Raw genomic sequence first — 58,545 nt, forward strand, 5'->3', positions numbered from 1 at the left:
TGAACCAGATACCATCCAATCGTTGTAAAGAATATGGTTTGCTCTCATAGAGCTTACAACCCAATTGTATCAATGAATAAACTAAAACATCAAGGGAACAATAATGACTAGGCCATTTCAGCAATCACGCCATCAGGCTCAACCTGGACTTGCCCACTACTCATATGGCACCATAAAAGGCCCCACAATGGGTAACATGGGTACCTCCCTTTTGAAGTTGGCGAGTTGGTCCTCCTCGAACCACTCCCTCAGGGCAGTCCAAAGAGCCATGCCGCTAGTCTCAGCCATATACTCTTCCTCCAGAATTTTGCAGAGATGGCGCCACAGGAACTGCAGCACCTCATCATTTTCCTCAGGCGTGGTGGTAGTGACCTCGTGGGTCGAGTGACCGACCGCCCCTAGGAGTCCCTTTGACTCGAGGAAAAGCTCCACATCACACTTCCACTGGAGGTAATTTGCACCTCTCTCATGAAGCGCGTCAAATTCCTGATGGATTATTCCGTCCATCTGCATTTTTCAAGTAACCATGAAATTACAACAACAATCCCTTGCACAAATGTGATGGTGATACAATGTATTCACTAAGACAACGTTCCAATATTTAAAAAACGTGAGTTCATGTCTTACTTAATGATTAAAAGCAATAAGTCATAATTACAATTAATCAACAACGGTAAAACATGGTAATACAAGCATGTGTATAGAGATGGCAAGTTAAACGTTTCCTAAACGTGAAAATTAGCCCCAAAAACACATTCCCGAAGTCATTTTGAGCATAAATGTGCAGTTTCATCAAAAACTGACACTTCCAAGGACTTACGCGCAAAATGCAGCACATCAAACATTTGTGCGTAATTACGGTAAAATTCAGGGGCTAAAACGCAAAATTCCTGGCCCAAAATGCATTTCGGGTTGCCAGCCCATTTCCCCCTCTCTTTTTTTCAGCCTAGAAGCCCGCCCACCGGCCCATCCCTCGCGGCCCAGCTGGGCCAACCGTGCCAGCCCCTAGGGTTTCCCCTCTGGGCGGTGGCGGCGGCGGCGCTCCGCGCAGGCGGCTGCGGCTGCCGGTGGTGGCGGCACCCGCGCGCCCAGCGGTGGACGGCAGCTGCCCACATGCGCCCGAGGCTGCGGCAGCCGGCGGCGGACGGCGGTTGCAGCAGCCGGCGGCGCCGTGCGCACGCGGCGGCGGCGGCGCGCGCTCGTGCCCGGCGTGGCGGCAGCTAGCGCACAAGACAGCGGCGTCCGCGCACGCGGCGGCGGCCTGCCCTAAGGCGGCTGCGCGCGCTCGTGCGTCCGGCGGCTCGCGTGCACGGCAGTGACGACAGCGGCAGCCCGTGCCCGCGCGCTCCTGAGGTGGCGGCGGCTCGACAGTGTCTTAGGACGGCTTGCGGCTTGAAGCCTGTGGTGAAGCACGGTGGTGCGACACTGTCTCCTCATGGTGATGGTCAACAAGTCCCTCGTGCGGCGAGGATGATCGGCATTGGCCGGCGACTTGGTCGGCAACATCTCGTGAGGAAAATCCATATCGTGGGTAGAAAAATCCAAAAAATAATCTAATCGCAAAAACGAAATCGTAACACAAAGAGGAATCCATTTTTGCAATAAAATTTCGGATCCAATACCTCCGTGATTTATGTCGAGAGCCTGTTTGGAGGAGGCTCGATGAAGGCTCGGGGTAGAGGCTCGTGCTGATAACGTGTTGTGCGACCTCTGCCGGCTGGCCGGTCCCGGGGTTACACACCAAGATCGTAGTCGAAGGAGTCGATCAAATACACAATCACGAACTACAGTAAAGTAGATGAACACCAGGAAATAGAGAGGAACATGAGCTCTTTATTAATTTTTGATCTCAACAGTACGTACAAAGTATGCCTCCTCTCCTTTATATAGGCCCAATAGGTAGGGGATAAGAGCACACAACTAACGTTAAGTGGAGGAACGAGTCTATGGGAGATGGAGGGAGGCGCACGTATCGGTGGCCCTCCCCCCCATCGACCGGTTCCTCAACACCAAGAACATCATAGATGTGGTAAAACATATGAACCGGATTTATCTATAAGAGGAGTTTTTATGAATCTAAAAGCCGTTGGATCTTACATGAGTGGAACTAGGGATGCTCAAAGCAATTGGATCTTACCGAGTGGGGCTGGGAATTTGTGTTAAATAATCACATGTGCCTTTCTGAATCTAAATATTTTTGTTCCATGACTAACATGAAAAGTGGTGCTAGAACCGGCTAAAATATTACTCCTTCCGTCATAATAAGTGTCTCAGATTTAGTACAAAATTAGTTAAGTCTAAGATACATATTACAGATCGGAGAAAGTACTATAAGATGGAAGGGAGTTAACGCATAACTGTGATGCTATGCCAAAAAGACAAGAACCAATATATATTTTGATGGTGGTTTAAATCTAATCTGATAATAAGAGAGAAATTACAAGTATTACAAGTGAAATAAAACTACCATTATATAGTTCAAACACCGTTTGATGTCCAATGAAATATTCGCCGTACCGTATTTGGTAGTTGTCCATCCTGTATTCATGATCCAATTCCAAGATACTTGTTTCTTGTTAGTATCCTCCGGAATCTAATTTTGTCAAAATAAAAATCAAACAAATAGGGTGTGGCCATACCTTTGATTTTTAAATAAGAAGTTTAAATCTCAATTGACGCACTAGACACAGTGGTGGATCTAGGTTTTTGAGACAGGGTGGTCCAATGTATAAACTTTTATCTCAATATAAATTATAATGACAAATTTTCACCTCAAACATATTAGTAGTATTGAATTTGGGAAGAGAAAAAAACAGCATTGGAACAATTTTGCGATAATTTCAATTCGATCAATGAGCAAACCTTAATTCAATTCAACGAAAGGCCGAGAAAAATGTCGCCGGCTCCATGTAAGCTGCTGTCCCACTTGCATGCTCGCGGTGACGCGGTGTATGTCTACTGTCCGCTGGAAGTCAGCGACGATCGAATGGCGAGAAATACGATGAGATGTTAGTTTCTCATGCTCGTCTGCTCGGCGAGAAATACGATACGATGCTAACTGCTCGTGATCGATCGATAGGCTGCTAGATGCGTATACTACACAACAGAAAGAAACAAGAACTGGTCAGGAGATGGGCTATTTGCTCGGGCTGAATTTTCTTTTTTAGTAGGTTTAAAATACACTAGTGTATATGTATACGGGCTGTATTTCAGGATGGTCCGTGGACCACCCTGGCCACCCTATGGATCCGCCGGTGACTAGACATATCTTCTGCCATTACACCCTTTGCACTGACAATTATCATGCAAAGACCAATGAAAAGAGGTCGTACGCGTCAATTAAATTACCAGGTATTGTCGTTTCTCAATGCATATAATTTGACTAATAAGAATATGGTGCTGTCTTCATGTGTTGATTTGGTTGTACATGGGAAGGAAGAAATTGGAGAATGGTCAAGAGATGTTCAGGCGCCGAAGGAAGACGGACAAGCACCTAATACTCAAAGCATGAACAGCAACCTGTTATGAAATATTAATGTGGATGTCCATAACCCCTATACCATCAAAGTTATAACCTTCAAGTTTAATGGTGTAACTCTCCTAGCATCAATGCTTGTAACTCCATCTCACATGTATGGCTATATATATGAGAGCTTATGTATTTGAAAGGCAATAAGAATTTCCAAGTTCATCTCTCACTCTCTCCATTCTATATATTCCCTTACATTACAACTAGTTATTTTATAACACGTTATCAGCACGACTGTCTCTAAAAGCTATCAAGAACTAGGTAAGAAACTTTTCATTGATCGTAATGTTATTTTTGTGGTAAGACATTATTTGTTTCTATATTTTGTTCTTGCACGATTGTTTGAATTTTGCAATCTATATATTTTGTAGTTTGCTATGTTGAATCTTGCCAAGCTTGATTTCACGACTCTGGATATTTCGGACAAGAATTACTTGTCATGTGCTAGATGCTGAAACTCACCTGAATGCCAATGGGCTTGGTGATGCGATAAAAAAATGCATCTAGCCAAGATAAAGCTAAGGCTTTGATTTTGTTCTTTGGAACAAACTAAAAGAAAGATTTGATCATCAGAAAACAGTAATCCTCCCTAAAGCTCGTTATGAGTGGCTGCACCTAAGGTTGCAAGACTATAAAAGTGTTTCTGAATACAATTCAGCCACATCACTGGTACTGTTGTGTGGAGAAAAAAATAACAAATGAAGAGATGCTAGAGAAAACATTCTCTACATTCCATGCATCAAATGTGCTGGCTCAGCAGCAATACCGTGAGAAAGGATTCAATAAATATTCTGAACTTATTTCTTGTTTGTTTGTGGCTGAACAAACAATGAGCTTTTGATGAAAACCATGAGTCAGGCCCAAGTGGTTCTAGTCCATTCCCTGAAGCGAATGCGACAAGATATGATTACCAAAATAGAGGACGTGGACGTGGCCGAGGTCGTGGCTGTGGCTATGAATATGGACGAGGTCGTGGTAGTGGAAATTATAGTGTTCGCTTCAAGAATACAACTAGACCTCATGAAATACAAGAAAAGAGAGATAAAGAAAATCGTGAAATGGATAAAACTGAATATCGATGCCATCATTGTGGAGGAAAAGCCCATTGGGCACGAAACTGCCAAACACCAAAGTATTGGATGTTTCTGATTTCTTCATTCAAGAATAATTTATATCGTAACTTTCTAGTCCACATAAGAATAAATATGTCTTAATTACAATAAGCGTTAAGTATGTTGTAACTTCCTTTGCTACAGAATAAATTCATATCTGTGTTTAAAAAAATACTCATGCATGTAACTGCTTAGTATTTAATAAATTTATTCTAATAAACTAATATTTATTGGTATATGTTTCTTTTGAAGTATATATGGAAAAATCTTTGGCTCAAGATCTTCCGAAAGAAGAAGATATATGTCTTATAGACAGTGCAACAACGCATACCATACTAAAGAGTAAAGCATATTTTTCGTACCTTGTGGTACATGACGCAATTGTTAATACAATATCTGGAAGTGCTAAATTGATAAAGGGCTCAGGAAGAGTCACAATAATGTTATCTTGTGGGACAAAGGTAGACATAAAAAGCATTTTATTCCCCAAAGTCTCAAAGAAATTTGTTGAGCTTTAAAGATATACGCCGAAATGGCTATCATATAGAGACAATGTGTGAGGGTAATGTGGAGTACCTCAACATTACAAAGATGTCATCGGGGAAAAAATATGTGTTGGAGAAATTACCAGAATTATCTTCTGATTTATACTATACAAGTCCCAAAAGGAATGAGTCATATATTCTGGTGGAACCGAAGTTCACCAATCATAGCAATTTTATTATATGGCATGACCGGTTAGGCCATCCCGGATCAGTAATGATGTGAAAAATTATTGATAGTTCATGCGGGCATGAACTAAAGAATGAAAAGGTTCTCCAATCGAATGACTTCCCATGCATCGCATGCTCTCAAGGGAAACTGATTGTGCACCCAGTACCGGCTAAAATTGGACATCAGTCTCTCGCTTTTCTGGAGCGCATACAAGGAGATATATGTGGACCAATTCATCCACCAAGTGGACCATTTAGATATTTTATGGTTTTAATTGATGCATCAACTAGATGATCTCACGTCTCCTTACTATCTACCCGCAATCTAGCATTTGCGCGGCTGTTGGCTCAAATAATCAAGTTAAGAGTTCAGTTTCCAGATAATCCGATCAAAACTATGCGTCTGGATAATGCCGACTGAATTGTCTGGATTTACATCAAAAAGCTTCAATGAGTACTACATGTCGATTGGAATAAGTGTTGAACATCCGGTTGCACATGTTCATACACAGAATGGCCTTACTGAGTCATTTATTAAACGTCTCCAATTAATAATGAGACCGTTACTTATGAAGTCAAAACTTCCAATGTCTGCATGGGGACATGCTATCTTGCATGCACCGACATTTATTCGCATCAGGCCAACAAGTTAACATAGCTCTTTCCCTCTACAGTTGGTTTTTGGCAAGAGCCTGTAACTCTCCTATCATCAACGCTTATAACTCCATCTCACATATATGGCTATATATATATGAGAGCTTATGTATTGGAAAGGCAATAGAAATTTCCAAGTTCATCTCTCACTCTCTCCATTCTATATATTCCCTTACATTACAACTGGTTATTTTATAATACAACACTCGTTGTCCAGGATTGTATCAAGACATTTTTTTTTAGAATCGGAATCTATCAAGACATCGATCAGAGTACTAGTACAAGATGTGCTGAGCTATGCAAGCCATGCGATGGATGCGTGCATGGATGGGCTTGGTGTCGGCCCATCAAGTTTCATGTTCTCACCACGGATCGATTTAGTGGCAAAGAAAACTCTGTCGGTGTAGATGACGGGGTTGGTGTAAGATTAATGTAGATGGGCTTGGTGTAAGATTAATGTAGACGCCGGGTTGCTAGGTCTGGTATGTGAGGAGCTTGTGCTGTTGTTTGCCGAGATGATCATGAGAAATTCTTGGACGCTTCGGCGTAACCAGCTGCACTTGAAGCAATGGCATGCAATGAAGCCTTATCTTTGGCCGAAGATCTTAATCTCTGAAACTTCTTGGTCGCATCGGATTGCTTGTACGTGATCAAGAACTTGGGGCTGCTAATTTTTGCTATTATAGTACCATTCTCAAGGACATCACGATCGCAAGAAGAGGTTTCATGAAGTGAAATTCAAGCATGAGAAGCGAATTTTCAACTTTGATGCTCATACTTTAGCTAAGGCGGCTTCACCGCTCTCTTCCGGACGCCGTGTGTGGCTCCTTGATACTCCTGACATTGCTTGTATTCCCCTTTTGGTAAGAGTTGAATAAAGTCGTGTCTTCCTCTAAAAAAAGGCAAACTGCCGACGGCGCACGTCTCCCTGCCAGCGCAGTCTAGAGGGTTAGAATTTGGATTTTGTTGAATTGTTTAGCTTTGCTACAATATACATCTGTTATGTTCAGATCATCATTGGAACCCCAACTTATTCATCTTGTTGTTGTTCTCGACAACAACAAGAGTAAGGGGTGCTAATGCTCGATGGTTCAAGTGCGTATGGAAGCTGTGCGTGTACGCCGGTCTTATAGCGAAGGTCGACATACACTTGGACAAGTTGACACATCGATATTTTTTGAATAGGTTCGCTCGACCCTGCGGGTACGACTTAATCCTATGTTAGGAGAGGCTTCGAGGGAGTTGTTAACCAAGTGCTTGAGCTGAACGGATCTTCTCAAGTCACCTTAAGCGAGAGATTCCTTAGGACCGTCTCGTACTTGAACCGAACGCGTCTTTCCAAGTATCGAGGTTATGATACCCTCGGAACTCTAACCCAACCCCTTCTCCTTCGACCCCGTGCTAACCTTAGTTAGCGTGGAGGCTCAAAAATGGAGTCCCTAAAGGGTTTCCTCGAGGCCGGTCTACTTTTAGTCGAAAGCGGAACTCGAGAGCAAACCCTAGAGGGAGCACTCTAGTCCTCTCCCCTTTAGTTTATTCAAGTTGAGAATGAATGTTACATGCCCCCATGGGGATATTTATAGCTTAGGGTCAATGACAAAAGACCATGGCTACCCTTGAGAGAGAAAAAAAAATGGGGCCAAAGTGGTAAAATTAGGGATTGGTTCATGATCCACCATAGACAAAAAGCCTCATCCTTACACCTTTCTACTCAACTCTTTTCACCAATTGACCATGACATGAAAGATTTGACTTGTTGACTTCCTTTACCAGCGCCTTGTTGTCATGACCATGCCTTGTTGGCGTCTTGACAAATCTTTGGAAATCTTCTATATCTAAGTAGGGGAACCCCATTACTAGATTTCTCTCAACATGCAAGCATGCCACATCATCACATCTTGAATTTGTTCACACATATTTAGTGGAAAACTCATATTTTTTTACACATGCATGCATGCTACTTTCCATTAAGTTATCTCCACTAAGTGAAGAATATATCTCATTTTTATGTTTTCAACTTTGGATACTCTTTTGTTGCTATTTAGTTTCACTCACGTATATTAAGTATAAATTTTCGCAACAACGTGCGGGCATCATCTAGTGTTGACTAAGTAGTCGCCACGTAGGTTTTACGGCCCGGCCCATATAAGAGTTTTATTTTACTGTAACACATCTATTTCTGATGCCTAGATTATTATTCGCAATTTCAGATTGCAATTTATCATAATTCTTGCTGGTTCTTCGATTGTCTGCAGGAACTCAAACCTCGTTGTTCAAGTTGATCGTGCTACAGCAAGATCAATAACCATCAGAAATTGGTTTAGTGATTGCTTGAGTGTATCGTCTGATATAATATAATGGATCGTCAAGGTCGAAATCCAACAAATCGATAGTTACCCCAACTCTCATCGAAAGATCAGGCCACCTGCACACACTAGAGCTATTCGATTAAGATCTACTCCCTCCGTTTCATAAAGATTGACATGACTCCGCGCCAATATTTATGGAACGAGGGAGTATGTGCCATCCTCATTATCCTTTTTCCTCCCACATTTGTTGTTGAACTAAGATCCATGGTTAAACACGTTTACTGATTACCATTCCGAGCGATCTGATCCGATTCGTATCGATCCCAATTTCCTGTCCAGACCATTTTCCCCAAATCTCCAAACCACAAACTTCACATTTCAGTCTACGTACACTTTTACGACACCCGAGTCCTGAGGCGTCACAACTAAATTTTTACACCGCCCGGGAGTGGTGGCGCTCGCGGTGGCGGTCGCGCCCGCCGTGCACCTCGTGATGCCCGCGGTGCTCCTTGTGCTCCGCATCGCCGCCGTCCTTCTCCCTCTGGACCGCCTTGCCGTGCCGGTGGTGGTGGTGCTTGTGCCCGTCCCTGTGCTGCACGCCGAGCGCCGCCGCTCTTCGCCGGTGGTGGCGCTCGTCGCCCTCGCCCGCCGGGTCGCCGTGCCTGTGGAGGGCGTGGTGGTGATGGTGGCCGCCGAGCCCCTCGCCGCTCCTGCCCTTCTTCTTGTGCTCGTGCTGGTGCCTGTCGTGGTGGTGGTGGTGGTGGGAGTGTGCCGCGTGGTGTCCTCCCTGGCCTCTCTTGGTGTGCTTCGCGTGCGGGCCGCCGCGGGTTTCCGGCCCGAACACGTCCTCCCAGCAGTCGTACAGCGGGTCGAAGAGACCATTCTGGTGGAGAAGCCACAGGAGCACCGCAACTGCAAAGCCAAATGAAGGAATTTTCATACTAGCAAAAACAAAAGGCATCGGCGACGGAGATAACGGCATGCCGTTTCAAATCGTTACTCGGTTCAGTAACCTCCTGATGAAACGAAATGCGTGCGAACCTGCGGGTAGTATGGCGAGCAGCAGGCCAAACATGACGAGCCAGCCGATGCATATGTACTGGATGTGGCAGCTCAAGTCGAAAAAGCTCGAGCATCTTGTGCTGTTCCAATGCGGTAGGGGAGTCATAACAATACAGGCACGGCGCGTGAATAGCAGAGCGTAGTGGGAAGGAAATTGCGTACCTGCATGACCGGCCAGTGAAGAAATCGATCACAGTGTCCCAAGTGTTGCGGAACAAGGCTTTGATGGCTTCAAAGAAACCCCTGATGCCACCCTTCGCATGCTGATTGGTTGGACCGATCTGCATAGTTTTGTTGGCAAGAATCGCCTTTTCATTAAGGGGAAATAGATATATGTACAAACAAATGGGCATGTTGGATTGTGATGGAACTGTGAACAGATCGGATTTGTTCAGGGCCCTAAGAGATAAATAAACATGTTCCAACCTACGTCGACAACAACTCACGAAGCTGCTTACTCGTTGATGGTATAAACAATTAGATAACGCAAAACCTTATCAAGGCCAAAAAAACACTTTGACAGTTGACATCATAGATCCGGATGAAAGATCCTAAACTACCTTGCCACGCTTGCTTTAACTAAAACAGAATGAAATTTGATCGAATCAATACAAGAGCTCAAACATTTCAGAACCTGTGTTCCGTTGTCAAGAACTGTAGCTGCAGTTGAGAATTGGCATTCTGCTCTGTCAAGTTCACTGAAATCTGATGCTTTCAGAATAGCTGCACTTGACCACAAAGAGATCACATGTTAATTTCTAACACAGGAATTTTGATGAAAAAAGAATGATAAGCTGCAATTCAATTTCTAACTCACCTGCACATCGATATTTTGAGGCTTGATCTGTTGAAGAGTGCAAATAAAATGACCGAATAAGCACTTCATCAGGTTTCAGGATAAAGTACTGCTCCTGCAAATAAAAATATATAGGAGCTTCAGGAAAAGAGCAGGGAACTGTGCTGATAAATATTAAGTTGTATTAAATCCGTGTCAATTAATATGGAACGGAGGGAGTACCAAGGAACCCAATCTTTCAGGCACTTGTCACACAAAACAACAATTTTTGATAATTTTGCACATAACCACGGTTTTTGAGGCAAGATGTATCGCACAATCCAAATTCTCCTTTTCATCGAACTAATCGCAAAAATTACAAAGCGTAACCCACATGGAAACTCCCACGTAGCAAGGAGCAGGACATCCAATGCAATGCCCACCGCAAATTTTCTCTCAAAATGAAATAATCAAGCAAAATAGTACCATTTAAATCACAAATTCCGTCCAAAGAAACCCATTTTTCATCCTCTTGCAGGTCCCCATTTTTCATTCTCTTGCAGGTCCCCAATTTGTATAACCATAAACCCAATTACATTAATCTTTCTATCTTCTTGCCACGTGGGAGCTATGTGGGCCATACCTATTACCTACCTGTTTCCATGATTAGTTTGACGAAGGATAGAATTTGGATTGTCTGATATTCCTCCGATCCTAAATTCTTGTCGTTGTTTTAGTACAAATTTAGGATGGGAGGGAGTACATCTTACCCCACAAACTGTGGTTATGTGATAAATTTCCAAAGATTGAGGTTTGGTGTGACTAGTGCCCAAAAATTGGGTTCCTTAATGTTTACTCATAACAACTGGGTTGAAAAGCAAGTCAAATTTAGAATGTAATGAAGTGTTGCAGTTTGTCAATCAAGAAAGAGTGCAAAAGAAGAAAAATCTTTAGACTACAATAAATTACCTCCACATAAGTGATGCCACTTAAGCAGTCAAACTGTAAAAGAAACAGACCATTCATCAAAATTCAATAAAACTAAATAGGCCAAGTATATCATTTACTACTTGGAACTTTTTAACACTGTCGTTCTGTAAGAAGAGTACAAGATAAAAATGTGTTGGTCAAATATGTCACAATTAACAATGTGGTGTGTCATCCCGTGTGGGTATGCAGGGAATAGAAAGGAAGTTCATGCTATAGCAAGGCACAAGGAGATGCTTAAAAATCAGTTCACGGACCTATCATTTTAGTATTAAAGGAAAATACTAAAACTAAAAACCTACCAAAGGGCAGCCTTAGTCTGCTCTAAAAAAAGACCCTGTCAAAAGTTATTCATTAACTTTGTAATGAAAAAAAAAAGCTCCTTGACGATGCATTACCGTCAAGCTATATGAAGCTTCCAGTTTGCCAATGTTCCTAACTGTGACCTGGGCAGTACCAACTTGACTTAAGGCTTCAAATGTAGGGACATTAATGCTAATTATCTTCCCTGGACTCCTGAAATTAAGAAACAAGTGCAAGGTAACATACAACTATCTATTATATCACTAAAACAAGGTTAAAAGGAACTTCCGCATACGCTGGTAAAAGGCTGGAAATTCCCATATTAATCGGAGAAAAAAAGAGAAAGCTCTACTATGCTTCCATGGGTCCAGAATATAACAGTATAGATCAATTAGACGTTAGACATACACAAAGCAGTTACATTCATAAAAAAATGCAATTATATTTCGTATTATATTATAAGATTATAGTTGACAGAAAATCCAACCCCATTTTGGCTCTATTCTGGAAAATCTAGCCTCAAAATTGAGTGGGGGAATTGAACTAGTTTTAATAGGGCAAGAAATAAGCACCGACAGCATGAATTAAGGTATGACACTGGAATAGCACATTTTATCTCACTGAAATTTGTCCAACTTGCCACATTTAAAATGCTATGTCCGGAATCATATCTGCGTTCAGAAGTAGTGTTGTGCTAATACTATAAAACAGATTGTAAATGCAAATTCAAAATATATAAGCATTATCAGTACCTTTGATAGACATAATCTATATCATCAGCACTCAGCTCTATCAGCAAATTGGTATTAACACTTTCTGTGATCCCAACAGAAAAGGTGTGAACTCCTGCATGCTGTAGCTGGCATGCGTCAAAAGCTTTGTCCAACGCCAGCACAATAATAAGATTCTAAAAAGAACTGGTGTGGATATAACCGGATGTTGGTTGATCCTTTCAAACCTTCCTTGCACAACATACTGGGGTTGCTGCTTTCTGTTTATCCGGTTGTTGTCAGACTGAAGCAAATGGTTAAAAATAACTCAAGACTAAACATTTACAACTTCAGCATATCATGCTTCAGCAACACAAACTTAACACTTGATAATGCAGTTACTATGATACAAAGCACGCAAGCTTACCTCCCAAAAGTTCCAAAGCTGATTGTACAAGCAGCTCCAAAATGGATTTGAACAAAAGCTAGGCTGGTTTCTGTAAGCCTCATACCCAACACCAATCTTGTTGCACTCAAGACCATCTAATGTAAACCGGACTCTCTCCAATAGCATCCACCTGGAGAACTCGTCACCAAGAACTTGCGGTTGACCGCCACCATCACCCTTCAACATTTGAGATATAGAAGAAATTAAGAAGTCACATGACACACAATATGCTGACCATAATTTGCTGAGTACCTTCCGTGGAGTCACAAGATAGAAGTTTTCAAATGTTGGGACACTTTTATAACCAACAAAGTCACCGATGAGATTCACTCTCAAAAAGTTGTCTTTGGAAACAACTGTTTTATTCTCTGGACCAACAATAATTTCCTGTGGTATAATGTTAAACTGGTGAAGTCATAATAATGTTTCTGGAGTTCTTGCCATACACAAAGTCTAAAACAACACACCGAATATAAGAAATAGCAATATAGTCCCTCCAATAAATAACATGATCTGATAAAAAAGATAATATTCAAAATCTTAGCTCTAATTACAAAAGGCATGTTAAATGGATAACAAAATGATTAGGAAAATTGACTTTGCCTGTGCAAATTATACATAACCATGCTAATTTCTTCAAGAGTTTGTATTCTAGATTTAGAATTTAAGTTCCTACCGTTACAGAAGAGCCTTTCTTTACTTGTACTCTGATGCTGAACCCAAGTGAGTAACTTGTCTCAATTCCAAAAACATGAAACCTGTTTATAAGCAAAGGAAATACGCATTTTACTCGAACTGTGACCTCACCAAATGATCAACAAAATCCTGGGATGTTTGTTAACAGCATATATGTTTGTAATGAGAAAATAAGTGTTCACTACTTGAGAAGAAGTAAATAAACTAGATCACCATTGCTTCTCAATATGTTAAGTGCCTACTAGATGACGGTAGCAGCAGAATGAAAATGGATACAATCATGTGAAGAATGAAACAAGACTATACAAGATTATGATGTCGTGTATCAAAATAGCTCGACTCTAGTCTAATTTAAAGAAAAAAAGATAGGATTTGCCAAGTGAAACTGAAAGTCATACGTCATAGATAACACAGTAGCTTCTTTTAGTGAACTCAGCAAGTGGAGTTAGTAAGATAATATTTGCAATGTTACAACGTACATCACAATTAATGCCCATACCAATCACCTGGAAAACGTACACAGTGAGCCGTATTAGCTTTGCCTTTAACCATTTTATCAACTGCAAGAAGATGTGTGTGAAAGGCGTGACACAGTGTTATACTGAAAAGGCAGGAATGCACAAGGATACTTTTTTTACTTACAAAATGTTCCACAAGAAGAAGGAACACGGTGTTGGGACCCACATGGACAGCAGACCGGCTAGTAGGATGCCAAAGTGAATTGGAGGAGACGTTAGGCATCATAAGATAGAGCTACTAAAACATATCTAGATGTAAAACAATAACACAAATTATATGAGTATACAATCCACAGATGCATCCACTGCACAAGCATGTTAGCATGAACTTCCTATATGTCTTTGCTTTCCTTACTATGGCCCAACCATTAAGAATAGTAGGGTCTTTTGGTCGAAAAGTTAGGCTTATCATTCTACTACTTAAGACATTGAGATAAGAAGAATGATAAAGGCAAACATATCTCACCTCGGTATGCTCAATTACGTGACCATTCTGATCCCGTAACCTAGAAATATCCATGGTAAAAACATGAAAAGGAATCACTACTTCATTCGTATATGCGACATTTGAAAATCTCACATACAATTTGGAGCCTGAAATCAACAGAAGGTCCATAGATATGACCATGAAAGTAAAGAAGATTGTGAAACAGCCAAGCAGGTACAATTTTTTTACCAAACGTCCAAGTATAGTTATGAATTATTGTCGTAACAAACTCATTCCATGACTGTACAAAGCAAGGGTTATACTATCGTAACAAACTCATTCCATGAGTGCTACAGCACAGATTGACAGTTCATATAGCTGAGCACTTTTATAGTACCCCGGAATTAATATGAGCCCTCCATTTCACTCAATCTAGCGGATGTGCTCAATTGGCACTCCAACGTAAGCACGAGGGAGTACCACATAAAAAAACCTGGGAGTACCTTGAGTTTAGGGGTAAAAACGTAATCTAGATTTTAATTCTCGCCGGAGAAGCAAAAACGGCGGAAGGGCCACACCATGCACCTGCGACGAGGCGCCGTGGAGATGAACCGGATTAATTCGTACCGGGCCCTATGCCTTTGATGCTAGCGGATGCTCACCCCAGTAGTTGCTGCCACACGCATATGAGTTATGACCTTGCGTGCTTGATTGTGTATTGGATTCATGGCAGAGCTTGGAAAGAATGCTTTATTTCTGTACATGCGTTTCAATTAATCTGAATAGTTGCTTGGATTTCTACCCTCATAGTCGTAGCGGTGTCAATGGAGATACAACACGTCGTTGTTAGTTGGGATCGAAACGGCTTGCCGGCGGCTAAACGCGATCTGGAGGCCGCGGCTGCGGTATGAGCAAGACCAATTAGGAAATAATTGGTCTGTTAGAGGAGAGAAAATACCTAAAGTACCCTTCAAAATCAACGGCTGGATTTGCTTGGTACTCCAGCTTACATTATGGAGTACCAAGGTACTGTAAAAAATCTGGAACAATGGGTGTGTAATTATGACATTTTTATTCCAACTTAAATCCCACCAGGAAAATGTGATGATAATGATCTGTCAACAGGAAAATTACCTTTCACACTCTCTAACAACTTCAGCACCGGCATCTGACTCGCATTTACGGGTCCTGACAAACTGTTCCTCTGGTCTGTAAGCAACATCCTGAAGAGACGAGCAGGGAAAATAAATCAGGTCTTGATTCACATTATTTGTTAGTGAATATTAACAGTTGATAGTGGTGATTTGAAAAACTTTTTTGCAACAATCTGCATATCAAAATAAAAATCAGACAACAAAATGCTGATAACAATATCACATGCACATGAGACTGCCATAAAAAACAACGCCAAGTCGAACACATCAATTTTCTGAAAACTGAGACCATCAAATGATATCAGTGCATATTGATGGAATTCCAATACTTTTGAAGCTTTAAATTGTTGGAAACCCACATACTCAGCTTCGTATTTATTGCCACAAAAATATTTCTATGGTGTTCCCATTCCAAACAATACAACACGAGACAATAGGGCATTAGGGCTGCAAGTGATGGAAGCGGAAGAGAAATTTCTATTGAAATCAGAAATAACTTGATTCTGGAACAATGAATTTATATTTTACGATAGCAAATGAATCAGGGCGCTACCAAGAGCATGAAAATGCTTCCTTCTGATCGAGTACCACACCTAAATTTCTCATTAAGGAATGCACATAAACAACTAAGACAATCAGCTAATCCAAAACCTACCTACAGCACAATTATCATCTGCATACAATCCAGGACAATATTGCAGGGTGGCTAGAGGCCAGAGGTGAAAATAGAAAAAGAAAAACTAATCCAACTGTCTGATAAAAGCACAAGTGTATACTGAGTACATGTTACAGTAGCAACTTGTTACTGTAGAAACCAGAGTCCGCCCATGTTAGGGGAGCGTAAGCAAAGGGCAGGGCTTACCCTGATGTAGTTGAGGGCGTAGACGGCGTAGGTGGCGGACTTGTTGATGGTGATGACGGGGGGATCCCGTATCGTCTGCATCGCCTGCGTGTCGTTCTCCTCCACCTCCACCACCTGCGCTACCATCGATGCCTCGCCGCCAGTCTGATCAAGTCCCCAAACAGACCGTCGGTGTTTCGTAAGATTCCGCAGCGGGGAAATGCAAGGGGTGAGGAAGAGGAGGAGAAGGGGCTTACGGAGCCGGTGGGGACGGCCACGTTGAGGATGATCTTGCGGTCGCAAGCGAGGTGGCCGCCAGCACCAGAGTCCCGGGCGCAGCGCTCGACGCGGGACTTGGAGAGGATCTCCACGCCCCCCGCGGGCGCGAAGAGGGCGGCGAGGAGGAGGAGGAGGAGAGAGGCGGGGTGAGCGAGCCGAGCAGCAAAAGGAGGAGCCATCGGCGGTTGTCCCCGGTGGCGAAGGGGCCGAGACGGTGCGCGGGGGAGCGGAGTGGAGGCGAGTTGTAACTGACAAGTTTGAACCGCAGGCCCGCGATTTATCACCTTCGCTTCGAAATGGATGGAGCGGCAAAGGGAGAGGAAACGCAACCGTTTCTCCCCTGGGCTCTGGCTCCACTGTTGATCCATTGGATCATACGGCGGACATGTCCGATGGTTGATACTAATTTTTTTCTTTTTTTTTTAATATGTTTTCTATTGTCTTATATCTTTCTCTTATTTGATGGACACATATGTCATATTTTTTATTTTTTTGGTATCCGTGAAGTGTACAAGTAACCACTACTTCCTTCTGATACTCATCTCTCTCCACACTGTCTAATATTTTTTTGGTACCAGTGTAGTACTCATTGTTGAAGATGCCCTTAGCATTCACTGATTTGCAATTTAGGTGACTCAAATTTGTTTAAAAATGGACGTATTTATATATTAAAATACGTCTAGATACATATAATATTTGAGTAAATTTCACAAAACCACACTTTTTGGGGCTAGGGTTTCAACGGGACACAGTTATGACTAATAGTCTCACAAAACCACACTTTTTCGGGCAGATCTTCTCACATAACCCAAATCAGGTATTTAAGAGCGTTTGATGGTGTTTCTGACAAGCGAGACCCACATGTCGGATGCCAGGATCGAATCGGGATTTCCCTGATAGACAGAGGAGCTTATCAGGGTGTCGGGCAAAAGCTAACGTGGACAAAAAAAGGTTCGACCCGTCCGACTTGTCAGAAACACCATCAAACGCTTTTAATTACCTAATTTGGGTTCTGTGAGAAGATCTGCCCGAAAAAGTGTGGTTTTGTGAGACTATTAGTCATAACTGTGACCGGTTGAAACCCTAACCCCAAGAAATGCGATTTTGTGAAATTTACTCATAATATTTCGGCACTTGATATGGGACGGAGGAAGTAAAAGAAAAATGGAAAACGAAGACGAATTTCACTTCTTCTTTTTTGAGAGAGAGGAACTAAACATTCCATTAACTTGGAGGAACGGTAAAATCACTGGACGCTAGACGAATTACATCAGTACATCACTCGTGTAAGCGTCAAGCCATAAAGAAGGTCTAGCCTGATCACTCCTCGAGCCAAACGCCGCCAGCAAATGTGGTGGTTTAGTACAATCACGCTTGCAATAGACAGTACGGAACTCAATAAACCAACAGTTAGCAGATACTCCCTCCGTTCCATAATGTCGAAATTATGGAACGGAGTGGTACTTGGCTTCTCTAAACATGGCACCAAGAGGTGCAGCATCATACTCTGACGAAGAGACAACTCGATGTAGGATTTGGCAGTCCGTCTCAACAATAATCTTCTTCATTCCCATCTGCTTGGCACACAAAATACCTCGGATGAGGAGGGCCTCAAGCCTAAACAAAAAGATGGCCACACCTCGTGATGAAAGCTTCAGTCCACTCAGTACATAAGCTTCAGTCCACTCAGTACATTAGAGTCTCACCGAGAACTGAAATTAATCAACAGCAGAGAATAGCTTGGAGAGCTGCGTGATCAGATGCCCCAATTCCATTGCCGAAGAGGCACGCAAGGAGTGCCTGACGATCATTCTCCATACGAAGGGCCTGCCATCTCTTCTTTGCTACCCCCAATCAATATTGGTGGGATTGGTGGGCGATGAGATGGATGATGAATCGGCTTTCTATGCTGGTTTGCTCAAAAACGTCACAAGAACACAAACGCCGTCCGTGGGGATCGAACCCACGGCCACGTGGTTAAAAGCCACGCGCTCTACCACTGAGCTAGGACGGCTCTGCTTAGTAACTTAACGCGATTCATTCTGCTATTTGTAACCGAACACAACAAGCGCAGCTCAACTAACAACTCACTAACACAGGACGAACCAATTTCGCATCTTAAACAACCAGAACGGAAAATAACATACAAAAATCGAGTTATAAACTTGCAGTGCCTGAGAAACAAATTTACAGATACTAACAAACCATGGGAATCGCAAATCTGCTAAAGAACAAACATAATGGACGAACACGTTCGTATCTACAAAAATACAAGCCTGAAAAGAGTCCTCCAAACACTGTGTATTTGGTCGAAAACTGGAGAACAACTGCCTAGGTATTGCACTTCCACTTCGATGTCGGCACGCAGTTCAGGTAGTGGCACCAGTGGCAGCCGTCATTCCCGTTCTTGCCCTTGAAGAGCATCACCAATGAAGTCACAAATCTGCACCACGAGATCTCGGTATCAGGTTCACTACATTTATCACATCAAAACAACTTGACTCATAAGTATATATGGATGGTGCTCAGTGTCTATTGAGACATGCTTTACACTATGCATGTAAGAGAATTGCAATGACGTGATCACGGACTCATGGCAGCATCTGATATACCAAACTGTGTTGTGATTTGTCGACTTACCCGACAAGCAGCAATAGGAGTGCCACAACCCATAGAACATATTGGTATGCTTTGTACTTGGGAGGTTGATTGGTATGGGGCAACTCATTGCGTTCCATCCAACCGAATTGGGGCCTCGCCAGCAAAACAAATCCCAAAAGGAAGCCCGTCACAAATCCACCAATATGAGCAAAGTTATCAGCATGAGGTAGGATCCCAATTGCCATGTTGATCGCTATTATAAACAGAAGAGTTATTATGGCTGCTACCTGCAATAGCACATCAACTTGATAAGCAAAAGAAGGTTTGGCAATAGGATAGAAGAAAATGTATGTGTGCTTTTATCACTTTCTGACCTTGTTGGAATAAATGGTCCAGTTCATGATAAGCTCAGAAAGCATAGATCCAAGAAGTCCAAATAAAGCTCCAGATGCACCAACTGAGATGTAGTTACTCCGTAGGAAAAGTGCAGACAACACGCTGCCGCCAAAACCAGATAATAGGTATATGGCACCAATACGGACTGCAAGCAAGAAAATTAGTGTTTAGTTATGTGTACTAAATAAACATGCTCAACATCAAATATGCACACACTTGAATATTAATATAATTAATGCATATTCTTAAACAGACCGCCAACGGATAGAAACTTTAGAGTGAACTATACTTCGATTTCCAACTTACATAGCATAAACCAGCTCTGGCGTAATTAATTGTCAGATAGGAGTACTTTAGATAATGTGGCCAAAAAGCTAAGGCAACAAAATCTCAGCCGTTCAAACGAGTTATGTTCGGTTCAAATGTAGAAATATGTCATATTACAGATGGTGCTAGGCATACTGATTCTGCGTTGTAAGAAGCTTACCAAACCCAAATTGCTGCTCAAGACGAATTCCAATAAACAGCAAACTTAGCATGTTCACAACCAAATGGATTAGACCAGCATGGAGCCAGATACAGCTGATGAGACGCCACCCTTGGTGCTCATGAACGACCTTGTTCCAGTCAAGAGCTCCCATTTTGCCCAAACTGCAAGACGAAGTGGAGCTGTTAACTTTATCATCGTGTACAAAGCATCTTACTTAGAAATATAATCTAGATTAAATCCATAAATCAAACAAACATCGAACTTCTGTGGCCACTGGTCAGTGAGCTTCAATCCTAAGAGATACATAGCACTACATAGCAAGTTGCAATTAGAATAAGCAAGAATGCCAGTTCTGTCGAAGAGAAAACTACAAGTGTACTAATATCTTAGGTTGTTCTACTAGAAGGTACTACAAAAGTCAAAACGGTTAACCTAATTCCATCTAGTAGGTTATAATAAAACAGAATCCTACACTTGCAACACAACCTGGTCATCCAGCTATCAGCTATAATCCAACAGAAGTACCAAATATTATAGCAGACTGTCTCGGTAAGCAATTTTGACACCAAGCCAAAGAAAGCCTGAACTATTTGTGTCGTGTGGAGGTAGTCTCGCTAACATCAGTAGTAATGTACAAACTGCGGGGTAACTGAAAATAGTGGACCGGTTTGGACAGTGGAATCAAATTGTACAAGTTCAGTCAGAGCAAGTCATTCAAGTGAGAGAGATCTGAATTGTCATCACCACAAGACAGAATCCCCTGTATCCCTAACTTCCAAATAGTGAAACAAGGTGGAAAAGGCATCCGAATCTAGAAGCAAAAGTTTATAGTTAGATTCTCCCGGAGCAAAGCCTTCAGATACAAACGAAGAACATCTGAGGAATTTGCTCCGACTAGTTACACTTCAGTTCAGACTTCAGACCAATAAAAATCGCCGACTCTTTAGTAGTGTTGAAGGATACGAGCTCCAACTACCAGAATCCACCCCAAAAGAATCCTCAGGAAGAATAAGAAATCCACATGAAATTCCTTACTCAAAGAATTAGCTAAAACGCATCTAAGAAGTCTCAATTTCGTATTCCTAATACTAGTAGCACCTCAATGAAACTGCAAGAGTCGCAAGATAAATACTCAAATCTATCCACCCAATTCCACCACAAGCACGACGACTAGTAGCACCTCAATGAATGAAACTGCAAGAGTCGGTAGATAAATACTCAAACCTATCAGCCAAATTCCACCACAAGCAAAATTCCACCACAAGCACGACGGAAAACCTAAGTCCGAGGCACTACTCGACACCACATCACAATTAACAACAACCAAAACAACAGAAGGGAGCTAGCGAAAGCATGTAGGGACGGGACGGCATACGTACGTGGCGGACGACGGGCCGAGGAGCGGGTTCTCGCGGAGCGGCTGGAAGGAGAAACGGCGTAGGAAGCCGACGACGCAGCCGCCGCCGAGGGCGCTGCCGTGCCTGGGGCAGTCGTTGACCCACATCTCCACGACGAAGACTGCGATGCACGCGACGATCACGGTGGGCACGAGCCACGGCCACCACTTCCTGTCCCCGCCGGCCCCGTCGTACCCGCCGTAGCCGTACCCTCCTCCCCCGCCCCCCGCCGCCGTCGCCGCCGGCCCCGGCGCCCGGCCCTTCCCCTCGCCGTTCCCCTCCATGCCGCTCCCCTCTTTCTCCCTCGCGTGGTCGCTTCGGTGGTGTGCAAGCCAAGCCAAGGAACGCGGAGAAGGAAAGCTCGAGACTCGAGTCGAGTGGCGCGGAGGTTTAGCTTGGAAGCGAGGAGAGCGGAACTTCAGAAGGGAAGGAAGGGGAAAGGGGACAGAGAGAGAGAGACAGACAGAAAACGAAATGTGGCCGCGGTGGGTAGGGCCTTATCTCAGGCTGGCGTGCGGGGCCCGACGATCCGGGGACCACCGTCCGGTGAGGCGTTGCTGTCTCGTGTCCGCGACCGCGCGCGCCCGTGGTTCGATTCGTGGTAGCCTGGCGTGAAGTAAACTAGTCCAGTAATAACTGCTCCGCCGCGCAGGAAGAAAGAAGAAAGATCGCGCGCGAGAACGAGGGAGACGTGAGAGGATTAGGCGGCGACGGCGGCGGCGTGGAGGAGGAGCAGGAGTGGGAAGGCCGTGACGACGAGGCGCGACGCGAAGCGCGTGGATGGATCGGGTATGGATCCGTCATCCGTGGAGGAGTAGCGCCGTGGCACGGTAGCGTGCGGGGGCCAACGTGGTGCGTTGCCATTGGGCCAGGTGCCGCGCCATGATGTCATGACCCGGACCTTGCTTTCCCTCCAGATCCCCCCTCCCGTCCGTGTCGTGACAGATACCGAGTGTGCTGTCCGTGCAGCTCTCGAAGAGTCCAAGGTGCTGGCCGCTCGTACGTTCCGTTCGTGCCAGCCCGGAGTTTGGATTCGTAGTTTAGGAAAGATTGGCAGAAATTGCGTCGTGTTTACTGCCTTACTACTGGGTTAAATCAGATCAGGGGCTCATGTCCTGTGCATGCGTGCGTGCACACTCGACCACTAGTACTACGACCCGGTCCTCACGCCTCAACGCGACCGGCAGCGTCGTAAATGGACCTCCCGTCCGTTTCATTCATGACTACTCTATGTACGTGCCAGCTTGGTGCAGCCTTGCCAAAAAATTGGCACTACCAAAACAAGGGCACATCCAAAATTTTGGTCACGTATAATCGTTTGGTTTGTAGCCGTCGTGAGTACCGAAATAATTGGCAAAATCGTTGGGTCCTCATTTGGTTTGTAGCCATGTATTTTGGAAACTTTTCCACCATCCCGTGATTGGTTTTATCTTAATTGCTCTGAACCTTTACGATGACTGCTATGTTAACCGCTGCCATGAAAATTACCGATGATGAAGCAAACCAGCGTGATTACCTCTTACAAGAGCATCTCCACACACACCGAAACAAGGTGACTCATTCGATTAATTTGGAGTTACGTCGATCACAGTATCAATTTCTTCATCTCCAGCAAGAATTAGACCAATTCATTAGAATTGCATACTTATAGACACATGATCTACCTTTGGCCTCAATCAATTTCGAGTTCAGAAACCTGTAGGGCCATTTCCATGTACCTTTCCCGCCGGACACCTTCCGCCACCGCAGCTGCAGGCTGTCTGATGTGCCGCCGGATGCCACCATCATGTTTCTGCTAGTCTCGTGATTCCATTTGTTTGTTTCTCGCCGCCAACAACCTCACCAAACGCCGGCTTCCCGCGTCCTCCAGCGATGTCTCCATGTTTGAAGAAGAAGAAGAAGAAGAAGAGAGAGAAACAGCCCGGATTTGGCTGCCAATACTTGGGCGGAAGTTTTTTTCGCCGTCAGATCGCCAGCGTATTGAAAAAAAAAATACGGGCGAAGGTTGGCAGGGTTGGGCTGACCAAATTCTTGATGTTGATCCAAACGGACGCCAAACACCACAGACGTATCAAATAATTGATAGGATGAGCATTGGCTGACAACCAAACAGGCCTTTAAAACTCACGGTCGACTGCGCCGCCGCGCTGAACGGACCCGCGTCTTTACCCTGTGGTCTGTAGATCGACCTAACCTAAATCTTAACCCAGCCATCAATGCCTCAATCTCAACGGCCGGCCGCTCGATCACAATTTCTCTTTCTCACTTCTCAGCCCGGGGTCGGGTCGGGATGTCGTCGCCATGCAGATTGCAGAGCGAGCGGTTCCAGCCAGATCATACGGAGTACTAGTACATGTAACATGTTGCATCGCCAGCTTGGATGTCGCGTAGCTCATCTGCCTATTCGGTCCCGACAGATCCGGTTGTACCAACAGTGACCTGTCAGGTAATAAACGGAAAAAAAAATACAGTGACTTGGGTTGGGACTCTCTTTCACCTCTTTCCGTCTGGCGTCCGGTAGTACGATGAGTCCTGTAGATCGATTGACCATGTCTTCCGAGTCCACACAACGACAAGTCGACAATAGCAGAAAAACGTAAGTACTCCTCTAGTAATGTCGTGTCAGGTACTTTTGAAAAATCACGTTTCTCGCACATGGCGCACTCCCGGAGTCCCGGTACCGAGTGGGGTTACTTGTTTCCAAATGGCGATGTATCATGTACTCCAACATCTTGGTTATGGGTAGGGTAGGCCTCCCGTCCGCTCCGCACATTATATGTTTGGTCAATGTCTTTGCTTATGCGTGCGAATCCTGGTAAACAGGCATGCTGGGCTAGGCCGCTGTCCAACTCCATTCACCTGCTCAATTATAAACCGAGAAAAAGGGGTTCGTGTCTATGAGACATTTGAAAAAGGAGCAAATTTATTTATATACCCTTGTTCCGAAAAAATACTGCATTTAATACAAAAAAGATGAAAGATGTTGGTTCAAAGATTATCACGATTGACAAATGATTATTTATAAGTTGATGAGATATAGTTACTCACAGGTAAATAACAATTGGTCTCGAACATGAATGGCTATTTGTAAGTTCATGAGATATAGTTACTCCCAGATAAGTAACACCTGATCGCAGATATGTATATTTCTTGGCTGCCACACATCATGGGGCCACGATCAGCCTGTACTTTCTACTTATTTTTACCGTACCGATGCGAGTATATACTTGTTAAAGCCAGATAGTTGTTTAAAAAAGCATGCATTCAATTTTTTTTCGTGTGTGGAGACTGGAGAACAACAACCGATGCACGCGCTGTTGTTTTTTTAGAGAGGAAAACAGGTGTACAAATAGGGAGGAAAAGAATCCCGAGGAGGCCCAAGAAACCAAACCAGACTCAACTGTCCTATACAATCTAAATAAACCCAAATAAAGAACCAAACAAGTCCAAATCAGCCCATAGTTTTGTTCCAAATCAGCCCATATGAAAGTGCCGACCCTACCCAGCCAAAACCTCGCAAAGCCCCGATGCTCCGTCGCATCGCCGCGCTCCGTTCGCCGCCGCCCCCGCGGACGGCAGCGCCCGTGGGTGAGGCCGGCGCCAGTTACTCCTCCAAGTCCACCTCCCTTCCCCTGAAGCAAAAGAGGGTCCGCGACCACGCCTTCGATGGCATCATGGAGGTCCAGAAGCGCGTCCGCCGCTTCCTCGCGCTCCATGCTCTGCTCCTCTACGCCGCCTCCCCCACCGCGCCCTCGGGCGCCTTCTCCTCAGGGGCAAGCGGCGCGGTGTCCGTGCCCTTCTCCCGCCTCGGAGCCCTCTCGCGCCGCCAGCTCCGCCTCGCGCCCCTCGACGCCGGCCACTTCATGCTGCGCCACCCGCACGCCTTCCATCTCTTCCTCCACCCCGTCCACCGCATCCTCCACGCCCGTCTCACCCCTCGCGCTGACGCGGCACTGCGCCTCGAGGCCGATGCCATCACCTCCTTGCGCCCTGCAGCCATCCTCCGCCTTCGCAAGCTGCTGCTCCTTGCGCCCCCGCACCACCGCCTCCGCCTCGAGCACATCCGCCTCCTCCGCCGCGACTTTGGCCTCCCCGACGACTTCGCTGACTCCATCATCCTATCCAACCCCACCCTTTTCTGCCTCACCCCTGACCAGTTCGTCGAGTTTGTGCCCTCCCCCACCGACCCACCCGACCTCACTGTCGCCGCCGTCGAGCGATCCCGGGAGCGACACTATCGCGAGCACCGCGCTCCTGGCGCTGGCGAGGAGGACGCGCGCTTTGCGTTCCCCACCCGATTTCCCCCGGGCTTTAAGATCGGCAAGTATTTCCGTATTGCTGTTTGGAAATGGCAGCGCCTCCCCTACGCGTCCCCGTACGCGGATGTCTCAGGCCACGACCTGCGCCCGCTTGAGGCAAAACGCCGCATGGAGAAGCGCGCTGTGGCTGCTGTCCATGAACTGCTCTCTCTAACTGTTGAGAAGCGCACCACTCTGGAGCGTCTCGCACTCTTCCGCGACGCCCTTGGTGTGCCCAAGAAGATTAAGGAGTTCTTGCTTAAGTACCAGGGCATATTTTACATATCCACAAGGGGAAACCAGGGGAAGCTGCACACCGTGTTTCTCCGGGAGGCATACTACAAAGGGGAGCTCGTTGAGACCAATGAGATATCTGCTGCAAGGCGGAAGCTGGAGGAGTTGCTCTTGATGAGCCGAGAGAAGGCGAATTTGGATAGGATGTTCACCAGCATGGGTCGTGGATGGGATGAGCTTGGTGGCGGTCGTCGTGGAGGAGCAGAATTAAGGGAAAAGTTTCTTGGGGATGCAAGTGGCCGAAAACGGAAAATTGGTGCTGAAGATGACGATGATGGTGCCAATAGTGGGGAGGACTCAGGAGTCGAGTCGCTCTACATCAAATGAGGAATGAGGAACACGATCATATGATGGTGCTGGATGTCATCTTGGGAAGGTTGGCTTCTGAAACTGGCATGGGCACCGTTTGGGTAGATTGACTTCTCATGCCAGAGTCAACATCATGGCATAGTGATCTTGATTGATGAGAGAATGCTACATTGTGATGTCAAAATTGGAGTGAGGAATCTCGCGGTGAAACTGTTGAAACTGTGAAATATGAATTGCAAAGTGATGACCTTTGCTACCATTCATCTGCACCAAACTGGCTGATGGCATCTTTTGCACTCCACTATGTGAAGCTACGATGGAACAAAGACATAGGCATAACAACTTCTTTCTGCTCCCAAGCTAATTTGATCAGTGTGTTTTGACTTGTAACTTGTAAGTACTCTAACACAAGGAGTGGATTTCTTTTATTCATTTGGCCCATGGAAAACCATTTGTGTTTACGAATTCTATCACCATATCAACATTCTGTTAGTTAGTTTTATTATCTTTTGACCTATTGCAACCAAACAATTGAAACGTAATAGGTTATAAGACCTGCAAATAAACTTGTTGTTTGCATCCTTTTTTTTAGTGTGGACAAGTAAAACAACTTATTTGAGATAAATAATGAAGAATATGCGCATGGATTGTAACAAGGATGAAGGTGTTTCAATGTTTCATTGCAGAGTGAAAGGCACCATTAGTTATTTATCTTTTGTTGACAGTTCAACTTAGTCCTCGATATATGGTCCTCGAACTCTAGAAGTACCCATCTGGCAGAATGTGGGTCCCACCCGGCAGATATGTGCCACATCAACACAATATGTAGGGTACTGAATATAGGGCCGTATAGGAGCTGTATTTGCAAGTTTAGTGATCCAGAAGGGAATTTTCCGAGTTCGAGGACTACATTGAACTGTCAACACAAGTTAGATGACTAATGGAGCATTTCACTCTTTGTTGCTAAATTGAACCTTGGTAAATGATACTCCATATTGAACTAATTGTTTTAACATGGAATTTAATCCCAATAATATTTTGGCGCCTTGTTATTACTGAGGTTTCAGGACTACATTGAACTGTCAACACAAGTTAGATGACTAATGGAGCATTTCACTCTTTGTTGCTAAATTGAACCTTGGTAAATGATACTCCATATTGAACTAATTGTTTTAACATGGAATTTAATCCCAATAATATTTTGGCGCCTTGTTATTACTGAGGTTTCAGGTGACATTGATCTAAGGGCAAAGTAAGATTGGCTACAAATAATCTTGTAAATTTAAACAATCCATTTCAAGGATAGCTATTGTGTACATGTTTTCCCCAATAACCATATTATCCTATTAAGGTGACTCTTTACTTTACTCCTTGGATACTTTCATGTGCGTACTTAGGACCTGTCTCTGCATGAGCGACAGGGCTGGAATTTAGTTTAAGCCATAATGGTTACCCAAGATACTTAGTCACTGAACATTAGTGCATTCTGATAGGTTTATTTGGCTCACAATGTTTATGAACTGTCTAGAAATCTTGCTGTTTGTTCAAGTCCGTGGGGATAGCTGACTCTAGAATAGGACCTACGCCCCCGAGCTGGTTGAGGTAAGGAAGAACTCTTCTCTTGGTGATTAATATAGCTCACTAGCTACTTATTTGAGATGGATTTTCTCTTTCTGTCTAATGAGCAATCATACAGGATTCCGTTAGTTGCATATGCAACGATATTTTGCCTGTAGTTTGTAGCTTCAGACTTGTCAAAAAGCAGCATTTGGCTGCCATAGGAGTGTTTCTGTTGAGCCTAATCAACTTGACTGTTCTCTCAGACATTGCTCAACTTCTGAATATCTACAATCCATTGACCAACAAAAATGATTGTTTTAGTTTCCTATTTAGCAGAGAGCAAAACAACAAATGTTTACATATGTATGGGACGTCGTATGTTTTCGATGTTGTTGCAACAAACCAAGATGGTAACAGATTGAAAGAACACTCAACAGATATCGCGAAAGGCACTGTTGAAAATAGTGAACAAGCAGTACATGATGAGTTCTTCATTCAGTCTAGAACATACTGATGAATGTTCCTGTAGCGCTGTGGCTGGCCTTATATTCGGCCCTGGGCTGCCATGTCTTGTGTTATCACTGTCGTGCCTCCGCACTATACACTGAAGTACTGAACATATGAATGTGGTGAACTGAACTGGCCCTGTCTAGGATTTGTTCGTCTCAAAAACATTTGAAGACTATGAAGTACAGCTTACACATTATTGCAGAGTCACTAGTTGATGCATGATGTAACGTACAGTTATAGTGTCTGACATTGTCTGCAAAGTTCTGTCATCTTTTGTTTTCTCTTCGCTGCCAAGCTGACGTTTTAATTGCATAAATGACAACCTTTTATTTTGAATAAAAAAATTGTATTGGGTATACTTCCAAAGTTTTTCTACTGTTTTTTAAGTATGAAGCATGTCCCAATTTTATTACAGTTTTTAATGCAAACTCTAAACTGGCCAGCTACCAGCTTGTGACTTCGATTTTCTGTTCTTCCTTCCAAATAGTAAAATTTTGATCCTCTATCAATACTAATATTGTCTTGCATATATCAGCAGACAGTGCTTGTCATTTTTCATTCGGCCTTCTCGTGTGATGAAACTCATTAATTCTTTTCTGCCCTTTATGAAAATATTTTTGTTTGCTAGTGTTGTCAGATGCTTATAGTTAATGATCTATTTCTTTATCATGTACCGATGACAGCATGGGGTTCAAGGATACCTCATTGTACATCAATGTTAATCAAGCTCAAACCACATTTATATGATGTGAAAGTGCAGCAGAAGATTGAAATGTTCAAGGTGGGTCGCCTTGCGTGCTATCCAACTGACAAGGGCCACTCTCATCAGTCCAATCCCTTGACAATTAGGATTCCAATCGACTTCTCTAACTTTGCTTCCAGTTATGGACATCTCTTTTGCCCTGTATTTCTCATCACTGTTCTCTTATTTCTTCTGTTTGGAAAAAAAAACACTTAATTTGGCTTAGCGATTATGTGCCAAAGCCATATCCCCTGGTATTTAATTGTCTTTCTTAAACATTATGCAGTGTATGTCTGGAATTGAGCTAACTACTCCACAGCAACGAGAGGTTTTTGGTTGTTAGGTGTGGGGATATCTTCCTATATGTTGCCTATGTTAGCTTGATTCTTTTGGCCTGCAGGTATGGTGACATCACACAATCTTCCAATTCCTGATTAAGTTGCGCTAGCTTGAAATTAATTGTGGGTTTAGGTAGGTTTGCCTTGTACGGTCGAAATTAATTGTCATCTGTTGAGCTTTAATTAGGTGGGTTGGGCTGATCTAATGCCGTGTTTGGCTTGAGGTAATCTATCATTGGAGGTTATTAATTGATATTAGGTGTATCACTTGGTCTCCTGACTGTTACAGTTCATCTCACTTGGGGTCGCATTTTCTTGTGAAATGAATGCAGGTGCTTGTGGCGTGGACTGTGGAAGCCCTGATCCGGTTGGACTTGGAAGAGACCGACTTTTGTAATGACTTGGAAGCCCTGATCCGGTTGGACTTGGAAGCCCTGTTCCAATGTGAAGGCCAGTGATGTGAAACGACTCACACGGACGAATAATATCGTTAACAAAACTCAAGAATGGCGGCGCCGGCTCTGAGCCACTGAATACAAACATGGAAGATCCAAACAGATGACGGTGCTCTAAAACTTGTAGCTGGTAACCCAGCAAAGACCTGTTTGCTTTCTATAAAAAGCAGGGCGAAAGCTTTTTTCTCTAGAAAAAACAGATGATGGTCTAATCAAAAAAAGGTTCATCTGTTCTGAATTTCAGCAGTGTTAATATGCAGAATATGCTGAAGTTCCGGCATCAGCCAAGTGAGACAAACCCGTATGAAATCGTCGCCTTATTTTTTCTGAAGACAAACGAGCTATAACGGGCCGTAATTCCTCCTCTAACTGGCTGGTCCCAGGTAAGCAATCATCCTATATTCCATAGCCGTCAATATCAAGCCTTGATGGTGCTTTGTTGTGTTTGGAGCATGTCCCAAATCTTTTGGCGATATCACTGAACCGAACCGTCTCCGCTCGTCAGCTCGTCCTTGTTGTGCCGATGCTGCTGCATCGATGCCCAGTTCTCTCGCCGAATTGGTCGTTGCGTATTTACTGCAGCAGTGTGCTGCTATTGCCTGGATAAAATTTACGCTGTCTTGCTGTTTGCTAAACCCGCTGCAAGAAAGGAAGAGACTTTTTTTAGAAGAAGGGTGGGAGCAAGTCCACGTTAAGAACGCAACATGGCAAGGCCCCCAATTAGAACGCCCGTTCTTACATACGGAAAACGAGCTGGGCTGGTCCAGCCAGGGCTCGCTGCAATCCAAACAGGCGTTACGATACGACTGACAAAACACAGCATCTGGCACCTGTTTTGATGTTTTCACTTCTTCTCATCAAGCCTGTATTTGCGCATGGCCACTGCGAAGTAGTACAGCCGAATGGTCCAGCAGCCTGTATGCATGTCCCCACTTCTTCGGCCATCTCGTGATGGCGACTGCAGGTCCCTGTAAACTGTCAGCAGCTCCTCTTTTTTTTTTCTGTTAACCTCTTGGTTCTTTGCGAGGTGCAAATCCGGCATGTGAAAAACCACTGCAAAGTCCCAATGGCGCGTGCTTATTTTTCTGGCGTCCATACTGAAAGCATCGGTGTGTGTCCGTGTGCGTATGGGGGCAGTCGTTAAACAGAGTGTTTTGAATCTGAACTGTGTAGACATTTAGATTAGTCCAGAAAAAAGCTTTTTAAAGAATTTCTTCGCCGCTTGTGAGAAAAATATAAACTTGTGAGTTTGAATACAAAATACTGACTCCGATCCATAATAAGTGTTGCTGATTTGGTAAGTATATTTTTTGGCACACGCGATACGCCACCAAAACCCAGAGCAGCACAGCACGAGATCGTTTCGCGGAGACGTACCAAAGGCCAGTGCAGCTGCGATGATAGTTGGCGAGGAGGGCAGGAGGGCGACTTCGTTTTACAAGGCGAAGTCAGGATGGAGCCTTTCAGCAGCTAGCTGAAGGCAACAGCATGCATCAATGTGCTGTGTTGTGTTGCTGGTCTCAAGTCTCAACTCTCAACCCATCGTTTGGATCGAGGTCAACAGCATCTGCCGAAGTCAACAGTGGCAAACGTACGTACAGTACATTGTTAGGGGAGGAATCGCGGCCCGTTATAGCCAGCAGTGATGCTATATGAGCAGCTGAGCACCCAACAGGCAAAGCAGCTAGTAGCTGGCCTGGTTGATGTAAAAAAAAAAAGCTAGCTGGCCTGGTTTACTTGGATTGGACCGCCGACGCAACTATATGATTGGGCAACTAACATCAAAATACCTGTCTCAAAACAGAAGGAGGCCAACGCAAAGGTAAATGCGGTCTCAGCGGCGAAATCAGACACAATAAGAAATCTTCCGTCTTGAGGAAAGTAAGTGTCTGGTTTCCGGTCAGGAGAATAAAGTTATGCTGGCCATGGAGCGAGTGGTTTAGTTTCGGGGATCGATCTAAGGCTCATGATCCGACGATGTCGTGTTAGTTTTGGTTTACAGTTCTCTCATTTCTTATGTCATGATCTTGGCATGTGATCGGGGTTCGGCAACGTAAATTTTGCATCTCTGACCATAAGGTTCGACAATCGCTTTAAAATGTATGGGATTTGCTAAGGTTGTGCAGGTTTGGAGTTTGGACTGCTGCTTATTTATTATGAGCGGCTCTAGGAAAATCAAGATTAGTTAAGATGCATGTTGCCTGTCGTGTGAAGCGAGTAGACATTTTAGAGGATCTTGGTCCAACCTTACGGTTTTATCACGAGTTTGTTGTCCATGTTTGGTTCAATTTTTTATGCGTTGTATCCACTTTACTTAAAGGACTAAATACCTAAAAAAGTAAAGAATGATCGTTGGTTTCTAAAAGTAGAACATCTACATCACAGTTGGCTTGTTTTACTTTATATTTCAATCAATCTTAATGATCATTCGATTTTGCTTTCTGATTCACAGGATTCGAAATCAAGAATCCTGAAATACATTACAAACATATTGCATAACTTAACAAATAAAAACAATATATCCTGGGGATGATCGATCATCATCTTTTCCCTATATATATCCCCATTCTGGAGTAACTAGAAGAAAGGAAAACTTGCAAAAACCGATAAATAAATTAAAACAAACCACTAGGTTCTCCGATCACCAGAGTTCAAGTCAATACCCGAACCACCACATCAGCAAGCTTAAGCATGCATGGAACATGCTTGCAAGCCTAGCGCGCGGTTCGTTCTTGACTTAATCCCATTGCATCTCATCCCCCATGTAATTTCCTCTATCAACATATTCGATCTCCACACTATATAGTTTATTTTAATTTCTCACCGAACGCCACTACTATGATCTGAGTCCTTGCTTGAATCTTCTTCTTCCACTTTAACTTACGATCTCACACGAGACAAACGATAAAGCTGCTAGGTAGATAGACATTTGACGTGGCATCCGGTGTGTAATATTGGTGCGGCCGGAATCCATGTCAAATGCCCGCTAGCTAGCTAGCTAGCTAGCCTAGGGCGAGATGTTGTTACTGGCCTGCAGGGCGGACTTGATCTTCTGGATGGTGCAGGAGAGCAGGTTGCTGACGGTGTCGACCGACTCGACGGTGAGCTTCGCCGTCGGGAGGTTGTTCACCAGTATCTGGAACGCCACCGTGACCAGCGAGCCGGTGTTGTTGTTGCCGTGGGCAGCGCTCTCGGACGAGCCCTGCTGCGACTGCTGGGACGATCCTGCGGGGTCAACGACGGCGCCAGGCGGCGTGTTGTGGCCGTCGGGGAGGATGGCGAAGCCGGACGGCAGGAGGGAGACGTAGGCCGAGTCGCCGCCGTTCATGACGATGTGCATGGACTGCACGTCGACGGGGGCGTACACCACCAGGGAGCCCGACGAGTCGGTGCACGTCTCCTGCAGGATCAGCATGTTGTTTTGGTTCCCGCTCGTCGCCTGCAGTGACCAAACAAGGATTATTGGTGGCATCAGCAGGGTTTTGCATGCAGTAATTTGGACAATGCATGTTAACTGCTGGTAAATATATGTTGAAATTTTGAAGCAAATTGAGGCACTGTAAAAACATTGAGCGAGCTGAAAGTAACATTTCGCTTTCCAACAAGACAATAAATAGCATTTATGCAACTCACATGCACACCGTTTGTACATTCAATTCCTTGGATGCATGGTGTATGTTAAAATTGTTTGCAGTACTGCCCAATAAAAAATCTACTGTTGGCAAGTCTCCTGGGAGGTCTACGATAAATAAGATTGGCAAAAAGTGACCAATTTTGGAGCAACTGTCTCGTTAGAATCCTGCTGTGTACCAGTACCTTTCTCGTTTTCAGTCTCAATCAATCAGGAGTCAGTATATATGAATGCAACAAACAAAGTAAATAAAGAAGAGTGCAGTAATAAATAGCGGATGGAAAAGATGTCATGGATCTAAAGAGCAAAGAGACGATAAAGCCAAAGGCTGACAGGCTTTCGTGAGCAAAGGACAAGGGCAGTAGGCTGCATCCGTGCAGGAGTGGCTCCAAACACAGGGAAAAGTTAACAGCTAGCTTTTCTGTCACAAATGTCAACCCTACTACTAGCTGCTACCCAGTTCTCAAGCATGGGCCAATTTTTCCTTGAATTTTTCTGTTTCGTCCTCTGCTCCCTGTCTCTCTGTCCCTATAAACCCATGCATTACAAATGAGGCCATGAAGCCTGTAACGTCGGTACAGTACTAAGGTACTAGTGCTTCTTGATATTACTACACAGCAGTAAACTTGTAAAGCCTGTGCTGGTGATAAGTGAGCTCATCAATTAACTCCCTGTCATTGTTTAATTTGGTTGCAGGGGTTGTGCAAGTTAATTACCAACTAGTTAATGTTGGAAGCAGGGTACGTTCATCTTGTCAAAGAGAAGAAGAAAAAAAAGTTGGAAGCAGCTATAGCTCAGATGCGTAGCTAGAGAAGCAAATAAAAATGTATGCATGGAAGCGCTATAGCACTTACATTTGGGCGGAGGAGGGAGACGGCGTTGCCGTGGAGCTGGCCCTTGGCGATGTGGTCCATCTCCTGCATGGCCTCTCCGTTGGCGAGGATGTCCCACTCGCCCCGCCGCTGCTCGTCGCGGAGGTAGTCGAAGACGCGCTGCGGGGGCGTGCCGGGGAGCCGCACCGAGGTGGTGGCGCTCAGCACGACGCCGGGGGGCTCCCCGGGCGCGCCCACGCTGTGCCGCGCCATCATCCGCACCTCCTTGTCGCCGTCGCCGCCGCCGGCCTGATGCTGCTGCTGGTCACCGCCGCCGGGCATGGCCCCCTCGACGCGCCACTCGTCCAGGCGGCGCCACTTCTGCGCCGCCGTCGCGCACACCCCCGCGCAGAAGTTGTCCGCCATCCGCTGCGCCAGCTTCAGCATGCTCCTCCTCCCCACCGGCGATATCGCTGCACACGCGCAAACACACATGTATATACCATTAGTGTTTCAGATCGAGAAATTAATATCCATTCATGATCCATGGGCCGTTGGTAGTACGTAGGAGTACCTTGGTTGTCTTGGGAGGGGAGGGAGTTGTTGCGGAGGATGGCGAGATACTGGCACTGGCGCTGGAGGGAGGCGAGCCAGCGGCGGGCGCCGAGGGCCTGGCCGGACCGGAGCAGCGGCCGGTACAGATGGTGCACCGCCGTCTCGTCGTACTCCGCGTGAACTACCCACGTCACCTGCATATGTTATACCATTGCCGGCAACGTACACCAAAACAAGCATCCATCAGCACTCAGCAGAGCCATGCATCGAGCATTCGAGCCGGAGCTTAATTTCCACGCTGGCCGGCTTCTCGGCGACAAAGCAGCAATGGCGGAGGCAGGTGGGGGAAATTAACGAAAAGTCAGGCAACCCAGCGGTAAAATATTACCCCGGCCAGTCGGTCACGTAGTACAAGCTAGGACATGCGACACACGAAAACAAGCGTATGCCTGCAGTGCTTACCGCCGACGACCATGCTGATAGCAATAGAAGCACCAGTAGTATTATCTATAGTGAAATGCGGGCAGATGATTCAGATATTCGGAAGAAACGCCCACATGTGCAGTTGACCACTGCAAAACCCTAGCTAAACGCGCGACAACTAACAGTCACACCAGAAGAAAGAAAGAGAAAAAAAAGACGTGTCAAAAAGAGAGAAATGGAACACGAGAGACGAGACGCGACAGTGTCACAGTACAAACCAAGCTAGGTGCCGCCGGGCCGTGGGATCGATCGATCAGCTCGTTCGTAGTCTGCATGTAGATATGCTTCGGTTTGGATTCCAGCGACGACCGCGCGTCAGGGCCTCACGTGGGCGTCAACAGATACTCCCAAGTCCCAACTATATCATGGACATTTGTACATGGTGGCGCGTGATTGAGACTGTAGTATGGAGTACTGTAGTACTACTACTGCACCCAAGTAAAACAACGAGGAACCCTAAAATACTGGATCTCGCCGCGCGCACGTACGGGCGCACGGCGGAAGAAGCACCTAAACCTTTCAAAATTGGTCGGGAAACGAAAACAATGCACACAACGCTAGTAGCTGCCCTGCATACCAAGCCAGCGACAAGTCAATGCGCACAGGCGGCCGTCACGGGCACGGGAACCAACCGTGATCTCACGCACGCACACGTCCTGGCCGGGCATTTGACTTTCCGCGCGTTGCATGCGTTTGGGGTCATGCGCAAGCACAGCCTTGGATTCATCATCTTCGTCCGTCCACGCAACAACGCGGTTGTAAAAAAATGACCGTAAAATAGTGTTACCGGCTGCCCGTGTGCGTGTCCGTGCGTGATCCTATTAATGGCGGGTGGTGGCTCCGTCGACCTGCCACGTCCTGTAGCCGCCCCATGCCGACGCGCCGTTTCGTGGGCCGGATAGCGGTGCCGTTCCATCGGGCTAACTAATTAAGCCAGCACAAGTTCACGTACGGTACGGATACCGCGTCAGTAATTCTTTGATCATGGATGGGTTATACCTTGGCGTAGCCGTTGCGCATGTCCTCCACGACGCAGCCGGACGGGAGGAGGCGGCAGCCCATGTACCCGGCTGCGGCGCCGTTGCCGGCGCCGCCGTCGGGGCGGAGGACGCCGTCCGCCGAGACGTCCACGACGGCCCACAGCCCCTCCGCGTGCTGCTTGCAGAACCGAAGGAACGTGACTTCCCGGATCGGTACCAGCGGCGACAGTACCTGCAGCTCCGCGTGCATCTGCGGACGCACACGTACCGAAAACGTACATAAAAGACGAGTCAGGAGAGGAGTCGCGTCACGTACGTAACGTACGGGCGGGCAGCTCATGACATTGCGTGACGGAAGCGTGGCGTGGGACGAGAATGAATCGCTGTGTGCGTGCTTAGTTACCAGTTGGATCGAGCCGCTGCGCGTGCCGGGCATGCCGCCCGAGATGATGTCCGTCGTGCTCGCCCTTGCCACCACGCAGGGGAACATCTCCGCCCACCTCGCCTGCAATTCGCCACACGTCGTTGATCAACTCGATCGTGATATACAAAGCTCCGCGTTTTAACGTTGTAGCTAGCTCCAAGTCTGTATATATGTGTGTGTGCGTCCAAAATGCGGTTAGCGTGTGCGTACCGCGTCCATGAGGCTGTCGACGAGTTCGGCGCTGCTGACGATGGCGAGGCCGACCTCGCGGGTGGCCTCGGAGACGAACCCGGCAGGGCTGTGGGCGAGCACCCTGGGGAACGCGCGGCGGTACTCGTCGTTGTTGAGCGTCTCGAAGCCGCTGTCGAGGCTGGGGAGCCACAGCGGGTCGTCCACCTGCGTCACCTTCACCAGCTCGTCCATGGCGGCGAGCCCCAGCTCCAGCAGCACGCCGCGGTCCACGGCGATGGCGCTCTCGGCGTCGTCGAGGCCGCTAATGCCGGCGGGCAGGCGCATGGCCGCCGCCGAGGAGCCGCCCATCAGGTCCGGGATGGACTGCAGCACCGACGACGAGGAGCCGCCCAGTGGGCCGAGCGCGCCGAAGCCGTTGGTGGCGCCGATGCCGAACTCGAGCCCGGAGGTGATGGTGGAGATGGGCCGGCCCAGGAACTTGCCGGCGAGCGAGCAGACGCGGTCCAGCTCGTCTTTCAGGCGCGAGTTCTCGATGCGCAGGTGCTGCTCCTCCAGGGACACCTCGCCGAGCACGGCGGCGCCGCCGCAGTTGCCGCAGATGGGGCTCCGCATCGCCTCCCGGATCGTCATGTTCTCCGCCCGCAGCTTGTCGTTCTCCTGCCGCAGCAACGCGTTCTCGTGCCGCTCGATCTGCGTCTGCTCCATCACCACGACATATAAACAGAAAACAGTAATTAATCATCATTCTCCTAGCTCGTCACCCTTCATATATCGACCAACACGTACGCACGCACAAATGGACACAAGTGGAATATCGATCTAGCCGAACGAACCTTCATCTGGGTGCGCCGATTCTGAAACCAGAACTTGACCTGGCGACTCTCCAGGTTGAGCCGCCTGCTCAGCTCCATCCTTTGCTTCTCGTCGGGGTGCGGGCACTCCTTGAACACGCTGCGAGTTAAGCTGTTTAGGGCTAAAAATTCAACCAAATAAAGCTTCCATTTTTCTGTTGCGTTTGTATCGTACTACGAGTGATTAACTTGCAGTTGGTTAGCTATCGAGATGCCAAGGAATACTGATTGGCTTACGCTTCGAGTTCCTGGATTTGCTGCGGCGTGTGGCGGTGGTAGCGCTTCTTCTTCTTGCGCGGGTTGCTGTTGTCCGGGTCGAGCTCGTCGCCGGACGCGCCGTCCAGGTTGTCGCTCCCGGAGCGGCTGTCGTTCTCGTCCTCCCGCCCGCGGCCCAGCGAGTCGCCGTCTCCGCCGCTGCCACTGCTCCCCATCAGGCCCACCATCCGGTTCGCGTCGCCCGCCAGCGGCCCACCACTCTCCATGCTCATGTTCGTTTGCTAAACCAAGGAAACAAACAATCAAACTCAACACAAAAAAACTACACATTAACCAAGCCTGATTAAGAAGACGTATACGTATATGGAGTCTACCTGCAGGCCGAGGGAGAGCCCGGTGGAGGAGCCGAATCCGCCGCCGCCAGGTCTCGGGAGGGGCGGCGAGGGGAGGAGGCGGGGGTTATTGTGCATGCCCGCGCCCCCGCCGGCGTCGTAGGAGAAGACGCCGGACCCGGCGCCATCGAACATGCCACCGAAGCTCATCAAGAGCGCGCTGGAAATGACGAGACAAGAGACGGAAGCCTGGCTAAAATCTCTCTCTCCGCGAATTGCTCCTCCTACCAACCCCTTCGGATCCGCTCAGATCCCGATGATTTATTGCTAGTATTTTTTATGAAGAGAGAGAGAGAGAGGGGGGGGGGGGGGGGTAGAAGGCATGCATTAAAACGGCAGCAAGGCAGCCCCGCGGCTGCTGCTATACATGGCAGTATGAGTGTATGGCGGGCTGCTATACATGGAAGGGAATCATGGAGCTGCGCCGGCGCTGACATGCAAAGATACAGGGTGCAAAAGGAGGAAAGAAACGCGACATGAAATCTCTACCCTCCCCTCCCGAAATACTCCCCCGACGGCCGCCGAGACACAACGGCGGCGATGGGCTGAATAACTAACAGACCCCCGGCCGGCCTCAGAACCCAAGAGGAAGAGGCTAGCACCCCGGTCGCCACGGCATATGCGATGGATAGAGGAGTAGGCCACTGGCAAGAGTATCTCGTGGAAGAAGAAGAAGAAGAAGAGTGGGGAAGGAGAGAGAGGAGGGTTGGGGGACTGGGCTAACTGGCCATGGATATAAGCGTGTGTGCTAGATAAAGCGGGACATGTGGAGAGAGTCTACGGGATAAACTGCGTCTGCGGCGGGTGTTACTCTTACTACCGCTGAAGAAAATAAAGTGGAGACCTTCTGGGTGCGCTGCCCTGCCCCCCCATGTACGTGTTTCGTGGAAGAAAACGGTGTTGCGGAAACGAACAACAGAAACGGGGAGAGCAAGAAAATCAAGTGGGGCTGACTCGCACACGGTGGCAGGCAGGCCAGACGAAGGATGGATGGAATGGATGGCGAGAGTCAAATGGCCCCCACCGCCGGCACTGCTCCGACGGACTTGTTCCGTTCCATACCGCGGCGAGATACGGATCTGGCCACGACTGATTTTATTTTTTTTCGTACGGACACGGCAGGATTGATTATTTACCTCGCTCAATCGATCAACGCTGTCAGCCGTGCTGTAGTGGGAGAGGAGACGGGCAGGGTGGGGGGGACGAAAATTTTGCCGTGGAAGAAAGTGGATGGGGGGACGGAAAAAAGGAGGTGCGTGAGTCGTGACGGGGACTTCTCACGGGTGGGCCGGGCCGTTGATTCGGACGCTGCACAACGCCGTACGTACGGTCCCCCCTTTCGTCTCGTCACACCGGGAAATGCCCGAACGGACCCCGGCGTCGTGGCACTCGGGCGAGCGGGGATGGCACGGGAAAGAGAGAGAGCGCGTGGGGAGAGTTAAATGTAGGGGGAGGTGGCTGGCGGTGGGGTTTTTCTTGCTGGTGCAACGTCCGTCCGGTCCGGCCGGGCAGGGGCTAGCGAAGCGAGGCCACCGCACTGGGCTGGCAACGGGGCATGCAGTAAATGCCGGCCGCGGGCAGGCAGGGGCAGGCAGGCGCACCCACCCCGCCGTGCGCCGGGCGACGTGGGCTGGAGTAGCCGCTTGGCGCCGTGCCACGGCACGGGGTTGGGCTGTTGGTTCGGTGAGGAGCGTGCCGTATTGATTGATGGGCCGCCGACTCTGTGCGGTGCGGGAGTAAAATTTTGTGGCATCGATCGATCGTCCTGAGTGGAAGGAGAAGAACACATGCACGGTCGTCAGGTAGATTATATAACAGAAAAAAAAAAGAAAACAACAGAAATGAACTCTTTTAAACACGGGACGGTTTAAACACACAGGTACTCCCTCAGTTCCATATTAAATACCGAAATATTACACGTATCTAGACGTATTTTACTATATATATATACGTCCGTATTTAGACTTTGAATCCCTTAACATGGGACGGAGGAAGCAGTAGTTTTTAGTCCATAATCCTGGAGGTTGATTCTTACTTCTTTTTTGGCACAACCTGAGATTCTTTGCATAAAGAATTTTTTGGGTACTTATGCAATTTTAGTTTTAGAATCGAGCTGTTGCACACTTCGAGACTTGAAACATCGACTGATATTTAAGGCTGACGATGACATCGGATTTTAATCCAACGATAGCAAGTGAGAAATGAGAGAATGACGATGACCCTCAGATCTTAATCCAACAGATTTGAAACATCGACTGATATTTAAGGCTCACTGCTTAAAAAACGGACGACTTAGAAATATCCACCCTCTTTTTTTCTGCTGAAGTTAAGACTTCATTATGTGCAGCTTTGCAAGCTAAAAATGACCTTTGCTCACGGCTACTCCAAATAACAAAACCCTTTTCATAAGTTTTTCTCTCCAAATAATTGATTAGACTTGAACGGGTATCAATTAAGCTAGTCTCAATTCATATATGTATTATACAGTTTTTTAATGGAGGCAAAAGTTTTGTTTCATTTCATCGAATGAGCGAGAGTAAAAGGTACATGATGGACAAGGAAGAAAAGCGGGTACAAATACCACTACTCTAGCTGCATGATCAAACTCAAACGTGTTGCCGTGGCAGAGGTCTAAGTGGAAGCCTCAGTCTAAATCTTACTGACAATGACGTTAAGGACTCGTTTCGAAGCTCACAAGTCACAGGCATGACGAAAAAGCATTGGAGTTCCTTCGATGCCACTAGAGATTGAGCATTGAGGACCACCATTCCTTCGAGTCCTCCCCATTTCAGTGGCACTTCAAATGCAAGAAAACATGAACTAACGACTCTCTCTCTCTCTCTCTTTTTGCGGGAATGAACTAACGACTCTGTAGTGTATGATTTGTTAATATCTATAATGAATTGAGGAGAGAACAAAGCCAACAAAATTTCAGTGGCACTTCCGAATTCTCAGTGATCGATGTTGGCTCTTTCACGTAATGTTGCCATGTAAAACAAGGGAGGGACAGAGTTAGACAAATACGGAAATAACATGCCAGCTGCGTCCATCAGGGATGCCGATCGAGCTCATCATGGCAAGAATTATGTTATGCATGCAGTTATGGTGGCTCCCAGGACCTAATGTTGCCATTGCATTGAATTAATGCAATAACTTATGGGTGACCCCAATTGCATTTTTGCCAAAAATTGTTGGAGATACCTTTGTCCTGGTATTAAACTTCAGGGAGCTGCTCCCCAAGATGTGCCTGAGATAAAGAGAGAGCTGGCAGTGTGCCTTTCAGCACTGAGCAGGGACGGAGCCAGGAATTTGATAGAGGGGGGCAAGTTGGGATTAGGGGGTTGGCGAAATTGGGGTCTTCACTTATTTTTAAGTGATTTTTGACGAGCTAATTAGTAATTATTAACTAAATGAATTCCTTAGGGAGGGCGGAGCCCCCGGCGCCCCACCTTGGATCCGTCCATGGCACTGAGTTGATCATTCTGAAAACTTGGAGTATATGGAATAATGTCAGAAACGATACCATCTTCAAAGGGATTAAGCCAAGTCTTTATAGCTGCGGAAGGATCTTCAAAACTGAGTTGAACTTAGTTTTTCATAGAGTTAAGAGAAAGAAACTTGATGGCTTTATGGCCTGGATAGATAGCTTTACTTAGCTGCTTTTTTTGGTTCTTCCTTTGCTTTTGCTCTTCTTTTGTACAGTGACTATTTTTTTTTCATATATACACATTAGGTAAATCACCTACTGTTTTGCTTTCAAACAAAAATTCTACTGCCGTGTGGAGCTTCTCTTTTTTTATCGTAAAAAGCCATGTATGTTGGCGCCATGCATCTATGCCTTGTATTCTTCTTCGTGTTGACATGTGTTATATGATTATATCCGTCCAAGAGTTCAGTTTATGACTGTCCAATATGGAGTAGTGATCTCTTACCTGCAAGAAATGCCAATCAGTTTTGTCATTTTGTGATAGCGCGCGAGTAGTGCAAAATTAACTTGGTTTATTGCAAGCAACGATCGAGAAGAAGCATTCTAATGACTGTTGTTTTATTACCGTATTTATTATTAGCAGCCTGGAGTTCTTAACTAGGTGCTCGGATGTGGAGATCGTGTCGATTAGTACTTGTAAATGCCCATAATTTTTACCTGAAATTTGCACCACAGTAGTAGTGCTATGGTGCCCGGTGGAGAAAGGCTTGTATTAATCTTGTCAGACTAGAGCACTTGCCCCTGTTAAATAATGTGTATGTGTGTGCGATGTGATGATTTAACAGATTTGATATCCCCTTTCAGGATTCCTTAACTGAAGGAGCTTAATAGCTCGTACACTGACCACTGGCGTTGCACAACTGAGCAAACAACAGTCCACGCAGATGGACACTAAAAGTTTGACAGTAAAAATGTTACTGCTCCATCCACCACACATTTAGTGGCACACTGAGCGCTGCATTCATGCATACTGTACTTTACCTGGAACGGAGTTTCAATTTCCCATTTATATCGCGCGCTGGATAAGATGAGATAGCTAGTACTCCAGTTAATTACTGCTCCATGCTGCTAACAATAACTTCGGCATGTTATTCACGGAATTGATGCGTGGACTGGAGACACACGTTTTGACTGGAAAAATGTAAAAAGGCCTCCGACTTGGTAGTCTTGGCGTTGGCGTGCACGACCTTATCGTAGCGCGCGTATCGATCGCTTTCAGAAAGAAGCTCAGCGCAGTGATTATTAATATTTCAAAAAAAGCTGAGGCGACGCGACAGATGCAGGGGATACGTACGTAGGAGGAATCAAATCAAATTTAAGTTTAAGCTATATATTGCTTTCATTGGCTGGTGCGCGCGCAAAAGAAGATGGCAGCAATGCGCGGAAGTTGCAGCTCCTCTCACGGCGTCGCGGCTGGCTCACTTTCTCGGCGCAACCGCGAACGGCCGGATCCAACGGTGCGCGCATTGAAGTGGAGACGCGCGCGGCCGGGACTGTTTGTTGGTCGTCTAGGACAAGGGCCACATCAAGACTACTCGTCAGCTAGCCATCAGCTGCTGGCGATCGATCGGCCACGTGCATACGTGTTCCGTATGCATCCATCTCCTTTAGCTGACGCTACGTCGATCGGCGAGGTGAAGTACAGGTCGAGTCGATCGATGAATACGCCGGCGATGGATCGAGGAGTAAGCTAGGAGCTGAGCCTAGTATGGTTGTTGCGCGTGCAATAAAAACGGGATGGGACACGGCGGCCGGCGGGCGGGCGAGGGATCGATGTCCGGCGTCTCTTGCTCGCGTCGTGCGTGCGTCTTGCTTTGTGCGTCGTCTCCAGCGTGCCTGTTTGTTCTGTTACGTACTTCAGGGGCGATGGCTCCAGAACACTGAAAGCCGGAAAGAAAAGCAAATGTATGTATGCATCTGAACGGAGGCTAGCTAGCGGAGTACTGCTAGTGTTTAAAGTGTAACGGATTTTCGTTGGTCATGAATGTGTGTGCTAGATTGAGATTGCCATGCGTGGGGCAGTGCAGCTGACTCGATCTGATCGATGCGTGTGCGTCTCTTGGAGTGCGCAAACTACCCATTTATGCCTCGTACGTACTCCGTCAAAGCAGCGCGTGCAGAGGCACCGGCGGAGTGATCGACATGCGTACGAAATCGATAATCTGTTCATGCAATGTTTCCAGCTCATGCAATGTTTCCAGTACTGTTCGGAAAGGTAGCTTGCTCAAGATATATAGCATTACACGGTCAGCTGCCAAAATACACACCATGCAATGTTTCCAGTACTGTTGTGATGTCAACCGGATGCTTGCTCTGCCTACGTCAATAGCTGAGAGTATGCGTTTCAAGAGTTCGTTCGCTTGCTAGTAAGACCTCGATCACCTCCACGAGGAGTCCTCTTATCTCTGCATCTTCTGCTCGGACTTTTTTCCAGTAATTTTCGACGACACCCCGCCCGATATATATTTGAGATTGCCATGAGCAACATCAGTACAAACAGATCTCCAGTTAGGATACAGTGGCACCATGCATAAAGAATACTCTCTCCGTTTCATAATTCTTCTCGAATTTGCTCAAAATGAATATTCCTAAAAAACGTCTAGATGTAATATTTCGACAAAAATTATGAAACGGAGGGAATAGCTTTTATTTCTCCATTCTTGAGTTCTGCATCGCCAAGGAAAAAAAGCATCTTTGTGACTTCTACATTTCTTGGTGGACGAGGTTTTAGAGTTTCAGCGATGTGTGAATTGAACCTAACTTAGGTGGTCTGATTTCTTGTGGTGGAAACAATCCACCTAGATTCAAGTCATAGAGTTGACATGGGTGTCACATTTCTTTGATTATTTCAGTATTTAACCGGCACTATTTTGTCAGTGATAGGTGACGTACCCGTCAACAGCGAGCCGACTGTGGTGAGTTCGTCAATCTTTCAAGTCGGCCGTCCCAGTTTTTCAGAAGTGCTCATAGGGGTAGGATGTGCGTGTGTTCGTTCTTAGAGGTGAGTGTACGCGCGTGCTGTGAGCGTCTGTTTGTACTGTGTTTATTAAAAAAAAGTTTCGGGGATGTGCAGGTCCTCTGAAGCCGATGGGCCTACCCAAAGGGCTTTTGCCCTCTCAAGATGCGTAACGCTACGATCAATGACTCCATCTCCAGCCTAGGTTGGGAGGTTCGCGTGGCATTTCCAGCTCTGAATTTGCGAGCGAACACATATTTTGAAGTGAGAAATACGAGTTGCCTGAGATAAGTGTAAATTTCAGTGCACAGGATGAGGATGAAACTTTTCTCAAATTAAGCAATCGAAAGACCTTGCTCCAAAGCAAAGACTTTATTAGGCCCAAGTCCAACAGGTGGGAGCTACGAAATTCAGGCTAACTTCTTTCTGACGACAAAATCGGTCCCGGGTCTACCCTGGCGAAAACAATGCATCATATGGCCAATTTCTTAGTCAATCACTTGATTAAACAGATCAACAATAATAGCGTCAGTGTTCCCTTTCATACTGTAGTACTATACTAACCTCTCCAGTAGACGCGGAAGCAGAAAAACGCCGACGAAATCCATGTTTTGTTTCATACAGTAGGGAAAAAACGCAAAAGCTTTGGGTGTTTGACAGAAGTCACAGAACCATCATAATCCTAACAACCATTCATTGGGCCGAGACCCGAGAGGATGCCACAAAAACGCCTAAACACGATTGAAAGAGAACGCAACGCCAAAATCCGATTAAATTTACACGGCGTGGCCAAAGAATCCCACAGTAATTTACGTAGCCTGTTCTAATCTATACAGTGCCCTTGCCACTGGCTTGGCCATCAGCGGAGTACCCGACGGGGAACCCCATCACCACGCCGGCCGGCGCCGACTGAACCTTGCCCTGCTCCGCGACATTGACACCACAGCAAGAACCACCACCACTACCCCCACTCGTGCCACAGTCACCATCCACGGCCGCCTTCCCGTTCCCGGCTAATTTCCCTTCGATCGCCCCCGGCGGCGCGCAGCCGTCCAGCCTCTTGACCCTGATGTTGACGACGCCGTTGCGGCTGGTCATCCTGGACCCGCTGTCGAAGAGCCGGTAGCTGAGGCAATGCAGGTGTCCCGGCGGGCCGACGCCGAAGTCGGCGACGGGCACGCGCGCCGACGCCACCGACTCCACCCGGCCGTCGCCCCTCGTCCGGCAGATCTCGACGTCGATGGCGGACGACCACGCGGGCACCTTCACCCGCACCGCCTCGCCCCAGTAGGGGTACCCGTTGCAGTCGCCGCCGTCCTCGTCGTCCACGCGGGTGCGCGCCGCCGACGACATGGTGTGGACCGCGGCGTACGCGCCGCCGGACAACGGGCGGCGCCGTAGGGCGCCGCTGCCCCCGAGGACGACCTCCTCCGCGGACACCACGGTCACTTCCACCGTCGTCTCCCAGGCAAACGATTCGGCCATGAACGGCGGCAGTTTTGCTGCCCCCTTGCAGGGCGCTGCCATTCGGTTCGCTGGTTTAGATCGATCGATGAGGCTGCGTGGGGATTTTCGTGGAGCCGGGGTGGTCTCTGCAGGGCTTATATCCAGAGCAGCAGACGCGTCGATTTTAGGGGTGGACCGAGGCTTTGGTGAAGTCGGAGGACGAGTTCGATCTGTATCCTTCCGTTTTCGCCCCCACCTTTCCGTTTCAGGATTCTGCGATGATTCCGATGAATCGGAGACGAGGCTGTAGTTAGTTTCCGAGAATAGACGGCCTCATGTTCATGGAAGGCTCGGATACCATGTCACGAACACGCGTGTACGGGTAAACGTGTGTTGACTCTACGAGTTGAACGATGGAGTCCCCTGCTTCTCCCTCCGTTCCTAAACACTAGGAGGAAACGGAGGGAGTAAGTAAACTACCTATACTCACTACAAAGCAGTACTGTACACTACTAGTATACAGTATTTAGAAGAATTTGGACGGAAGGCGCATTGCTCACCCGATGCATGCCCGCAATCACTTCGATCGTACGAGGGAAATTTGTTTGCCACACCATGCATGTAAACAGTTTTTCTGACGGTTAACAGTTGTACTCCTATATGCAACTTGCATTGGGTATAACTATTATTCGGTACTAACAATTTCGACTAAGCTCCAAGAAAAGTTTAATAAAGGATATAAAATCAATTTGATTGACATTAACTTTTCCAACGTAGGAAACATAGAGTGATAGGGGGTACCCATTTAACAAAGGGGTGCTTTTACAAATTAAAGGGTTTTCAGGAGTATTGGTGATGTCGGACGCGGCTTTTTGGGAGTGCGTCTTCCAACGGAGAAAATAGAAAGCGGTCATGACGCGAAAGAATTTAAACCCGATAGGTGGGCGATATGTCTAGGAGAGTGAGCATAGGTGGTGGCAGGCTGTTGGTTCTCACCGGTAGCGAAGGACAGCCTAACGAGGTCTGATGAGTGGATAGGAAGAATTAGCTCGGCTACGTAGATCTCTCGGTGCATCTTGTTGACAAAGACGTGGCTCGGACAATGGCAGGACCACGTCAAATGTGTCATCCTTCTCATAAACCGGTAGACATTACCTCTGTGTAGCCTGACCATGGTTACATTTTTTCATTGAACCTTCTATGAAAATTTCTACCGGCCAACAGTAAAAGGATAGGAAGGACCTTTAGACGTGGTCCCAACACAATATTAAAGTAAAAGTGCAAGAAAAATCAAGATTCTACATAACCCAAGGAGTTAGTGAGACCATGGGCCGAAACCGGCGTCCTTACATGCTTCATCATGTGATGCTTCCCCGACATGTTACCTGGGTGTGTGTGTGTGGGGTGGTGGTGTTAATAGTTGTGCATGACAAAAAAAAATGCATGTAAAAAACCCATTTCAGAAAACCCATATCTTTTCCAAAATAAAGAAAAATAGAACTAAATATTTTTTTCAGAATTTTTCCAAAATAAAGAAAAATAGAATTAAATAAAAAATAATTGAGAACTAAATAAATATATATGAAAAAACTAAACTCCGGTCCACTCTTTTTTTTAGCGAAACACCGGTCCACTCCACTTGTAGCCCCTCACGTCCTCAGTTTCAAAGCTGGGCCAAGCTGAGCTGTTTGTTGTGCTGCCTCCTGTCCACTTGGGCCTTTGTGGACTGTGGGCTGACTAAGGAAAAAGAGTGAGAGAGGCAGATAATTAATCTCCTTCCCTCCTCTAAAAAAAAATCTCTTTTCCCTAAAAAAAAATACTCTGTAATGAGATCGGCAGAGGAAAAATCGTGAATAAGACAGAAGGAAGAGAAAATAATGGACATTGATATAATGGTTGTAATTTTAACGAGTTGACCTACGATGTCTAAACATCACCACCAACTAAAATTTAATATATAGTACTCACTCCGTCCAACAAAATATGTCTCAAGTTTGTCAAAATTTGGATGTATCTAGACATAACTTAGTGTATAGATGCATTCAAATTTAATCAAACTTGAGACATTTTTTGTTGGACTGAGTGAGTAATAGATTTTGTATCCACTATCCATTATCTAAAGTGGTGCACTATGAATAAACATCAAGAGTAGTATTTAATATGCTTTACTTCTGACCTTTTGGGGTGTGGAACTGGAAAATGAAGATTTTAAAACTTAATTTTGATATCCGAAGTCCTAGCTGCGGCCGCGCCACCGCGGCGGAGAGAAACCAAGATGAATCGACCCCTCTCAGAATCAACCTGTGGTTGCAACAGGAGGATATACGAAGTAAAATAATGAACGTACATGAAGTTGATATTTGGTGTCCCGCTACAGCATGTAAACTATGGAGTAGAACCTTGGACCAAACACAGTGTAAGATGGAGTCGTTTGATACAGAGCGGAAACCATAGATTCGTTATAGGTGTGATTTGCTTGCGAAGTTGCGATGCAGCTAACAATCCGGGAGCAAGGGGGCAATTTATTTTTCTAAGAAAGGAGGGAGTTTTGTCGTCGTTATTGGTGTGAACATTCCGGCGAAATGCACGGTATTGGCGAGCTCTGTTCTTGAAGGAGATGGCACAAAGGGCGAGTCAAACCCTACGTGCTACATGCACGGACTGGACTTGCGACTCCCGTGGAGTGGAGGCATGGCTAGACGAGAGAGCAAAAGGGCATGGGGATCCAACTGGCTAGTAGCGGCGCAACATGTGTCTCCCTGACGTGGAGATTACACATTCGAAAAGTAAAGAAAAGAAAGAGAAGACGGCAATAGAAAACACTCCGGAGAAAGGCAGCGCACGTTCACTGCACTGCGCATGTCTGGCCTGCAACGATTGGAGAGCGTGTCGCCATCTTTTGCCCCATGCCGAGGACAAGGCGCATTCCTGCTCGAGCCTTCTAGCGAGTGCCTGGATGACGTCTGGGGGTTTACGTGCCGCACCGTCTATAAATGCCCAGCGTATCATCTGAAAAATCTTTGATTCATCATTGACCCATGTGAACACAATTAACTACAATGACATGACCACGGGAGTCCTATTAGGGATGGTGCTAGTGCTTACAGCCGTGCACGGACTTGCCATCCCATAAACCATTTCACACCCGGCCGCTGCAGGAAGAAACGTCCGGGAAATGTTATACTCCTACCCATTTCCACGGCCGGAGCCATGAACAACGATCAATCAGCTTATTAGGGGTACACATCTTATAAAGCAAATGAAATAAAGTAGATTAGGTTACATAGAGATAGAGACGGAAGGGGAGAGTTCCCCTGGCTAGCAGAGCAAGCCGCTATCGTTGTCTCTACTAATGCTGTTGTGTAGGAATATTATTTTTGGTTGCTTCATTAATAATTAGTAGGTGCTCGAAGCTTCTTCTATAGGCAGGGCTGCTTGCCAGCTCACCTTGAGTTGGACCTGTCTTGGTCCGACCCGGCCCCATCCGGCCCGTTGCAGGCCCGGTACACGGGCTTGGGCCGGTATATCGGCCACGAATGCTGGTCCGGGCCGTCCGGCGACCGCTCCTGGCTGTCGGGGCGCCGATCCGCCTGCTCCGGCTTCACGTCCGCGCCCTCGCCGCCGTCGTCTCTGGGGTCCTCCTCACGTCCGCCGCCGTCGTCGCTGTCTCGCGACCGCTTCTGCCCGATGGAGACGCCGAACAGCCTCGCGCTCGTGTCGGGCTCCCCGTCGACGGCGAGGCCGGCGGCCGTGGCGAGCGCCGAGCACGAGGGCATTAGGTCCAGTATCGCCGTCGGGAGCGGCGGTGGAGGCGCCAGGGCGGACTCGCCGGAGCAGTTCACCACGGAGGACAGCGACGCGGGGCCGTCCGGTTGCTGGGTGGCGGCGTACTTGGACATGAGGAGGACGATGTTGTTGCAGAGCTTCTTCATCTGCCCCAGCTCGCGGGTCAACCGCGTGTTGTCCCGACGCAGCCGGTCGTTCTCTTCGCCCAAATCACCGGAGGAGGAGCCGCCGCCGGCGCCGCCGCCAAGGCCGGAGCCAGACCCGGACGGCCCAGGCAGGCGCTCCTCCGCGGAGCCGGAGTTGGACGACAGAACCTGCTCCTCGGAGGAGTGCGGCTCCGGGGAGCCCGACCGCGTCACCGGGAGCGCCATGGGGATAGCCGCCGTGGCGACCGTCACAGCTCCGGCGGCCGCGGCGGCTGCAGCCGCCGCCAGGCCCGCCGACGACTGGACAACCTTCCGCCGGTGGATGTCGCACAGCAGGCGCTTCTCCCCTCGCCGGAAGCAATCGTTTGCGAACTCCCATCGGTCCGGCACGATCTTCCTAAATCCCTATACGTCACAGGAAGGAAGCAAAATCCAAACATCACCGACATGGGCATTCCACGCCAAAAAGGGAAAAACCAAACGGAGCCAAATCCCAACCCGAGCCCGAGGAATTAACCCATCTTAGCGCACGTACGTAGGTGTTGAGCTGCCGCACGAAGCTTGAGAAGTTGTTGTGCTTGAAGTACTTGGGGAGGAGGTCCCGCGCGAACTCCGCCGGCCGCCAGACCACGAACGTTGATCCGTCCTCGTTCCACGAGATCACGTCGTCCACCGCCGGGTCTTCCACCAGCTGGTACGTCTTCGTCAGGAACGGCGTCGGCAGCGACCTCTGTCCTGCCGCATCCGCCGGCGCCACTAACGCCGCCGGAACCGGCACCGGCGGCTCTCCACCAGCGCCTTCCGCCGCCGCGGCGATGGCGGCGCTCTGCTGCTCGGCCATATATCTGGCCGCAGCCTCCTCTTCCCGGCCGGATCTGAGACCCGCAGAAACCGTAGTAGTTTCTAGATGCGTCAGAGACCACCTAGCTCGCGCGGAGAGGGAAAGAACGTACGGATGAAGCCTTCTGGAAGCTTCGCCCGAGGATTAGGACATTTATAATTGTGAACGGGGGGAGGAGAAAGAAAGCAATCGACAGAGATCAAAAGAGACGAGAGAAAAAAAGGAGAGCTAAAAGAAAACGCACTGTTTTATATAAAGAAAAAAAAATCGACTGCGACAAGGCCCGCCCCACTCGCCGAGAAAGCCAAGCGGAGCGCGGCGCGTGGACCAGGCCCGCGCGGATATCTCCCCGGCGCTGAAGCTCCAGGCCGTCGGATTGGGATCTGGTGGGTCAGTGGACGGATGGGATCACATAGCGCGCGTGGTTTGGTTGTCTGCGCGGCATGGGTGAGGCGGGGCCCGCATTGGAGGGGAAAGAGCCAGAAGGTTCGATGGCTTTGTCGCGGGTTGGTTGTTCTGGAAGTTTCGCGTAGTCGTCGGCTAGCACCAGGGTGGAGGGGACACGTGACGACCATCCGGCCGGAGATTTTGATAAGGTTTGGAATACATGCTGCTTGGTATTTGTGCTTTTTGGCCAGCATGGTATTCGCAGGTCTTTATTATCCTACGGTCATTCTCGGAGGATAAGGATGAATGCGTTATACTGTAATTACTCCGACCTGTATTACTTATCTCAAATAAAAAACGTCTAGATACATATAATATTTCGACAAGTAATTTCGACAGGAGGAAGTATTATCCTTCTTCAGAGCATTTAAATGGCATTTTAGTAACAATTTGCATATTTGTTGTGAGTTAAAATGCAATATCATCAACCAATAATAATTTATACAGTTTTTTAATACGCTGCATTTAGTTATGCAATAAAAAGTGATAAAGTACCACTCTCATTATACCTTGAAGTTGCTATTGTACCTTGCGACTGTATTTGTTTTCATGTCTCTTTTTTGCTTAAATAGAGGGTTAATTATGAAGAAAGAAAACATGATCATATCTTAGCGAAGATATGACACTTATTTTGGAAAACCAGAGTAAATTAATTGATTTTCTGCGCACTGTCACCTGGTTCCGCTGGCCCTAGTTGATGAATTAATCTGCTCCTTGTTGCAAATGTTAAGGAAAAACAATAGTGTTAGAATTTAGATTCATGAATTCGCCCCTTCACATCATTTCTTGTCACCAAATTAGCACCCACCTGTCTGAAGAAGAAACTGGTCGGCAATACTCTTCTCTCTCAAATCCATCGTGATACCAATCCTTCCCCGAGCACTCTATTTTGCTATGGGCTGACAGATTCTCTGCTTTCTACTTCCATGGACAGGGGATCAAAGTAGGATGAAAATGGTTGCGGTCAGGCCATGTGGTCCGCGATATTCTGCATTGAACGGTGTCGACCGACGATTAGCCTTCTACAATGTCCGTGGAGGTCATGCACCATAAAATGGGCCAGCTTTCAATTGACCCGAAGGTACCATTAGATCTTCATGTATATCTTTGTGTTGATTTAAGTTTGGCTAAATCTCAGTGTGCATTTTGAATGCGAAGTCGGTACAAGATATAATCGATCTGAAGCATTGAACGGATTGTGAAAAGGCCTAATAGTTTCTTTGTGTGCAATCACTGTTTAACTCTCTATCTCCAAGCATTCACTCGCTTGTTTGGTTAGGACTAGTCATAGTTCGAGAGGTGTAGGCTGTAAAATATTTGTTTTGTTGATGAAAATCAGTTTATTAGAGATTGGGCATCGGAGCTGAGAAACTAATTTCTACCATTTTAATAAATGAGAAGAGATGTGAATTCAGAGAAATTTGTTTCATCATCCATCACAAATTAACGTTATTCTCTCTAAACTAACAAAGATATTGAGAGTAAAATTTAATTTTCCGTCTAATCTCTAAAAACTTTCTCCTCTAAGCTCCTATTATCCTCCTCTAAACTCCCCTTTATCCTTCATAATGTTGCCAAATGTGCTGATCGATAAAAGTGTTCGGTTATGCAAAAAGAATGCTGTCATGTTCACACATTTTATTTTAGAATCATCCGTTAGGACAAGTTCTTTTTTTTTCGTGAGCAGTCAACAGAGCGAACAATGATCACGTTCCAGCCCATGTTCCAAACCCAACAAGACCCAGACGGACAGTTTGATGCCAAGCGCCAGCACAGCCCAGCTCACTAGCTCAGCTAAGGAAGGAACAAACCAAACCCAGTCCAACTTCCATCTTCAGAAATACTTCAGGCACACTCGAATGCCCAGGGTTTATTGGCAGCACATCTATCGGTTACAAGGCTCGTTCAGCCATTCAGATCTCAGAGCTGGATCCAAACTAGCACCAGCAGGATCAACTCAGCTCAGTCTTTCTTGTCGGCGCTGCCGCGGTAGCCATACGGGTTCTTGGCGGCCCACTTCCACTGGTCCCTGCACATCTCCTCTACCCCGTACTGGGCTCTGCAAAGTGGTAGCACAGGATATTGGTATGGTGTCAGTTTATTGTGGCGATGGAAATGCTGCTCGATCGTGGCGATTACCTCCAGCCGAGCTCCCTCTCGGCCTTCTCGGTGGACGCGTACACCTCTTCCGAATCACCCGGCCTCCTGGGGCACATCTTGATAGGGATTTTCTGCAGCCAGAAACGTCGATTTCAGTCAAGACTGATTTGATCGACGGGAATTTTAACTGGAAAAAGATTCGACGGAAACATCATCGACCGACCTTGCCATAGGCCTTCTCGAAGGCGTGCACCATCTCAAGCACCGTCGTCCCGCGGCCTGTCCCCAGGTTATAAGCCACACAGCCTGACAAACATAAATAAAAAGAATAAATCTACGAGTCGGTAAAAAAAAAGGGACGTGGCCGGCGGCGGGCGGCGGGCGGCGGGAGTACCGATGTCGGGAGTGGCGAAGAGCTTCTCCAGCGCCGCGATGTGGCCGCTGGCCAGGTCCACCACGTGGATGTAATCCCTGACCTGATGCCGTAAACCGCGCCGCGAATCCAGCAGAAAATAAACACTTGTCAGTTACCGTGCGGTGCGGGATTTGCGCTGCAGAGATTGCTGATCGCTCACCGCGGTGCCGTCCCGGGTGCGGTAGTCGTGGCCGTAGACGTTGAGCACGGGGAGGCGGCCGACGGCGACCTGCTGGATGTAAGGGAGCAGGTTGTTGGGGATGCCTCTGGGGTCCTCCCCGATCTCGCCGCTCTCGTGGGCGCCGATCGGGTTGAAGTACCTCAGCAGGATCGTCCTCCCCTCCGGGTTCGCGTGCTGGTAGTCCCGCAGCATCTCCTCCAGGTAAAGCTGCACCAACCAGTCAAGGATCATCCATCAATTTTCTTTTTTCTTTTTTTGAGGGAACATCCATCAAATGCCATTACAAACATGAAACAACGTCGCCGATGTCACAAGAGGGAAACAAAATTAAACCACCGGTCAACATTGCTAATTTGCTGCTATCGATATCGGCAAAGGAGAATTGTACCTTGGTCCTGCCGTAGGGGTTCAGGGCCTTGAGGGCGGAGTCCTCGACGCAGGGGACCTTCTCCGGCTGCCCGTACACGGTGGCGGACGACGAGAACACCAGCTGCGGTATACCAGTTCGATTGGTGCTCGCTAAGGGGGCAGAGCAGATCATCTCTGGAGAGAGCATGCGGGATTGGGTTCTACAGGGGAATTAGTACTTGCGTACGTACCTTGTTGCAACCGTGCTCCTTCATGGCGTCGTAGAGGTTCACCGTGCCGACGATGTTGTTGCGGTTGTACATCTCCGGGTGCGCCACGCTCTCCCCCACAGCCTTCAGCCCGGCAAAATGTATCACGGCGTCGTACCTGGCCAACCAACGTAGGAAACGGTTTCATCGATCGCCGCTTGGGGAAAAAACAAAAAAGGCTTGGATAGATTGGGGATTGATTGATCGATCGATGCAGCAACCTCTTGGCCGCGAACACCTTTTCCAGGTCCTCCTTGATCGTCAGATCCCCCTGAAATCGCATCAAGCAATCAGTCGATCAGGTGCAAGGCACGCACGAGTTCGTATCGATCGAGCAGGGAGGGACAAGTTGAATGGATTAATAAGGATGGCGTCGGATGTGCGTACGAGGATGAAGTGGAGGCGAGTGGAGAGGGCGGGGCCGACGATGTGGCGGACGCGTTCGAGCGCCTCCGGGACGGAGTTGTGGAAGTTGTCGACGGCGGTGACGTCGTACCCTTTCTCCAGCAGCTGCAGCGCCGTGTGCGTGCCGATGAACCCGGCGCCGCCCGTGACCAGCACGCTCCTCCTCGTCCCCTCGCCGCCGCCGTTCCCTGCATCAGCCCCGCCGTTCGCCATCTGTCTCTCTTCTCTAGTCTCTGCCTTCTCTTGGGACGGTCGCCGCTGTCAGGAGTCCTGGTGGGGTCTTTGCACGTACCACACCACCCCGCCGAGCCCGCGAGAGATATATACTGCGGGACAGGAGGAGGATGCGTGCCAGCGTGCGCCGTTCTGTTGCGTTCCATTCCATTCATCGTTCCACGCCGTGCGAAGAGAGGCCAAACAGGGCGCGCAACACGAGGAGACATATCTGTTGGGATAGGATAAGCGATGGCGTACGTAATTACTATTTTTGTTCACGACTCGATTTTCCGTTGGTCTTCCCCCCATCGCATCCAGACGATCGATGGATCACGTCTTCGATTCCAGTTAGTTTTGGCAGGCGGTCATGCCTCATCTGTTTCTCTGTTAGTTTTGGCAATCAAGTTCTGGCCCCCGTTCGGTTGGGGTACGGGCTGTTTGATTTTAGTCCAACTAGCGGGATAACCCCTGCTCGAATTGTATAATGAAATGTTTTTTTATGTTTTTGCTTTATAATAGATTCATTTTGTATGCAATTTCGATGTATTTTATTTGAAAATGTTCGATGATTTTTTGAAATACTTGATTTGTTATATATTTTATCTATCAAAATATATATATTTCGGAATACTTTGATGGTTTTTAATTCATAACACAATGTATTGTAGATTAGTTAGTCACTACATGTTTTAGTAAGAGAGTTTTGTTTTATTAACATCGGGTGCAATACAAAGTGTTGATCTTCTGCAGGTAATGCAGTTTTTTGTCACTTATTTCAGATATTTGAAAAGTTTTATTTTTAGACATCGACTATAGACGTTTAGCTTTTTCTTATCCTTAGTGATTTTTTGTCTGGATAATGCAGTAAGAACTGATATCTATTAGGCCCATCATTCATCGGCCTATATGACTTCTTTGATTTTTTTTACGTTTTCCACGGGATCTACCTTATTTTTATGTTGTTTCTGTCGCAACGAAACACCAGCCGGTAGTCAATCTACCATGGATGGTCCCAAATCCACAGTCACACACTGGATAATTAAAGTCGAACATCTCTCGCTACTGGCAAGCGGATGTTGACGCGGGCATGGATCCGGGAACAGTGCATGTGTGGATGTATGAAAGATGAATGTGCTTGCTAGACATGCTTTTCCATCCGATACACATATCATTCACACCACACACTTTTCCTTTCTATTACTTTTTTCAAAATCTATCCCTTTTCGGCATCTCATCATTTACTGAACATCTCATATGAGTTGTGGTTGTGGCATGGCAGGATGCCACAATAGCCGGAGTAGTTAGTTCCGGTTTGACTTTTTCCACTGGAGTCTTAAGGTCTCAAACATATGATAAATTTGTAATTTCAAATTTTCCGTTTTTTTTCTTTGTGGTTGATTTATGGATCATCACTTTGATTGGTATTAAGTTATGTCAAATCTGGACTCTACTTAACTTTTGCAAAATCATTTTGGACATTGTGCATTCATATTATTCATGAATATTTTATTGGCAATGAGAGGACCCTAAGAAACACATATCGTTACTCTAATATATATTTTATTCAATGATGAGAATTGAGACTTTGTCGGTTTTAACACAACTACTTTGTGCTGTAATATTCGTTCAAAATTATATATGCATCATGTGTTATGCACCCCGCCTACTTTTCTCACCGTTTTTAGGTTTTAAATCTTTATATTTGTTTACAGCTAGTTGCATTAGTCTCGTTTTTAGGTGTATTTCACAGGTTACGGAATATTGCCCTTGGTACTTCGAAACACATGTTCGTAGCATGTAAAAACACCGTTTGTAACGTCGAAAAACTCAAAATGCGCTCCCGTTTTTTCTTCGTCTTCCCGCGGAAACGACGGGCACAAGGACGGTGTCGAGGGCGCGTGGTGGCTGCAGCGAAAGAATACGGCTCCGAGGATGTGCTACTGTGAGTGCCACGGCAAGGTGCGATGCGTGTTCGCGGATATAGCGGGAGACGGTTATGCGGCGTGTTGGCGACAGGCGGCGGCTCCACAAGGCGCCATGCATGGCAGCAAGCAATCGACTTGCGGCGGCTGAGCGGTGCGGCGTGCAGCTCGCGACGGACACGCTTCGGCGAACTGTGCTGTGTGTTTTTATCCTTTCTGACCAGGTTAATTTCTTTTCCTTCCCGATTATTTTCCGTTGTTGTATGGGCCAATCTCAACCGCAGCTATAAGCTTCAATTTCAAACAACTATACGAATCTAAATTGATCTCAGTCAATGGTGCCCGTTTTGTCTTGTAGTTCTTTTCCAATTAGGAGTTAGATCTATACAACGTCGCAAAGGGCTTTATTATCTTCTAATTAATCTTAGCCGTACAATAACTTTGGATCGTAGAATTTCTGCTACTTTAATTAGATATTAGATATTATCTACTCTTTTCAATCCATATTACTTGTAGTTATAGTTAATTTAGTGCAACTTTGTATTCTTTCAGTCCCAAATTAACTGACGTGGATGTACCACGTGATTCACGTCAGTTAATTCGGGACTGAGGAAGTAGTAAATCTATGATAAGTAATATGGGTCGGAGGAAATACTAAAACACTTTTTTGTTGTTAACCACAACAACCGAGGTTTCAGATTCAGAAAACCACACCATATTTTTTTTGGATATAATTTTTTGTCTTGATGTAGGAGTTTTCTAGCTCGGCTCTTTTTCTTCTTGATTTAAAAAGATCGTATGTGCTTTAATATAGAAAACAATCATACGGCGGGTTATGACACATACCGGGATGAAAACATATTTTCCAAATGGAGAACATAACCGCCAACGAAACTGAAATCTCATATCGATGTTGTGGTTTCTTTTATATTTACTTCGGCTTAAGTCGGTTCAAAATGGAGAACCACGTCTTCTGTTTTCTGCCGCACCGACGATTGACCGGTGGGCCTAACCAGTTAGCTTCGTATGAAAAGCCCTCAATCTCACATTTGCTTCTGTGTTTGTAGTTAGCCCAAAAGTTGCAGATTTGTGAAGAAAAATTCAAAAGTTGTGGTTTCTGAAACCAAATTCCTAAAT

The 58,545-nt window shown here is 46.7% G+C and overlaps 7 protein-coding genes and 1 non-coding gene across 36 annotated transcripts; 1 reads left to right on the forward strand and 7 right to left on the reverse strand.

The window, feature by feature from the left end:
- Positions 1-8,546: 8,546 nt before the first annotated feature.
- LOC100833308 (protein HAPLESS 2-B) lies at positions 8,547-16,785 on the reverse strand. 8 transcript variants are annotated; one of them, XM_003576706.4, is made up of 18 exons: positions 16,496-16,785; positions 16,260-16,403; positions 15,378-15,466; positions 14,283-14,322; positions 13,941-13,998; positions 13,798-13,858; positions 13,279-13,360; positions 12,855-12,989; positions 12,582-12,779; positions 12,378-12,458; positions 12,197-12,297; positions 11,540-11,657; positions 11,124-11,156; positions 10,197-10,290; positions 10,014-10,102; positions 9,542-9,660; positions 9,359-9,459; positions 8,547-9,229 (listed from the first exon to the last, which is right to left on the reverse strand). In XM_003576706.4, the coding sequence occupies exons 1-18, from the start codon at positions 16,694-16,696 to the stop codon at positions 8,751-8,753; spliced, it is 2,223 nt and encodes a 740-aa protein (XP_003576754.1). In that variant the 5' UTR covers positions 16,697-16,785; the 3' UTR covers positions 8,547-8,750. The 8 variants fall into 8 exon arrangements, with proteins under 8 accessions (XP_003576754.1, XP_024318505.1, XP_024318506.1 ...); XM_024462737.1 differs by having other exon boundaries at positions 13,798-13,804; positions 16,496-16,782; XM_024462738.1 differs by lacking the exon at positions 14,283-14,322 and having other exon boundaries at positions 13,818-13,858; positions 16,496-16,782.
- A 1,674-nt stretch (positions 16,786-18,459) lies between these two features.
- Positions 18,460-18,531, reverse strand: TRNAK-UUU. Its single transcript has one exon. It is a non-coding gene; the product is annotated as a tRNA-Lys (tRNA).
- An 84-nt stretch (positions 18,532-18,615) lies between these two features.
- LOC100842800 (RHOMBOID-like protein 2) lies at positions 18,616-21,866 on the reverse strand. Its single transcript, XM_003578426.4, has 5 exons — positions 21,384-21,866; positions 20,002-20,165; positions 19,493-19,659; positions 19,158-19,405; positions 18,616-18,960 (listed from the first exon to the last, which is right to left on the reverse strand). Exons 1-5 carry the CDS (start codon positions 21,683-21,685, stop codon positions 18,849-18,851), a joined length of 993 nt encoding a protein of 330 aa, XP_003578474.1. The 5' UTR covers positions 21,686-21,866; the 3' UTR covers positions 18,616-18,848.
- Positions 21,867-24,759: 2,893 nt separating this feature from the next.
- On the forward strand, positions 24,760-30,160 carry LOC100833924 (protein ROOT PRIMORDIUM DEFECTIVE 1). 21 transcript variants are annotated; one of them, XM_024463444.1, is made up of 3 exons: positions 24,760-26,695; positions 27,831-27,904; positions 29,056-30,160. In XM_024463444.1, the coding sequence occupies exon 1, from the start codon at positions 24,929-24,931 to the stop codon at positions 26,318-26,320; it is 1,392 nt and encodes a 463-aa protein (XP_024319212.1). In that variant the 5' UTR covers positions 24,760-24,928; the 3' UTR covers positions 26,321-26,695; positions 27,831-27,904; positions 29,056-30,160. The 21 variants fall into 21 exon arrangements, with proteins under 21 accessions (XP_024319212.1, XP_024319215.1, XP_024319217.1 ...); XM_024463447.1 differs by lacking the exon at positions 27,831-27,904 and having other exon boundaries at positions 29,056-29,153; positions 29,401-30,160; XM_024463449.1 differs by lacking the exon at positions 27,831-27,904 and having other exon boundaries at positions 29,401-29,514; positions 29,785-30,160.
- Positions 30,161-32,339: 2,179 nt separating this feature from the next.
- LOC100843103 (homeobox-leucine zipper protein ROC6) lies at positions 32,340-39,290 on the reverse strand. Its single transcript, XM_003578427.4, has 9 exons — positions 38,426-39,290; positions 38,073-38,332; positions 37,818-37,935; positions 37,003-37,680; positions 36,772-36,873; positions 36,388-36,618; positions 34,925-35,099; positions 34,393-34,823; positions 32,340-33,346 (listed from the first exon to the last, which is right to left on the reverse strand). The coding sequence occupies exons 1-9, from the start codon at positions 38,591-38,593 to the stop codon at positions 32,915-32,917; spliced, it is 2,595 nt and encodes an 864-aa protein (XP_003578475.1). The 5' UTR covers positions 38,594-39,290; the 3' UTR covers positions 32,340-32,914.
- Positions 39,291-45,479: 6,189 nt separating this feature from the next.
- LOC100834236 (BON1-associated protein 2) lies at positions 45,480-47,832 on the reverse strand. Its single transcript, XM_003576709.4, has one exon. The coding sequence runs from the start codon at positions 46,411-46,413 to the stop codon at positions 45,715-45,717; it is 699 nt and encodes a 232-aa protein (XP_003576757.1). The 5' UTR covers positions 46,414-47,832; the 3' UTR covers positions 45,480-45,714.
- A 1,220-nt stretch (positions 47,833-49,052) lies between these two features.
- On the reverse strand, positions 49,053-51,321 carry LOC100843820 (heat stress transcription factor B-2c). 2 transcript variants are annotated; one of them, XR_002960411.1, is made up of 3 exons: positions 50,800-51,321; positions 49,438-50,669; positions 49,053-49,341 (listed from the first exon to the last, which is right to left on the reverse strand). XR_002960411.1 is itself a non-coding variant. In XM_003578430.4 (2 exons), exons 1-2 carry the CDS (start codon positions 51,103-51,105, stop codon positions 49,776-49,778), a joined length of 1,200 nt encoding a protein of 399 aa, XP_003578478.1. In that variant the 5' UTR covers positions 51,106-51,321; the 3' UTR covers positions 49,388-49,775. The 2 variants fall into 2 exon arrangements, 1 of the variants encoding a protein (XP_003578478.1); XM_003578430.4 differs by lacking the exon at positions 49,053-49,341 and having other exon boundaries at positions 49,388-50,669.
- Positions 51,322-53,159: 1,838 nt separating this feature from the next.
- LOC100844125 (UDP-glucose 4-epimerase 3) lies at positions 53,160-55,700 on the reverse strand. Its single transcript, XM_003578431.4, has 9 exons — positions 55,253-55,700; positions 55,087-55,136; positions 54,848-54,983; positions 54,637-54,738; positions 54,228-54,455; positions 54,047-54,128; positions 53,876-53,958; positions 53,692-53,783; positions 53,160-53,611 (listed from the first exon to the last, which is right to left on the reverse strand). Exons 1-9 carry the CDS (start codon positions 55,481-55,483, stop codon positions 53,515-53,517), a joined length of 1,101 nt encoding a protein of 366 aa, XP_003578479.1. The 5' UTR covers positions 55,484-55,700; the 3' UTR covers positions 53,160-53,514.
- Positions 55,701-58,545: the final 2,845 nt, after the last annotated feature.

This window comes from Brachypodium distachyon, chromosome 4, assembly GCF_000005505.3.
Source record: "Brachypodium distachyon strain Bd21 chromosome 4, Brachypodium_distachyon_v3.0, whole genome shotgun sequence".
In the NCBI taxonomy this organism is placed as follows: domain Eukaryota; kingdom Viridiplantae; phylum Streptophyta; class Magnoliopsida; order Poales; family Poaceae; genus Brachypodium; species Brachypodium distachyon.

Bases quoted from the DNA above. Each gene is read 5' to 3' on its own strand.
- LOC100833308 (XM_003576706.4), bottom strand. From the start codon at position 16,696: ATGGCTCCTCCTTTTGCTGCTCGGCTCGCTCACCCCGCCTCTCTCCTC. The intron at 13,859-13,940 runs GTAAGTAAAAAA...ATCTTCTTGCAG, and splicing joins TTCTTCTTGTGGAACATTTT to TTGATAAAATGGTTAAAGGC. The intron at 10,291-11,123 runs GTAATTTATTGT...TTTTATTTGCAG, and splicing joins GTGGCATCACTTATGTGGAG to GAGCAGTACTTTATCCTGAA.
- LOC100842800 (XM_003578426.4), bottom strand. From the start codon at position 21,685: ATGGAGGGGAACGGCGAGGGGAAGGGCCGGGCGCCGGGGCCGGCGGCG. The intron at 19,406-19,492 runs GTCAGAAAGTGA...GTGCTATTGCAG, and splicing joins GGACCATTTATTCCAACAAG to GTAGCAGCCATAATAACTCT. The intron at 18,961-19,157 runs GTAAGTCGACAA...CTCGTGGTGCAG, and splicing joins CTCCTATTGCTGCTTGTCGG to ATTTGTGACTTCATTGGTGA.
- LOC100833924 (XM_024463438.1), top strand. From the start codon at position 24,929: ATGCTCCGTCGCATCGCCGCGCTCCGTTCGCCGCCGCCCCCGCGGACG.
- LOC100843103 (XM_003578427.4), bottom strand. From the start codon at position 38,593: ATGAGCTTCGGTGGCATGTTCGATGGCGCCGGGTCCGGCGTCTTCTCC. The intron at 34,824-34,924 runs GTACTCCTACGT...GCGCGTGTGCAG, and splicing joins CCCCTCCCAAGACAACCAAG to CGATATCGCCGGTGGGGAGG. The intron at 33,347-34,392 runs GTAAGTGCTATA...TGGTCACTGCAG, and splicing joins TCTCCCTCCTCCGCCCAAAT to GCGACGAGCGGGAACCAAAA.
- LOC100834236 (XM_003576709.4), bottom strand. From the start codon at position 46,413: ATGGCAGCGCCCTGCAAGGGGGCAGCAAAACTGCCGCCGTTCATGGCC.
- LOC100843820 (XM_003578430.4), bottom strand. From the start codon at position 51,105: ATGGCCGAGCAGCAGAGCGCCGCCATCGCCGCGGCGGCGGAAGGCGCT. The intron at 50,670-50,799 runs GTACGTGCGCTA...TGTGACGTATAG, and splicing joins TGCGGCAGCTCAACACCTAC to GGATTTAGGAAGATCGTGCC.
- LOC100844125 (XM_003578431.4), bottom strand. From the start codon at position 55,483: ATGGCGAACGGCGGGGCTGATGCAGGGAACGGCGGCGGCGAGGGGACG. The intron at 54,456-54,636 runs GTACAATTCTCC...TGGTTGGTGCAG, and splicing joins ACCCCTACGGCAGGACCAAG to CTTTACCTGGAGGAGATGCT. The intron at 53,612-53,691 runs GTAATCGCCACG...ACCACTTTGCAG, and splicing joins GAGAGGGAGCTCGGCTGGAG to AGCCCAGTACGGGGTAGAGG.